Genomic DNA, 70,057 nt, shown 5'->3' on the forward strand with positions numbered 1-70,057 from the left:
AGCCAATCACCCAACCCCGGCCCCGCCCAGTACCTATAGTCTAAGGCAGTTCCTGAACACACTTGCTTCATACTGTAAGAGAGATGTGCTTGCTGCTTTGTCGCCTCTTCTCTCATCCCAGACCAAGGCAGTTACCTTGTCTTATCCACTGGTGGGCACCCAGAAAGTGCTCAATCCAATGGCCAGCAGGAAAGGCTTCCAGGATGCTGAAGAGAGGGGTACATATGCCAGACAACTGGGACTCCAGCATGTCACCGTCTTGAAGAAGGTCCACAGGCCAAGGGGTGGCCCCAGGCTGTCCTGCTGATGTGCTGTATGACAGCCCACAAGTCACCCCCACCCCAAGTTCAACCTCCAACTCTAAGACAATAGGCCTGACCCCTCAAAGGTCATCCTGAGGACTCAGTGAGAGGATAAGTTCAGTACTGACACCTCCTCTAGGATCAAGGGCTCACCCCCTTCACTGGTCCTGAGACCTCAATTTCAGTTTCTTCATATGCAAAAGGCAGCCAGCCCATCCCCCTTCTTGGGTGGTAGGGGGCTGCAGGTCACAGCAAAGGGAAAAGAAGCAGAGTCCAGCAGGGTTTCCCAGTGTGGGTGGCATTTGACACCTCCAGGGGCAGCACCTCTGCAGAGTAAGCCAGATTATTCCCCCAACCCCATCACTCCTTGACACAGGACCCTGAAGAACCAGCTCCCGTGCTGTCAACACTGAAGGACACCCATGGGCAGATCATGGCACTCCTTGTGGCTCAGTCTCCCCATCACAATGAGGGTTGAGCCCATTCTCATGAGCTCACCTTTACTACACAATTTCTCCTTCTCTCCCCAATCTTCCCAGGCCCCAGAGGGTTGGTTATGGACAGAGATAGATAGCTGGGCTGCCCTGGATGTTTGACAACAGCCAAGCAGAAATCTCCTCTTTATGTTTAAAATAAAACCTACACCAAACCTGTCACCAGACTCCCATTAGCACTTCCTGTTTCTGAGTGCTGCAGCCAAGGCAGCCTGCAAAGAGGAAATGCCTCCCAGCCCTCTCACTGCTACACTTGGGGAGCAGCTTGGCCACCCCAGGGTATCACCTTTTTTGTTCATCCTAGCTCTAGCTGCTCCACCAGTATAACTAACCTGGGATGAAACTAGAAGACCAGCCCTGTCCTGCCCCTTCCCAGGCCCTGAAATATAGCACGGAGGGCCTAGAGTGTCCCAACCCAAGGAGGATTGCCACCAACTCTCTAGAGGCCCAGGAGGAAGCCTGAATTCTCCAGGGTCTCCCAGAGTTAGAGACAAGGCCACCCATGCTATGCCATCCTCCCCAAGTCCGTCTTTATTCACAGCTCCCACTTGCTATCCCACTGTGGCCTAGGTGATCTCAAGTTCAGGGTTTGTCCTCTCTAAGCTTCCTGCCCACTTAGGAACTAGGCAGGGGTGAGGAAAGGTCGAACCTTCAAGGCTGGGGGCTGGTGGATCCATGCATCACTGACAGCCTTGCCACTGTATCCCCCCTTCCTGGTGCAGAGGAAGACCTCAGTCCTGGTCCCAGCTCTGTCCCTACTCCGTGTGGCTAGACTCAGTTTCCTCGTCTATGAAAGAGCCAGCCTCTCAGAAGAGTTAGGACCCCTGTCATGGGCAGATCTCAGGGCAGCAGCAGACCTCCTGCCCCACTAGATCTTGGGGTAAGCTATTATTCCATTCCAAAAGCCCCACCCTAATACTTTTCCCACCCTCCCTATTCCTTGTGAACATAGAAGAATCTGAAGGCCCAACTCTTGAGAAAGAAGCATTTGCATTTATTAACCCAGGGAGGAAGGGAAGAGGAGTGCATACTGCTAACCAGTCCCTCCCGTCCTCTACCCACCTAAGCCAGCTGCCAAAGATCAGGAGGAACTGTAGACAGGCCCCCCTCCCCTTGCCCCACCCCAGGGTGAGTTCCCAGGAAGCTGGGGCCAACCAAGTAAGCAAGAGGAGGTTGCCAAAAGACTGAGGCCAGGGAAGGAAGGAGGAAATGGAGCCACTGGGTAGACAGGCTTGGCAGGTCTCCAGGCCCCTCACTCTCGGTGGTGAGGGCTACACATCTCAAATCCAGCCTCACCAGAAGAGCCAAGCAGGGGTACACTCATGTCAGAAACCTTATATGTGGGGCAGAGGGGTCCAAGGTCAGGAGCAACCCTCCCCAGGCCTTGGTCCAGGTCTCAGCCTTTGCCTCTATACCAACTTCACACAGGGACCGTCTCTGGTCTATTCAGGCATGGAATGCTACAGGAGCAGTCAGGAGCCAGCTGCCTCTCCAAGATCTGTCCTGTGGTGAATTCCACATTGAACAGAGGCCTAGCCCTCAGCTGCAGGGGTCTCCCGTGCCTGCCGCAAGCCATACAGCCACTTGATCACACGGGCATTACGCTCCACCACGGACACACCATAGGGGACCCGCTCCTGAGCACGCTCCTCCACTGTAGCAGAGCTCCTGGCAGAGTAGCCCCCCTCAGAACTGCCAGGCTCAGCACTGGGCCCCGCCAGGGACACGATGTCCGAGCTGGCCCGAGCCAGGTGGGCCACCCCCAACCCCCGTGCCTCCTCTGGGTCCAGGCCACAGAAGTTAAAAAAGCGCTCAAGGTCAGCTGCTACGCGGGAGAAGCGCTCGCTCAGGTCAGACTTAGAGCGCTTCAGACTCTGTGGCCAGACTGGGCTGGAGGCAACGGTTGTGCCTGGTGATGGGCAGGGCCCAGCCGGTGACACATGTGGAGGGCGGACGTCCACTCGGCGGACAGCAGTTGTACTGGACAGTGGGCGTGGAGGAGTGGCTGGGGGGTGCTGGGGGGTTCCCTCTGCTCGTCCAGGGGTACAGCTGGCCTCACCAGTGGACACCGGGCTATCACACAAGTTGATGAGGCTGCTAAGGATGTCCAGGTCTAACTGGGGCCGGCAGCCAGGACCAGGCAGGGCTCGGCGGCTGGGTGTGAGCACCGTTCTGCGAGTCCCTGGGCTGAAGAGTGGCTGTTTAGACAGCAGAGGCTGTACAGGTTCCTGGCGGGTGTTGGCCACGTGCAGACTCTTGACATACTTGGCCTTGTCTGCCTCCAGGCGCTCCACAGCACTGAGTTTCCGGGCTCCACCATCCACTGGCCTCCGTAGTAGGTAGCTGGGAAACTTGGTCCGCAGGCGGAAAGGAAGAACAGGAGTGGCTGGGGCTCCCGGGGTCAGCGTGTCCACCGGCATGGCTGCCACGTACCTCAAGGGCCTGGGTCTTGAAGAGACCATAGAAATAAGGAGATAGACATCCAGGCAGAGATGGCAGCTGGACCCGGCAACGGCTGCAACAAGGAAAAGAAAAGGAGCTGAAAACAGTCAGACAAAGGCTCAGCAGAGGCTGCAGGAGGCAGACTCCTGCCCAATTATAAGCTAAAGGCCACACCCCTGCCTCACAGGGAGCCAATCAGCAGGCAGGAAATCACTGCTGAGAGGCCATTCGCCCCACCCACACCACCTTTGGCCCTGCCCAGCTGAGCACACAGAAAGAAAAAGGGTGCTAGAGAAGAAAGACAAGGCCCAAGTTAAGGCAGCAAAGCAGGCTCCAGGCTCCATGCTGAGCACCAGGCAGCTGGGCCTTTGAGTCCTCTCAACAGCCCCACTGCGTGGATGAGGAAACTGACATTCAGGGAGGCAATCACCTTGCTTAAGCTAACCAAGCAGTTGACTCTACCCTTTGCCTCCCAGCAGAGGCATTGGGGTTGAATGACCAAAGGAAAGGGTTCCAGCCTCCCCACCCTGGACAGCCCCGGCGCCTGGTACCATCTCTGCCTCTCACCCATCAAGGCAGGAAGCTGCTCTCTATGCCATCCACCTGCCTGGACCTGCCAGGCCCCAGGCACAGGAGCAGAGTATGCAGGGGAAGAGCAGAAAATCCCCACTGCACCCCAGTGGAGTCCAGACACCCATCAGCTTCCAGTATGAGACTCAATTTCAGGCCCATGGTGGCCCACTGATGCCAGAGCTACACTGCTGCAAGGGAAGTAGAAATGCCCAATATCACACAGATCCCACAAAGAGGTCCAGACCTTGTTCTGCCAGCAGCTGTGGGACGGGCACTCACACACAGGAGGGCATGCCTGGGTACACACGTGTCCATATGGTCACCCAAGCACCAGGGCCTGAGGCCCCAGGCATTAAGTCAATTCTGTCACTGTGTAAGGCTTGCTGGAGGCACAAAGCACCACCATTCTTCCCTGTCCCCTAGGACCTTGGAGGTGATACAGAAGAAAATCCACACATCAAATCCAGAATTTTTTCATCAATAAAATGGAGGGGACAGAGTACTTAGCCAAGGTGACCCAGAAAGACTTGCAGTTCAGGCCATCCAGTGCTGTCCAATTCAAAAATAACTAGCATTCTATGGCTATTTAACCTTATTTTACATTTAAATTAACTAAAAACTTCAGATTTGTTTCCCAAAGCACACTAGCCATATTTCAAGTTGTCAACAGCCATGAGTAGTCAGTGGTCATTGCAGTAGACAGCTCAGAATAAAGCATTCCTATCCATGGCACAGCGCTATACTGAACAGCCTCATAGGGACCTGAAAATCCAGGAAGGAGGGGGTCTGAATGGTAGGGGCTTTCTACTGTGTGCCAGATGCTTGACAGCACGCTCTCCTGAAACCTCCAACAAGCCTGTTGGCCACTGTCACCCTCTTCTGCAGATGGAAAAACTGAGACTCAGAAAAGTGACAATGCTAGGTCCCAGGGTAAATGAGTCAAATTCACATGAAACTGACCCTCAGAACACTAATGCCAATTGTTTCTCCCTGCAGCACTCCAGCACCTCCAACACATACACAATTTCTTTTTCCCTTATCGCCTTCACAAGCACCATATAATTCACTGTATCATGACTATGGTTGTTTTATGCTTTGTTGTCCTTCATGCCCTAAAATATCACTCCATGAAGGTGGAGGTTTTGTCCCTTTTGTTCACTGGATCTGCTTCATGAATCTGCTATCGACACAGAGTAGGTATGCAGCAAATAGTTATTGACATGAAATGTCTGTGGGACCCCAAAACGCACTGCCAGACTGTGATAAACAAGAAAGGGGCACCCAGCCCACAACAGGCAAGCGGCAAGTGGCCCAAGGGATAGGCGTTGTGTTCCAGGATGCTGGGATCCAGAAGTGCATGCAAACTCCAGGTTCTTAACTGTGAGCATATTTAGTAATCACATTTTTAAAAAATATTGCACACATTGACAAATAAAACAAGTCTGCTAACTTATCTGCCTCCTCCACCTGCTCTGCCAGCCCCCAGCTTTAGACCTGGCAGCAGTGTTGAACTGGGAAGAAAACTTTGGGGGCTGTTTGCCCAAAGTCAGTATGGGGCGGGGCATGGATTGGTAGGAAAGGGAGGCCCCCCTCAGGACAGACCCCAGGAACCTCAGTGGGAAGAGTCTGACCAGAAGAACTACTGTGCCCCATCCAGATAGCCCGAATCTTCCCCACCCCCACTCCACCCCCACACTGGCGGCTGCAGCCACCCAAACCAGTTCAACCCGTCAGGGAGGGCGTTTCCTTCCCAGGCTCCAAGAGGGAAAGAGTGGAAGGAAGGAGGTCAGAGGAGAAGCAATAGGGCATAAGTTTCTCGATGTGCTTCAATGCCCACCAATTTTAACGAGCCTGCTGGCCCAGGATCCCCTCTGGCAGGTAGAACAAATGGGAGTCACCAAGCCTGGCTCTGGGGCCACTGGCCCAGGGTCTCCAGCTCGCCCACCTGCCCCTACTACACCTTGCACAAGCCTCAAGCCACTGCCCCTTTCCTTATCTGCACAAGGCAGTTAAAAATAGAGCTCCCAACATCTTTGGGTCACAGTGTCAGTGAAAGATCAAACAGGGTTGAGAACCTGCCTTAGCCCTTGGTGAAAGGGTGGCTCCAGGCTCAGCTCTTTCTTTACAATAACTTTGACAACCCAGATCACAGCCTACCACCCTGCAAGGTCTCTAAGCAGCACCAGAAGGGTCTATCTGAGCCTGAGTCCTGACAGAGGCTGGAGTCCCAATATACAGGCTTTAGTCCAAAGGCCTGCAAGCCCCATGCCATGGGTGGACAAAGGCAGGGTGGCTCCCTGGAGGTGAGGCCATGTCCCAGGCACCAGGTGGGACTCCATATCCTCAGAGGCCTCCTCTCACTGTCCAACAGCCCAGCCACTGATTTTCAAACTCTGCCCACAAATGCCCCAAATGCACAAGCCCCATCCCTCCTCTGCATTCCTGGGGCACACGGTCCTGCCTCACCCACTCTGCATAGGCTCCACTGGCCTCAGCTTCAGGAGGGAGTGGGGAAAATTCAGATCCCCAGTTTAGCTTCTGTCCTCCCTCCCTTTGGGGGCAATCTTGGGGTCTCCTGGCAGCTAAGAAGGCCACAAGCAACACCTACAGGCCCTCAGCATGCTGTGCGACACCCACTGCCAGCTACCCCTCTCTAGGCAGGGCTAGCCTGACTGAAATGAGAGAGCTGAAGGCACGATCCCCAAGGTCCCATTAAAGTCCAAAGGCAAGCACCTGCCTAGTCCCCGGCATCCTGGGGGGCCAGGGCCCGGCTACCCATCTCCTCAGTCCAGGCCTCCATCTCTGCCCCCTCCCGAACGTACCTGGCTGCAACGCCCGCGCAGCTGCCCTATGCTCCCCAGGCCGGCCCACCTGGGGCTCGGGTAATCCGCCTTTGCGCAACTTCCGGTAGCAGCAGAGGGCAGGTGAATCGCCGCCCAGGTAATGTATTACCCGAAAAGGGGGAAGGAAAGCCAGAGAGGGGCCAGAGCCAATCCAGATCCCGGATGCCTTCTTCGCTGACAGCTGACAGTGCCAGAACCAGGTCCCATCCACTCCAGCTCACCCAGCGACTCTCATTCAGAAGACAGTCCGATCCCACAGCCCACAGCTCACTGGGGCAGGAAGTCCCCAGGGCAGGGGCAGGGACACGCATCCATCTTAGAGAAGAGAAAACTGAGCACATACACAATCTCAGGACCAGCACAGTAAAGTGCCCTTCCTGGTATTACTTCACCCATTTTAATCTTCCCCCAAGCCCCTGTGCGGTAAGCTATACTGTCATCCTGGCTTGACTAATGCAAACTAGGCAGGGACAGGCTGTCACTTGCCCAGAGTCACACGGGGGTCTAATCTGGCCACTTTCCCTCCAGACCAAGTCTTAATGCCACCCTTTTTGATCTACGAGTCCCCAAATAGGTTGCTGGCCCGCCGGTCTATGATGAGGGGTGCCTCCATCTTCTGGGACAGGCCAGTGTGTGACCTTGGGGGACTGAGGGTGCCCATACTTTGTGCAAACTGTAAATGCCAGCAGGGGTGGGTGCGACGGTCAGAACTAGAATTCTGAGTGCTGGGCACTGGGCTCATTTAAACCTCTGACCCCCTGGGAGGGAGGCCACTGTAACCCCATTTCCAGAGGAGAGTGCAGCCCTGCAGGAAGAAAGCTTGTCAGGGCAGTGACTGTCCCCTCTGCCACCCCAAGGCCTCTGCCACTCAGGTGGGCCATTTTCTCCTGGGAGCCTGAGGTCCAGGGAAGGAGATGTCCACCAGCCTCAGACCTGGGCAGCCAAAGAGGGTCTTGTTCCATTTCTGTGTCTGGTGGAGGGTGGGCCAGGCCTGGGGTGGAGGCAAGAGGGGCAGGAAGTGACTTGGAAATCTTTCCTTCTCCTTCTCCAAGCACTGAGGCCCCCTCTAGTCCTCAGTTTTAGGGAGGGGCAGACAAGACCATTATCCACCACCATGAGCTCCAGGCTCCCCACCTGACCCTCCACTGAGGCCATAATAGGGGGTGAGGCGGGGAGCCTCCTTCAGGCACTAATAGTAGTAACTGCAAAGCACTAGCCACCATTCCATAATAAAATAGGAAAGAACTAATCTCACTTGAATACTTTGTACCAGGCACTGTTCTAAGCTCTTGCTAACTCATTTCATTCTCACAGCTACTCTATGAGGTATGTACTACTGTTATGCCCATTTTGCAGATGAAAAAATTGAGACACAGAGAGGTAAGACCACCTGCCTGAGATCACACAGCTGGTAAATGGCAGACCCAGAATTTGAACCTAGGCTTGGGTCTGAGGAGGAAAGGTAAAAGAGAGTCTCCAGTGTTGTTAGGCTTTAGTCACTCACCAGTTATGTCCCCAGTGGAACTTCTAAAGAATTTGAAGCCTCCTTTTTTGGGGCCCCAAAAGAGGAACAACCTTCAGAGGCACTCACTGGCTACAGTTTGGGGTCTCAGTTTTGTTAGCTGTAAAATGGGGATAATAATGGTAATATTTTCCCAACTAGATCCCATTGCAATTATGTTTAGCCTTAGGCTCCCTTAGAATAAGATCCAGCCTCCTCATGTGGCCCTCAGGTCCTCCAAGACCAAGTCCTTGCCCACCTCTCCCACCTCTTTACTGCTCCAGCCATGAAGCTCTCTTGCTGGTCCGGAATAGGCCAAGAGCGGTCCTGCCCAGGGTTTTTGCACAAGCTGTTCTCTCCCTGACCTCTTCCCTCCAGGCCTTCAGATTTTCCTTCAAATGCCATCTCCTCCAAGAGGCCTCCCTGACTACTCACCCTCTCACACCGTTTGATCCCTCTGGAGTATTAGCTGCATAGGGCCATTTAAGAGATTTAATGATCTATCACTTGTTTCCTGTCCTCCCACTGGCCTCCACCACACCCCTCCATACACTCTCCCTCAGGTAACAAACTCGAGAAGAAATGTCACTGACAAAGTGGCTGGCACTAAGTCACCCATCAGGATGTATACATTGAATACATATAGCTTGTCTGTATGTCAATCATACTTCAATTTTAAAACAGAAAGGGGAAAAGACATTAAACATAGGTGTTGTGAACAACACACAAGTGCTGTTGTGGCCTTAGCGAAGCCAACCAGAAATGGCAGACAACAGTCTGGCCTGATCTTAGCAATCAGCTGATTCACTAGTGAAGGGAGCACCTGCCACATTCCCCTCTGCACAATTAGTTATCACCTTCCCTTTGTAAGTAATAATCATCTTTGAGGAAGTGGGAATAAGACCAGGGTCCCTGGGCACCAACCCCCACCTTGCTGCTGGTCTTCCCAGACCTGTCTCAATCCTGTTCCAGCCTGGAACATGTGGAACTCTGCTTCCATGCCCTTCCTACTGCACCCCCAGCCTCCTTTGCTGGGTGCAGCATGGGCTCCAGAACCAGCCTGCTGGGGCTCAAATCTCAGCTCCACCAGGGATTAGCTATAAGACGTTTGGCAGGAAATACAACTTCTCCATGCCTCAGTTTCCCCTGCTATAAAACAGGACCAATAACAATGCCTCCCTCCCAATTCACAGCAGCATTAGTCAAAACGGCCGAAAGGCAAAAGCAATCCAAGTCTCCATCAGTGAATGCAAGGCAAACAAAAGGTGGTCTGGATACATGTAAAATAGACTAGCATTCAGTCTTAAAAAGGGAGGAAATTCTGACACATGCTATGACATGGTTAAGCCTAAATACATTATACTGAGTGAAATAAGTGAGACACAAGGCAAATACTGTATGCTTCTGTTTATGTAAGTATCTAGGTACCATTCTAGAATGCCCTAGAGTGCCTTAGAATGGTCACAATCACAGACACAGAAAGTAGAATGGTGGTTGCCAGGGTCCTGGGGGGGTGGAAATGGGAAATTACTCTTTTGGGAATGGAGCTGCAGTTTGGAAAGATGAAAAAGTTCCTGAGACGGAGGTGGTGATGAGGGCAAAGCAATGTTAACATAGTTACACCACTTAAGTTCCATTTACAAGTGGTAAAGATGGCCAATTTAATTTATTTTATATGCATTCTCTCTCTCTCTCTCACACACACACACACACACACACCAGTGCAAAAGATGGAGCCAGATTCCCTGGATTCAAATTTTACCTCTGGGCAAGCTTTTAAACCTCTCTTGCAGTCCGTTTCCCCTCTGTCAGATGGAAATAACAGCCAGGAACAGGGGTGTCTGTAATCTCAGCTACTTGGGAAACTGAGGCAGAAGGAATACAAGTTCAAGGCCAGCCTGTGCAACTTAGCAAGATCCTATCTCAAAACTAAAACAAAAAAAAAAGGACTAGGGATGTAGCTCGGTGCTCCTTGGATTCAACCCCCAGTATCGCAAAATACTAAAAAAATTTTTAAAAAATTTAAAAAGATGGAAATAACATTCACAACTACCTTATATCAGAGAGTGCAGGGAATTAAAGGAGTGTATACTTGTAAAGCATTTAGCACACAGTAGGTCCTCAAGACATGTTGGTGACTTTTATCCTTTGTTTAGGGGGTAAGAGGTGTGGTTTTTGGTGTTAAATCATTTTTACAACACTGCACTAACCCCCTCCTCTTCTTTCCACTTGCTTCTCTCTTTCTTTTCAGCAGAAGCCGGAAGCCATCCCAGACTTGGTAGAGACAGGGAGGCCCTTGCTTGCCCCACAAGAGGATCATGAAGGCTCCAGGCAGTAGGGAGAGGGTCAGCCAGCAGGACAGCCCAGCTCAATTTCAGCCCAGCTGTCCTGGTCAGAGGCACCCTGCTGGGCAGCCCCCAGGGCCACGCCAGGTCCCAAGCTATTTCTGGAGTCTTCCCAAGGCTCATGCCCTGGCCTGCCCAGTAGTCAGCCTTGCCAGGGGCAGCCTTGCACAAACCTCAGGAAGGAAAGGATGAGCAGGCTTCAGGAGCAGTGTGGGTGTGGATGCCTGGGGCGTCGCACTCCTACCAGTCCCAGCCATATGCCCACCTCCACCAGCTCAACCTTCTGGCCCTTAGTTTGTACCTGGGGTGGCAAAATGGGGACAAAAGAGCTTTCAGTGGGGGCCAAATGACAGAGATGACACATTCAAGGCCTTTGGGACAGGCATAGCACTTGAGATAGACCCACAGCCAAGCCCACTTCCTGTCCTAGATTGCCCTCTGCCTGGGCCTGAGCTCACCATCATAGAGCTTCTATCTCAGCCCAGACATGCGAAGAAACTTGTCCAGAATCACACAGTGAGTTGGTGACAGATCACAAACAGGGCAGTGATCTCATGATTTCACATATATTTAATCATTAACTGTATAGGTTTTTCAATGAGATGATACATGCACATGACTCAAATACAAAACCCTTAAAGAGAATAAAGTAAAAAAACAAACAGAACAAAACTTCCCCATCAGCTGTCCTCCTTGCAGGCACCACTATGATCAGACAGCTGGGCCTCCTTCCAGAGAAAAGCAAACATGGACACAAGCTCTTCCTCTCCCTTTTATACATATAGCATTGCACCATGTGCACTGTTGTCACCTTGCATTTTTGCTGAATAATACATACTGCTCTTGGTGCTAATCATTCCCCTTCAGTTCCTACTGATGGCCACTTAGCATCGCTTCAGTTTCTGTCTGTTATGAATCCCACTGATTACCAATCCACCTACATAATTTCACCTAGAAGTGGAACAGCTTGCCTCCTGGAGCACTTGTAACTGTGACAGAGACAGACAGCCTGTGCTCGCTCCATGGAAACTGTCTGGGTTGACCTCCCATAAGTGGAGCACACAGCAAATTGTCAGCAGATGTTAGCTTTGGTTATCTTGATTACTGAGGTTTGACACCCTGGATTTCATGCTGGTGAGGAGCACCCAGCCCCAGCCTTGCGTCACATTCCAGTGGGGGAAGATAATACACTGCCTCACAAGTAAAATACATACAGCATTAGAAAACAAAACAGACATGGGGGAGGCCAGGGCATATGAAGTCAATAAATATGTTGAAAAAATGAATGAAAGACATTTTCTTTGAGTTCCCTGAGCTCCTCTTCCCAAAGCCAAGAGGTTGATCCAGAAGAGGATAAGTAATTCTCTTCTCAAGAGCTTCAAGACCCTCAAGTCCTATGATTCTGTGTCTAAGACATTAGGAGTGAAGCCAGAGAGACTGGGAGCCAACTGGCATTGCCAACTCTGCGGCTTTAGGCAACAGGCCCAAACTTCTTAGAACCTGAGTTTCTCCACCTACAAAAGGAGACCAACAATAACATTCTGGGCAGAGGGGCATCCCTGGGAGGCAGAATAACTGTGTAGTTTCATACTTGACCCTCCATTTGGGAGGGTCCTGGCCCCACTCCCAACTCCAAAGTCCCTTTGGCTTAGAGACTGCCCCTCCCCCAACCCGAAGTAGACACCTAAGAATACAGCAGCGACTCTGAAGGCCATAAAATCTGCTGCCACCTCCAATCTAGCCCAGAACTGTCAATCCCGTCTGATTTTCGAAGAGAGGTCCTCTGAGAGGGGCAGCCCTGGAATTCAGAACCCTGTAGGCAGAAGGGTTCCAGAGGAGCCCTGAAGATAACCCCTGCCTGTCTGGAGAATGGGAGACAGGTCCAGAATGAGTACCTTGAGAATGGTGCGGGCGTGGGGATAGGTGATCCAGCCAGGGATCCACCAGTCGGGTCCCGGAGATAGGGGACTGAGAAAGTGACCACCGGTTGCCTGTAGGGACTCCTCAAGGCAAATCTGTATGACCCCTCAACTAGAGGCCACAAGACAGAGCGGAAATACTAGAACTAGATTTTGTACCAGACCTCGCTGGGCGAGGACACTTGCCTCTGGGAGCCTGTGTCCCCACCGCCCGGCGGACACGCACAGCCGGCGCTAGGGGAACTGGATCCCCTCACACCCGAGCGGGCACCCGGTAACCCTGCGTGCTCACCTGGAGCCCGCCCTTGGCGTGTTCCGCTCCTCCCACGCGGGGACAGGAGAGGCTTGACAGTTCGGACCCAGACCTGGAGTGGCCTCTGCCGACGCGGCCCAGGAGGCCCCACCCGCGTGGGGACCCGCAGGGGTGTCTTTCGGGGCTCTCCTCTGCACGGTAGCTGAACCGGTGCCCCGGGCTGTCCCGCCGCCCCCACCGGAGCGAAAGTCTCCCGGGCTCAGAGGAAGGGGAAGTGAGCGCCCCTACCCCCATCACCGGAATGGTTCGCCCCGGACTTCCTGATTGGTTCCTCGCTTCCGTTCGAACACCGCGCCTCCAGGGTTGCCAGGCGACCGCTTAGTTTTGGCTGAGGAGGCCAAGGCTTTGGCCCAGCAGGCCCGCCCCCACTCGGCCCAGAGGTCTGCGCGTTCTTCTGCGCTCTGCTCTATCCTGGCGCCCACTTCTTTTCCTACTTCTCCTTTACCCTCTTCCAGCTGGGACTTTCTCTGGGTCCTCAGCTAGAAGAGTGCTAGTCAGGAGTCCCTGGCTAGTTCCTAATTCCAATTTTGAAGCTAGCTTGCTTTGTGACTTCCAGCAAGTCTCTTCCCTTCCCCCTTCCCCGTAACTCCCCCAAAATAAGCGAATTAGTGTTAAAATGTGCAGTCTCAGCAGTCACAAAGTTTACAAAGGGTATTGGCAAAAATTAACATTGCCCGGCGTTATTCATTGCAGCAAAATTACCAGAACAACTTCAATGCCCGTTGAAAATGGATTGATTTTATATGTCATCCTATGAAAGTGCTAAATTAACTGAGTTTTTTACATGACTTACTGCTTGTCAATGCTCATGACATAATCCTCTAAAATTTTTAATTATTGCCACTTTCTGATGAGGAATATTTCTAATGCAGCCATTAAAAATGATATATGTAAAGTATATTTAAAGATATAGAGAAGTGCTAAGGAGGCATTGCACTTTTAGGTGCATGTTTCAAAGCACTATGTACAGCATAAATATATATTAGATATATAACCATAATATCCTATGTCTATATGGATAATATATGTATTATGATATATATATTAATAATAGTCAATTTCTTCTTTGTACTTTTGTAGATTTTCCAAATTTTCAACACCTGAACATGTCAAGGAAAAAAATTTAAGAGGATAGAATAAATATACTATCAAGGCCCTTCCAGATGAGCACATTGTATAGTTGTCAATCACTGCTTAGGTCTGCATTGTTCAATCTGAAACCAGTTGTGTCTGTCTTTGGGTGCCAATGATTAAGTACTTACTGTGTCCATTACATGCAGAGGTGGCAGGCAGAGGTGGGGAGTAATTATCAATTGCTAACCATGTTGTGCAGCCCAGCATGGGTACCAACCAATTTAGAACAGATAGCTGGCGGAGGATTTAGCTCAGTGGTTCCGTCGCCTGCCTCACAAATGCAAGCTCCAGAGTTTGATCCCCGGTACCAAAAAACAAAAAACAGAACAGATAGCTGTCATAAACAGGGAATCTGGCTGTGTCTGTAAGGACTAGCTATGTATCAAACCTGGCACCAATGAAGTCCTCTGCTAGATGGTGCTCCAGGCTTATTTGCCCATTGTCTCACCCGACTTCATTGCTATCTGACGAGGGATATCATATTATTACTCCTATTTGATTTATGTGGGTACTAAAGTCCCCTGAACCACTCAGCTGCATTCCCTGTACACATGTGAGGACTGTTTGACAGTTGTAGTGAGGAAAGGCAAGGGAATGCTGTGGGCCTATAAGACACAAGAGAAAGCTAAGCAGGGAAGGTCCAATCTTTGTACTTCTTGATACTTGTACAACATAATGGGACTTCTTTAAGGAAAGAAATACAAAATCACAAGTAGAATTTAAGTAATACAGTGAAGATCTGGTTAGAAAAAGACAGGACAGCAAAAGGTACATGATCCCAATGATGAATATAACTGTATTGTATACCTAAAATGTACCAATAAACTTAATGGGGAAAAAAAGTACAGCAAACGAAATCACAAAGATTTCAAAAACCAGGAAATAACATGGTGTTTATTGATTACCTATTTATTAATTTCCTTTCCACAAAGCTAGTTTCCAGAACTAGCTTCTGGCCCCATGCATACAATTCAAACCTCCTCTCCACTACCGTGTATTTGGGGTCTGGGCACTATAAAACCATGTGTACATATTGAGGTGTGACCTCTGACCCTACTCCTCATGTTACCTGCCAAGTTGAATCAGCTCACTGTGTTCAGTAGGGTTTCCCTGAAGCTATTCCTATAGTAGGTGAATTAGTAATGGGATTACCCACAAAAGTGACTGAAAACAATATAAATATATTCCACTATGATGCCAAGGTCCTCTTAGCCAGATCCCAAAAATGCATCCAACTATCCCAACATCATCTGGCATTAAACGAAGTCAGAGTGGAAGAAGATGTTGGTTGTAATAGAGCGAGATTAAAATACCTTACTTTGGCAAATTTTATAGAATTTGCCTTGTGACTGCATCACAAGGGTGCCTCTCAGACCTCAGCCTGCCTGCATTAAACAGGAGTGACAACAGTGGTGTTGATCGGGTTCTTTCCTGAGAGGTATAATTTTAATCAGGGCCTGGGAGATATTTGAGATGTCTGGATAAAGGCCTTGCTGAACCATGCATCTTCAAAGTTGCCTCTGCCCTGCACATACTAGATCCTGAAGTAAACAAGACAAAAGGAAAACCCTGAGGCTCATTCCCAAATTGAGAATGTAGGGCAGACAGGGGGCAGAAGGAACAGTGCCAGGATGCCAGATTAGGCCACAGGAAAACAGATTGTTTGGGCACACTCAGATCTTAGAAACGCTGGGCATCTTCACGTGCCAACAGCGTATTAGGGATGTCCTTCCCCTGAGAATTTGTTACTAACACCTGCTGTTAATTCGGCAACTCAAGGGATCCCAGGCCTTCCCCTCATCCACCCTGGAGGGTGAGGAGGCAGAATCCGTAGAACAGGAAGGTGAACAAACTGTCATTAACTAGGCCTGGATCAGAGGGTGCTGGGTCCTTGTGACTTTATCCTGATCCAGCACATGAGTAACAACATCTCGCCTTGTTGATAGGCTTGTCGGTTTTGTCTCTTCCAGAACATGACCCTGGAAGTGTTTTCTCCACTCAGCTCGAAACCAAGATGAAATCAGTGTCAGATGTCAGCTGTCTGTCTCTCTGCACCGGGTCATTCTACTTAATTTGAAGCTTGTTTTCTCTGTATGTGTGAACTCACACCTGCTCGTCTCTGGGGAGACCCACCAGAAGCCCATCCCAACTGAGGCAGGGAGGAAAACTTCTTAGAAAATATGCTGTATATCATTTGAATTTAATGCCTCGAAAATGTATCATCTATTTTAAAAAACATAAGTAATGCTCTTCAGAATTTTCCATGAGAATAAGGCAGTGAAGTAAAAGAAAACTCAACCCAGATATATCCCTCTTCAGGCTGTACTGAGATGCTTAATTGAGATGTGCTTTCTGGAAGACAATATAGTTATATTTATTTTTTTACACAGAAACCAAACTGAAATGCTGTATCAATGGGCCTGTAATGTGAACAGCAACTGTTTTAAAAATTAACCTTGAGTAAATAATGAATATTCAAAAAGGTTTAACAAGAATAATATTTACTACAGCCCTGCTATTAATAGCAAAGAAGAGCTGGAAGTCATGGCTCAGACCTGTAATTCCAGCACTCGGGCAGCTGAGGCAAGGGAATCTGAGTTTGAGGCCAGTCTATGCTACCTACCAAGTTGAAGGCCAGCCTGCGGTATATGGTGAGACACTGTCTCAAAACGCAAAAATGAAGAAGTTGTTGTTGGAGTAGGGGTGCAACCCCAAGTTAACTCCCGGACCACAGAGCAATGGGAATGGTGAGGGACAGTGGAACTCTCTCTGTATCAATCATGAGGTTACACGTGAGGCTGGACAAGAGAGATTCACCAACATGGTGGTGAGGCGTTGGCACATCTTGGGCGCATGTGCATATAATGGTGGAGGGGAGGGTCTTGCTCATCTTATAAATCCCACTGGCAAGTCCCCAACCTCATCCCATCAACTCTAAAGGTGCCGCCTCCAAACAATGGCACCTTGGACATTAGGGCTTTGCCGTATGAATTTAGTGGGGACAGAAATGTTCAGATAGTAGCCCAGGATCATACAAAGCAGCTGTGGAGGATGCTGACTAGAGAACACACGTGCTCACATGCTACACCAGATGCCAGCACAGAGTAACAGGGGTTCCAACAAACAGCAGGCTGGGGCAAGGGACAGGCTGGCAGCTGAAGGATCAGGAGGGCGGCACAGGCCTGAGCACCACAGAGGAAGTGGCCCCAGGTGGTGCAGTCCTTTCTCCACTCCTAGGACCTACACAGCCCAGGAGCAGAGAGTGAGTTCTGACTCTAAAATTTCAGGATGTTCTAGTCCTGAATTCTTCAAATCCTTAAACTCCCCTCAGTCTAAAACCCTAGACTACCACCTTCAGCCCCTAGAATCATGGACAGTGAAAGCTGAACTGGTCCTAAAGGCCACCTGCCTTGCACAGGGAAATCAGAGGGGAGAAAGATGGAGGGTTTTGTGTTTATTTGGGAGTTTTGTTTTTGTTTTTTGAGACACTCTCACTACGTAGCCCAGCTGGCTTCAAACTCACCATCTGCCTGCCTCAGTCTCCTGAGTGCTGGGATTACAAGCGTGTGTCACCATGCCCAATAAAGAGTTGATTTATAAGTTATATGAAATCTTCATGAACTTAACTAGGCTAGTGACCGTCACTCTAGAGTCCACACTGTCTCCTCTTCAGTTTTCTTCCAGTATTTTTGGGTAACCTCAGAGGAGGGTTCAGTTTTTGTCCCTCTGAGTGATGCTCCTTATGCTTGCTAGCTGTGAGAAAGAGAAGAGGCTAAGCTGGAATTTTTGTTTGTTTTAATTTGTCTTTTTAAAGTGTCATATGCGAATAAAATTCACTAACTTTGAGAGTACACTTGAAAAGAAAAAAAAGACAAGAAAAAGAGTACACTTGGATAATTGTTGACAAATGCACACACTCTTTAACCACCCCAACAACCAAAAGCAATTCCCAGCACACAGAAAATCTCCCTTATGCCTGACATCAATCCACCCATGCCCACCTGTGTCCTTTCTCTAAAGTTTTGCCTTTTCTATATGGTCAGAGAAATGGAGAGTTCAGCAGGGACCCCTTTTCATCTGGTTTTTTTCACTTGAGGCTAAACTAGAATTTAATAATATTTGCTATTTTTATTTCCACTCCACTTCCCCTCAGTATTTTCGTAATTTTGGCAAATGATATTGATTTTTTTTTTACTTACAGACCTGGTACGAAATTTTTTATCAAGACCTTGTCTCAAAATTTTTTAAAAATGTAAAAAGGGCTGGGGATGTAGCTGAGTGCAAAAGCCCTGGGTTCAATCTCATATGCAAAAAATAAAGCCGGTCCACCATGGATACGGCATCAGTTACAGACGCGGGACACAAGTCACCCGGCTTTGGAAAAGCCACCTTCGATACACTGGGTGGGGTGAGAGGACAAAGGGGTGGGGTTGGCCCTGCCCACTTACATGATCACACAGAGCAGGGGCAGAAGGGAGGGAACAGATGGGGAGGCTGAGGGGAGGTGGGTCGGTCTTGCCTTCTCCATCCTGGGCCTTCAGGGCGGGAGAGGTCAAAGGTCGGAGGCTGGGCCTAACAGATGCGATTTTGCATGGGAAGGGGATTGGGGGTGACTTTGTCACTATAGCTTGCAGACCTCTCAGGAAAGGAAAAGACCTTGTCCCCAAGGCCCTTTCCAGTCCCAGATGGCAGGGTTGGGCAGGAAGGGCCCGCAGTGAGGGAGGCAGGGCCCCTCCTGAAGGGGGAGGTCATGGCCAGGGCACAGTCTTTGGAAACCTAACACCCGGAGACCCTTCTCCTAGAGGCATTATCCCAGTGGCTGTCCCAGGCCCTTGCAGCTTTCAACTTGACCCTTCTGCTTTGTGTCAAATCAGATGCAAATGAATCTTTCCAGCTTGGGGTGCCTGGCTCCCTCAGTCTTTCACTGGGGCCATGGGAGTTCAGAGGAAGGGGTTGGGACCCCCACTGACACCCCAACACCCAGATGGGGCCCAGGTGTGCTCGGACCTGGAGCCTGGCTGTGTGCCCTCTGCCTGCCCTGTCCTCCCGGGGTGACTCACACCTCCTCTTCTCACTCTGGACCTGCCCTTGGCCTAGGCGGCTCAGGGCTGCACTCTGACCCCATTTCAGACCTTGCCACCATGCCCTGCTGGGACCTCAGAGCCTCGAACTCTCAGTCCCCCACCACCACCCACAGGAGTCTTTCACCTCCCTCATTTTCCCCTGCCCACTTCTACTCACCCAATTCTCTGCTCCCAGCACACCTCCACACCCTATCTGTCCTGTGAGCACTGCATACACGTTGATTACACACTAAATAATTCATACTGATGTTATTTCACATGCTTGTTTCCTTGCTTCTTGTTTTGTTTTAGTTTTACAGTACTGGGGATTGAACTTGAGGAGCACTAAGCTACATCTTATGAGACAATCTTGCTAAGTTGTTAAATTGTCCAGGCTTCGCTTAAATTTGTAATGCTCCTGAGTCAGCCTCTTGAATAGGGGTTAAAGGCGTGGCTTGTTTTCTTGTTTTTGTTTGCCTCCCACACCCCAATTTAAGTTTCACAGGGCCAGGACCCTAATGCATTGCAGGAGGTCAGGGCAGACTTCCAAGGGGAGGTGACATTTCCTAGAGCCGAGGGAGCTAAGAGAGCACAGAAGGGGGACAGAAAGAGGACAGGGGGGATGGAGCAGAGGGAGGTCACAATCAGAAGGGGAGAAGGCAGGGCTGGGGTCCTATCCTGGAATAACTATTTTCCCCCTTTATAGAATCAAAAGGGAGCCTGACACAGCCTCCTGGCCCCTGGCTGGTGTCACCCCCAAACCACTGGACTCCAGGGTCCTTCCTGGGACCAGGGAGCCTCAGCACCTCCTCAGCCAGGGAGGTGCTCCTCCCCGCCCTGAAGACCAACTGACCTGAATAACACTCCCAAGTCCTAGGCACATCCCTTGACATCCGTGAGAAAGCATCCTCCGTGTCCTTCTGTCCTTCCCTCTGTTACACTGAGTACTTGCTAATCTCCTTGTCATAGCCAGAGCACAGGGCACTAAAAAATTGTGTCCATTTCCAGAGATCCTTTCCATTTATGACTGGAGATTCTTGCTTTTCTGTTGTAGATCCAGCTTCCTGCAACAATCAATCCATTGTCAACCATGGTCCACATTTTAGGGACAAATGAAGAATCAATTGCAGATTAAATATTAGATATTAGAGAACTATTAATACAGGGGACATGAAATAGTGAGCCTATGTTGTTCAAGGAAATGGTCTTACTTTTTTTAGAGATACAGACTTAAAAGTATTGGGAGATTAAGATCCATAACATTTGTGATTTACATTAAAATACTTCAGAAGACAAATTTGTCAAATGTGACAAAATGCTAGTGTTAACTCTGGCTAGTTGGGTATGTAGTTAGCAGTGTTGTTTTCTACTTTTCCATGCATTGGAAAGTTTTTAATTCAATCAAAGTGAGCTGATTTAAAGACAATATTAAGGAGACAATGGTTATGGTTGACTCCAGGTGGGTGGGCTCTGAGTAGAAAAGGAGCAAAGAGACTGGGTGAGGGAGGAAGATGTTCTGGGTGGAGAAAACCAGCCCTGTCCCCAGGGAGTGGGGTGGGGGTGGAGGCCCCGTGCACAGGGGCTCTGACACCTGGCTGCTGGCTGCAGTCTTCAGCCTTCTGCACATCTGCTGGGGGCCAGGCAGGGGCCGCAGCTCTGCTGTCCCCAATCCCTGGGAGGCAGAGCCACTCTACCAGGGAGGGGAGAAACTGTCCTTTCACTGTGCCCAGACAGGCAGGCAAACTGAGGTCCCAGCTCCACCCAAGTCCTCCTTCTTGGCCCTGCAGAGGAAGGAGGTAGAGGGAAGCCTGGGACACAGAAGCAGCAGGTCAGGGCATTTGCTGGGCACAGGGGACAGGACTCCACTGCCCAGGATTCTCGCAGCTGTGACCCTTGGCCCCAGCAGGCAAAAGTCCTCCCTCTATCAGACCACCCTAGGGTCCACAACTCAGCCAGAGACACCCTGATCCACTCATTGCTCAAGTCACTCATAAATTAACTCAACTCCTCCCTCTCTCCCTTATCCCAAGTCCAGTCAGTTGCCCTGCCTCAATATCATTCTTTTGGTCAACAGGTATTTTTAGGGCTCCTGCTGTATGCCAGGCAGGACCAGCTGTGAACTACAGTCCTGACTTTCCTTGAGCCAGCACCAGCAGGGACAGACCCCAAACAAGATGCCTAGGTGAACACACAATACACAGTCAAGGGCCTAGTGTGAGCAGGTAGGCATGAGGCCTGAGGCTTTCTGCATAAAAGAGCCACTTCTTGGGCTAGATTGAGAAGACAGCTGAAAAAAGTGAGGCAGGAGCTATGAGGGTACAGCACCCAGAGGCAGAGAGCCCAAGTGTGGAGGAACAGCAAGTGCGAAGGCCCTGAGGCAGGGACAAAATGCCCTGGGAGGAGAAACTAGGCGTGCTGGGAGGGAGTGGTCTGAGCAGAGGGAGAAAGGACCCGCTACAGCATCCTTTTGGGTGGAAGAAGAAAGGGCAAAAGCAGCGGGGAAGATGCAGGGGCTGTGGCAAAATCCAGAGGAGGCCAGAAAGAGCCTGGGAAGGGGGTGCCAAGGGGTCCAGAATGAGGCGATTCTGAATCCCACACGGAGGGATTAGACCGAAGTCTACTGGGAAGATCAACAGCTCTACTGGGAGGGCCTTGTTCCTCACTATAGTGTCAGTGCACAAGGATAGAGTTAAAACAGTTACTGAAAGGAAAGAAGGAAAAGGATGCCAGCCTCAGGACCCCTTTGCGCCCAAACGGATTTTCTTTTTCCAAATAGGTTAGATGGCGTCCTCTGGTGGCGAATTGTCGGGACTGCAAGTCCTCAGGTTTGGACCTTAAAGAACCCGAAACCAACTCGAGCATACCGGGGGTTAAAATCAGAAACCTCAGACTCACTCCACCACCCACTTTGCAGATGAGGACATTGAGACCCGCCCAGGGTTGAGGCCTGGGCTCATCTCAACACCACCCGCTCCTCCCTCCTAGCAGTTCCCAGGAGCTGGGGCTCCGGGCCTCCACCTGCAGCTTTCAGGCAACCCCAAGCCAGCCCTGCCCAGGGGATAGAGGGTTCTCCTTGGCTGGATTTGCACCATCCGGGATTCCACCCCTGGGAGGGGGCAGAGGTCTTGCTGGGATTCCTACCCCAATGGCCACACACCCGAAAATGTCCCCCCCAGGGAGGCTAAAGAGCACGTTCCCCACTGTGATCTGAATCCCCCCCTCTCCTGGAAGCCTCAGGCTGTCATTGTTCTTCAAAGACAAGGTCAAGAAGAACAGAGGACTTGGTTTGAGCAGAGCAGGGGGGCATCATCTCCCTTGACCTTCAAGACCTTTATTGATGTGGCACAAGATAGCATTTGCTATTTTTTTCTTCATTTTTCCTTTTTTAAAGCATTTTTAAATTTTAGGTTGTGCAACTAACAGGGTTATAGACTCCTAAAAATTAAAATTTCAGTGAAGTCTAAAATCACCTTTGATCACTCTCCATTCCTGCTTCCTGTCCCCGTCCCCTTCACACACACACGGACACACGGACACACACGGACACGCTGCGCATATTTATCATGCAATTTCTTTTCTCATTCTACTCTGGGCCCTGGGCTCAATTCTTGGGTCTGAGGTGTGAGGCCTGGGAATGGGGGAGAGTCATGCAGCTGGCCCCCGTGGGGAGTCGGGCCTCCTCTAACACGCCTTCCCCTAACCCTCTCCCACATCTGTTTCACCCACTCCCATCCTGTTAGGGTTTGCTTAGATGTCCCCCCAAAAGCCTCATGAAGATGGGGACTTTCTTTTTCAGAGGCAGTTGAATCTGGAATGCGTGATGCTGGGGTTCAGGGCGTATGGCTATCAAACCACTACACGTAATTGATTGGTTTGGCACCTCCCTAATCCCGGTAGTCTGAATAAGATAAAAAGGGCAGAAAGATGCTGTTAAACTCGCTTGTTACCTTTGCTGCCTTGTGCGTGCCATGCTGTTTCTCCTCTGCAATGCCTGTTTGCCATCCCGGCCTTGGAGCCAGCCGATTGTGGACTGAAACCTCTATGAACTAACTGTAAGCCAAACTCCTTCCCCTCTAACTTTGGGTGTCAGGTATTTTGTCACAGCAACGAGAGAAAAGTAACCAACACACATCCCTTTGGCCTCCTGCTTTCTCACCCGGGCATCCCGACCTCACACAAGCCACTGTGAAAAGCACCAAAGCCACCGCAGGCCTTTGGCGGGCTCTTCTCCGGAACGCGATCTTCTGCGCCACCTCGTGGCGGGTCTGAGGAGCTGCAGCGGCGCCTCCTGATCTTTCCTGGTCTCAGTTCCGCGGACGCGCAGCCCGCGGTAGGAACAGTAGTGGGCACAGAGGCGAGGTAGCTGCTCTCTGCCATGGAGGCTGCTGGAGCATTGCGAGCGCCATCGGGACCCGCCTGAAGGGTCTACTCGGGTGCATAGCATAGGTGGGGGGAGTGGGGGGGTGGCGGACACAAAATTGGGGAATGATAACCAGCTGACCTCTCCAGGTCACAGCTGAGAACCGATTGCGCAGGTGTCCTCAGCGCAGGCCACACGCAGATTGGCCGGTGTTCCTTGCGGTACTGTTCCTGCTGGTGAGTAATAAGTAGTGGGAAGGGCTGCATTCACCCCACAGGAAAAGCAGGAAAGCACCCCACAGGTCCAGCAGGCCGCCTTGTCGGTGCTGTCCCCCCGGGGCCACCGGCTACTGCCCCCCACGAGATGTTCCATTGCCAGGTCTCCCCAGCACAGCGATTGTACTGGCTCCCCTTCTCTGCGGCCTGTCCCTGCTTCAGTCGCCCCAATCGGGTTCCTCTGCTTGCTACGAGCAGATTCTGCCGAGCGGAGTATGACCAGTGTCCGAGTCCTCCAGCAGAGCGCCTGCTGTCCACGGCAAGGACTTGATCTGTGGTCAGTCCTATGTCCCTCGAACCTCCTGGAGTACCTGGTGTACAGCTGGCATTCAGACGGCATTTGCTGAATGAATGGACCATCCCAGTGTACAAGATATAGAGCGATCTCTGAGATATTAAATGGAGAAAACAAGGTTCTGAATGAGTGCTGTTCCAGATCCCGTGGAAAAAAAGGTGGGTGGGATGTTTTTCTGTGAACTTACAAGTGCTCAAAGAGGCTGGGGGTGCACCTCAGAGGTAGAGCGCTTGTCTAGCACATACAAGGGCCTTGGTTTATCCCCAGTACAAGAGACAGACAGAAACAGAGAGAGGGAGGAAGGAAGGGGCTAAAAACACAGAAGTCGATTAAATAAACAGTAAAAGTTGTAAAAAATTTCTGGAGATTTTCAGGAATGAGGAGGATATATTGGTTGGGGTTCATTCATTGCTATATACAACATTCAGTAAGCTCTGGATGTATACTGCTTATTATGGATTAGCACTTTTTTTTCCATTTAGTTTATTGGTACATTTTAGGTATACAATACAGTCACATTCATCATTGGGATCTTGTACTTTTAAATGATGTATATTGGTTCTTATTTTTTTCCCCATTCCCCTGCCCTCCCTTCACCCCCCTCCACCCTTCCCTATTTACAAAGACTTTGTTTCCATGTTTTTCCTTTTCTCATATTTTTTCTTTTCCCTTCTTTCCTTTCCCCTACCCCTCCTACTTTCCCTGCTCCTTTAGACATTTTCTTCCTATTTCACAATATCAATTCTACATTTTGATTCTTATTTACACTTTTAGTTTTTCACACCAGAGAAACTATTCGGTATTTAAACATGTGTGTCCTATGTATTTCACTTAAGAATATAGCCTCAATGTGCATCCACTTAGCTACAAATGTCTCCAGTTTCTCATTCTTTATGGCTGAGTAGTACTCCATTTTATTTAAAAAAACACATCTTCTTTATCCAGTCTCCAGTTGATAGGCAAAGTATTTTTTAATTTAAAATAACTTTATTATCAAACACACACACATACAAAAATTAAAACCATTCAAAGAAGAACAATCCAAGGGAAAAAACTACAATAATATTCAAATACAGTAGAACTCAACCAAAACAAAACTGAAAAGCACTTAAACATTTTTCCATATAACTTTAAAAAGCATCTCAAGCACCAACAAGACACCAGAGGATGTGATTGGTTTCAGAAAGATCCCCAAAGCCAACACTGAACAAATAGTGGTCTAGAAAAAAACTCCAGTTAGCTAGCAAACTCCACATAAGCCAAGCTTCTCCCTAATTTAAATTTCGATACAGTCATATGACACAATGGAAACACAATCCAAGAAATACGTTATGAGGCCATTCCATCCTTGTGTATCCTTAACTACACTTTCAGTTTCTCACACCAGAGAAACTATTCAGTATTTACACATAAGTGTCCTATTTATTTCACTTAAGAGGATGGCCTCAATATGCATCCATTTAGCTATAAATGTCTCTAGTTTCTCATTCTTTATGGCTGAGTAGTATGCTATTTTTATTAAAAAAACACATCTTATTTATCCAGTTTCCAGTTAATGGGCACTTGGGCTGTTTCCAAGCTTTCGCTATTACGAACTGTGCTGCTATAAACATGGGTGCACATATATCACTGTGGTATGATTCTTTTAATTCTTTTGGGAAGATACTCAGCAGGGGGATAGCTAGGTCAAATGGGACCTCTAAGCCTAATTCCTTGAGGTATCTCCATACTGATTTCCACAGTGGTCGCACCAATCTGCACTCCCATCAACAATGGAGAAGGGTTCCTATCTCCCCACACCCCCGCCAGCATTTATTATTGATTGATTTCTTTTTTTGTACTGGGGATTGAACTTGGGTCCTTGCACTTGCACAGCAGGTGGTGAAGCCACTGAGATAAATCCTCGGCCCTGGTTGATTTCTTGATAGCAGCCATTCTTTCTGGGATGAGGTGGAATCTCAGTGTTGTTTTCATCTGCATCTCTCAAATGACCAGTGATGTTGAACATTTTTTCATATATTTATTTGTTGCTTTTACTTCTTTGACTGAGAAATGTCTGTTCATTTCAGATGCCCATTTTTGAATTGGGTCTTTGAATTTGGGGGGGTCTGATTTTTTTCAGTTCTTTATATATTCTAGATAGTAGTCCTTTGTCTGAGGTACAGTTGCTGAAAATTTTTTCCCACATTGTAGGTTGTATCTTAGCTCTGTTGGTGGTTTCTCTTGCAGTGCAGAAGCTTTTTAATAAGATAAGATGCCAGTTGTTGATTCTTTGTGCAAGTTCTCGTGCTACTGAGGTTTTGTTCATAAAATCCACTTCTTTTTTTTGAGGCAGGGTCTCACTATGTAGTTCAGGCTGATCTTGAACTCATTATGTGCCTGTGGCTGGCATCAAACTTGCAGTGATCCTCCTGCCTCACCCTCTTGAATGCTGAGATTCCAGCTCTAGATCTTATTTTGAAAGTTAGATTGAATCATGCTTTGAAACAGGCATTGAATCAGGCCAGAGATGAGGCAGAAAGGCTATTCTAGTGGAAGGGTAGGTGTGGGATTTGGTGGTTCTGAAGTTCTGAGAATACTTAGAGAATGGTAAGCAGCTCTGGGTATGAGTAGCAAAGGTGATGAATAAGAGAGTGACAAAGTCATCAGCATTTATTGATCCTGGTTGAGAAAGGACTTAAATGTGAGACTTCAGCATTTTTCTTAATTTGGCAAGCAACAGAGTGTCTTTGAAGGTTGCCCACAAGGATGTGTTGTTTAATTAAAAAGCAAAGATAATATGAGAAGCATCTGGAGAAGATGACTGGAGGGGAGACCTTAGCAGCCAGGATATGAGCCTAAGGAAGAACTTCCTGTGGGGGTGGGGAGGGGAGTGTCACTGTGAAGGCCTCACTGTAGGAGTCTTGCTGGGGGACAAGTGCAGAGCGTTGTGACCCTAAGATCCAAGGTATTTGCTATGGTAGCAGAGAGAACAATGGCTTCCCTCCACCCTTCTAAGTCTTTCGGGTTTACTACAGGTTCAACTGACATGGGACAAATGAACAGGAGAAAGGCATTTAATTATGTGCATGCACACAGGAGTCTTGGAGAAGGGCCAGTGGCTGCAGCTTATATAGCACCCTGAGATCTAGAAAGGATTAGGGGCTTGGGGCTCAGACAGGCGAGGTGGCCACCTGAGTCGCAGGATGGTGAGAAGAGGATTTGTACCATGAGAAAGGTGGTCTCATTATGCAGATGAAGTATCTCCAGCAATAAAAGTTGTCTAGAGCAGCCTCTTCCTATACACTTTTATATACACTATATACTTTTACATACACTTTTACTAGTGTAGATGTCCTTGATATTCGGGTATTTCTTTGAGGACAGTGTCCCGGAGCTCTCCTATGGCTCTGACATAACCAACTCATGATATGCCAGAGAAGTCTTTGTGGGGTGACACATTCCCATCTTCTGTAGTCGTATTTTGGGGTAATATGTCTTGAGCCCCACAGCACCTTAACACTTCACGGTACCCTACCAGCCTAGCTAAAAGGTGGGATCCCTGCTCCACAGCTTCAGAGCTGTGCCCCCTCCTCTCTAGCATCTGCGGGACAGTGGTGGCTTATTACAATCAAGTGTCTCGGAGAATAACCCACGGAGCGGACCAGACACTCACCGAAGACAGCACGCCATGATTGTTACCAGGTGGCAGGACCTACTGAGATCCATTCACACTATGTAAGTCTGGGTTTCAGTCCCAGCCCAGCACCTTCAGGACATTCCTTAGCCTCTCTCAGCCTTGCTTTCCCCGTCTGAGAAGCAGGGACTAAAAGTAGCCCCTGCCTTTAGGGTTGCTGAACAGTAATCAGATATTTGCTGTTACTGGTCAGGGTAGCTCCGTGAATACGGGAGGGTAGCTCTGTCCTGGGCGAGCTGTGTGATGGCACACAAGACTCTTGGCTTCTCTGGGCCTCCGCTTCCTCCTCTGTACAATGGGAGAGGAACAGAATGTCCCCAGAAGACAAGAGTGAGGTGGAACCCATTGCTCCTCCAGCCTGCAGGCCTCGCCTTGGCCCTCCGGGATGCTATGACCTCCCGCCGACGGCGGGGGCGCCCTTGTCACCCACGTCCAGGGTCTCTCTCACGCGCCTGGGTTTGAACCGATTCTGCTCCCTTCCGCTGCGGTGGAACCGAGCCGCCAGCCAGGCAGGTCTCCGGCCGGCCCTCAGGGATCAACCGTTCTACAATCAAGACCCAGAGAGCGCCAGATCCCAGCGAGGACTGGAGTCGTCGGGCTCCTCCTAGCCGGCCGGGAAACTCTGGCGCACAGGGGACCGCGCCTCCCGCCCCCACTCCGGCGGGGGCGGGGACAGGTGCGCGCTCCCCGACCGCGCGCTCCCGCAGAGCCAGGACTTGGACCGGAGGTGAGTGGCGGGGCGGCGGACTGCGGAACTTGGGCGGGACCGTGGGGTCCAGGAGCGGGGGTCGAGCACGGGCACGGGAACGGGGAACTTTGAGTAGGGCGGGTGGAAACCCTAGTTTCATGCTGCCGGGTCCAGAGTGGCTGGAGGAATGGATGGGAGGACACTTCTTCCTCGATGGGCCGGCTGGGGTTGGGGCGGTGGATTCCAGACCCCAGTGGGCCCAGGCCCGGAGCGTGCGGAGTCGGCTCGGGCGTCTCTGTGTCGGGGCCCCGGACGCCACTGCTACCAGGCGAAAGCTGGAACCCCAGAAGCCTGGCCGCATGCGATGGAATGGGCAGGCTTCTGTGCCAAGGTAAGCCGTGGAGGCTGAGTTCCCCAGGAGGGAACTCAGATTCTGCCTGAGCTCCCGAATCTCCTCCCTCCTGGCAGCCCAACCCCTTTCACAGATGGGGACTCTGAGGCCCAGAGAGGGTGAGCAGCCAGCCTGAGGTCACACAGCCGGTGAGCCCAGGCCTGGGGGGTCACAGCCTGAGATCCTGTGGGCAGTTTGCCAGCAAGCTCCTCCTGCCTTCTGGCTGCCCCACATCTTTGCGAGGAGGGCATTGACTTTGAGGGGACTCCCTGGTGGGAGGCAAGTGGAAACGGGGAAGACCTCTTGCCCCCTGTGGATGTGAGCAGCATCTGGCCCAGGCTCCCACCAAGGCCAGCTGGCCTCCGCCTGCATCCTGCAGGGTGCATTCTCTGCTCAACTTCTCTTCTCTCTTCTCTTCTTTTCCTCTCTCCCTCTCTCTCTCTCTCTCTCTCTCTCTCTCTCTCCCTCCCCCCCCAACCCCCCTCTCTCCCCCTCCCTCTCTCTCTCTCTCTCTCTCTTTTTTCCCAGTATTGGAGGTTGAACCCAGGGCCTTCCCACTGAGCTACATTCCAGTGTCATCCCCCCCCACACACCATTTTTCTAAGTTTTTATTTTGAGACGGGTTATACTAGGTGCCCAAGCTGGGCTTGAACTTGCAATCCTCCTGCCTCAGGCTCCCAGAGGGCTGGGATTACAGGTGTGCACCACCAAGCCCAACTCTGTCTTTCCACGTGACCCTTTCTGCTTTGGTTCTTTCTGTGTCTCAGTCTCAGCCTTTTGCCTGTCTCCCTATCGTTCCCTCTAGGTTTTCTGGGTTTGTTTGTTTTTATTTTGTTGTTGTTGTTGTTGTTGTTTTGGTACTGGGGATTTAACTCAGGACTTTGTGCTTGTGAGGAAGGTGTAGTGCCACTGATCTAAATCCCCCTCCCTAAGTTTTCTGGTTTTGACTCTCCCTCACCTAACAAACCCAGTCCACCCAGGGTAATTAGGGAAGGGCCAGGCTCAGGCCCGGGCAGCAGCCTGCAGGACTCCCAAGTTCCCCCGGAGCCTGGAACCAGGACAGCACTGACTAGACAGATGCCTGCCCAGGAGGGGGACATGTCCAGCACCCAGGCCACCAGCCATGCTGCCTGGGGTCACCCTGGCCCACAAATCCTGCGTGACTCCCCAGCCTAGGCCCTGGGGTTGGTGACTGCTGGCTGCTTATCCATGCACAGTGGGGACCAGACATGGTGCCAGCCCTTAGCAAGCCAGGGACCACCTGGGCAATGGAGGAGAGGACAGGGCCCTGTTCCCATGGAGATGATGCTCCTGTGGGAGACAGCAGCACTTAGCAGACAGACAGACTCCTGCCCCCCAGCTGGCATGTGACAGCTGGGTGTTGGAGGGGGAGCTGCTTGGGCCCTGCAGGTCAAGGTCATACAGGTGGAGGAGGTGGCCCAGCCAACACAGCCAGGGTGCCAGGGCCTGGGCAGAACTCACCCCTCACTGCCAGTCTTTTGGGCCTGAGACACTCAGTTTTTGATGCAAGGATACAAAAGAGGGGTTGGGGTGCAGCTCAGTGGCAGAGGGCTGGTCTAGCACATGCAAGGCCCTGGGATGGATCCTCAGAATTGCAGGGTGGGGGAGAGGCAGGGTGTTGAAGCTGACCCTCTGGCTTCCCTGTCTATCTGCCCACCCATTCCAGGCCTTCCTGCTGCACTTGTTTCTGGGCTCCTACAATCGCAGAAGGGGCCCAGGTCCTAGGGGAGCAGCTGTCTTAGGGCTTTTCCCATGTTCTGTGCCGGTCCCCATGCTCTCCTTCCCAGCCCAAGTGCTAGGGACCCCCGGCCAGTGGAAATGGCTCTCCATTCCCCTGGGCCTCCTCCCAGCCCCTCACTAGGCTTCCTCTCAGGCTGGTTAAGAGGCTGGACCCAGAGCTCAGGGCCCCACTGGCCAGCTCTGTGACCTCGGGCAAATGACTTTCCCTTTGTGAGCTTCACTTTCCTCATCTGTAGAATGGAATAATCTTAGTGGCAACCTCAGGACTGTGGAGGGGACATGATGGATAGTGTGTGCACCAGGGAGCTGGGATCGATGAGCAGTTACTAAGAGCTGCTCTTGTTGTTTTGTTATTATCCTTTCTCCAGGATGATTTCAACAGCTTCCTCACAGCCTGACCGCCTTCACTCCTGCTTCATCTCTGGCTCCTAATTATTCTGCTCACCACAGCTAGCATGTTAAACATTAAATTGGAGCTGGCCTCTCCTCTGCCCAGAAACGAGCTTTGGGCTGTAGAGAAGACACTTATAGGCCCGAGGCCCACTGCTGTACCACACTGGCCTCCCTGCTGTTCTTAGGACACCAAGATCTATTTCTGGGACCTGGCAGGGGAGGCCCCACCCCAGGGCCTTTGCACTTGCTGTCTCCACCCTGGACCCTCTTTCACACCTGCACTTCCTTCCTCCCAGCTTTGCTTCCTCTATAGCCCTTGCCACCAGCTGAATGAGAGCAGGGATTATTGTCAAGCACATAGTACGAACCCAAAAATATCGATTAAATGAATAAACAAGAACTGGAAGGCCATTGTAGACAGAATAGAAAATGCAGATGTGCATCTTTTCCTTCTTTCTCCTGCAGTGCTGGGGGTTGAACCCAGGGCCTTGGTGTGCTGAGCAGGCGCTCCATACCCCAGCCCAGCATTCACCTTTTAAACATGGGGTCCCCAGCACCCTGCATCAGCTATTCAGGGCTTCTCGTGGGTTCTCAGAAACAGCCAGGCCTTTGCACGTCCCCTGTGGCCAGGGTGTCCCCTCACTGATGGCTGTTCTCACAGTAGCCACAGGGGCACATGGCACCTTTGAGGATAGAAGCCCCAGGCCACCACCAGATCAGGGACAGTGACTCTAAGAGCCAAATCACTGCCCTCCCTCTGCATGGCTATGGAGGTGCTGGAGTCGGACCCAGAGGACAGCTGTGCGAGGAGCGGAGTGTTCACCTGGCACTTGAGCTGTCCGGATGTCCAGGCCCTGGGCGTGTCAGTGTGTAACCCGTCACCTGCCGACCACAGGGCAGAACCGCTTTCCAGCTGCCAAAGGCCACCAGCTTCTGTGAAGCCACCTGCTGCCTTTAAGAACTGACTTGTTCCTGGATGAGAAGTGTCATTCACTGCCTCCTCAGTCTTGCTGCCTTTGCCCCTTCTGCTAGGCTGGCCCAGAGCAGCCGGTCCAGCTGCCACTCCACTGTGCCTCTGTCCCTTTCCAGGATGCCTGGGGCTCTCAGGGGATGCAGGCGCTGCTCAGAATACAGAGAAGCCACAGGCCTGACCCTGGGAGACTATATCTTCATAACAGCAACTCTGGACCACAGTTTATTTCTGTTCTGTTCTTTTCTTTTTGTTTTCTGAGACAGGGTCTTGCTATGTAGCCCAGGCTGGCCTCACACTCATGGTGATCCTTCTGCCTCAGTCTCCCAAGTGCTGGGATTACAAGCCTGCACCACCATGCCCAGCTCCTTCCTTCCTTCCTTCCTTCCTTCCTTCCTTCCTTCCCTTCCTTTCTTCTTTCTTCCTTTTTCCAGTACTGGAGGATCAAACCCAGGGTCTCATGCTGAGCTACACCCCAGCCCATTTTATTTTTCATATTGAGACAAGGTCTCACTAAGTTGTCCAGGCCAGGCTTTCTTTTTTTTTCTTTTCTTTTCTTCTTTTTTTTTTGGTTCGGTGCTGGGGATCGAACTCAGGACCTTGCACTTATGAGGCAGGTGCGGTGCCACTGAGCTAAATCCCCGGCTCCAGGCTTTCTTTTTAAAATTTCTCTGGAGGACCTTTGTCCCCAAGTCTATTCATAATCTTTTAGTGTCTTTTTTTCTTTTCTTTTCTTGCAGTACTAGGGATTGAACCCAGGACTTTTTATTGTACTTCATCCCTGGCCCTTTATTTTTTTACTTTTTTATTTTTTATTTTGACACAGGGCCTCACCAAGTCACTAAATTTCCCAGGCTGGGCTTGAACTTGTGACCTTCCTGCCTCAGACCCACAAAGTCCTGGGATTACAGGTATGTGCCACCATATGTGGCTGAAGATTTTAAATGCCTTTGTTTTGCAATTCTAGAACTAGGCAAAGCTTCATTCCATGTAAATATTTCTTAGTGGCTTTTTAAGGCAAGTCTAAACAGCTATTGTTAGATTTTTATTTTTGATAGAATTCTGGTTGAGAGAAGACCTGAGTTCCTGAGTTAGGGGATCAGGGGGACAAAGGAGGTAAATATATTCATTAGTTTTTGGTTACTAAAATCAGTAAATATATACCCCTGGATATATGTCTCTGTTCACTTCACCAGTGTTTTGCTAAATGTAAAGTAAGAATGATAAACAAGACAGAAGTTTAACATCTTAAACAACATTAAACAAGCAAACAACATGGTTCAGCAAAGGCAGAATAAGGCTGTTGTGGCTGTTACAAAATCCCAAGGGATTGTAGTCCTTCATAGTACAAAATGGCTTCTAGAGTTCTGGCCATCACATCTGAGTTCCTGGCAGAAAAACAGACAAAAAGCAGAAGGCTTGAAGAGGGGTTGCTGTACCCATGGAGGCCAGAGGGGGCAGCCTAAGTTAAGGAGGGCAAGAGGTATTGTTGCCATGCAGGCATGTGGATCTATGTTGCCAGGTCTTCTGAAATGCTCCTCAGAAACGAACAACCCTGAATTTTGAACGATATCCCCTGACTTGCAGATGACAGTAAGGAATTGTTTAACACACTGAGAAAACCAAAATGACAAGGCTGCAGCCAGGCCTGGCCTGTAAGTTTCCACCTTGACCGTTGGGAGTTAAATCTCATCAGAAAGGTTCTGTTCTCAATGCACTGGGTGGCAAAGCAAATCTCAGCCATAGAGGACACCGGGAAGGTGGGCAGTCAGGAGCTTTCCCAACCTGAGCAGATGTGGCAGGGTGGGGTGTGGGTTCCAGGCCAGCTCAGAAGCCTTGAGGCCTCTCAGGAGCCTGCTCTGTCCTGGGTCCCCCCTCCTGGCCTGGCCGCTGTCAGAGCTTAGAGATTGTGCCAGGGAAGTGGGCAGCAGGGAGCCCAGCTGCTGCCTGTAGTACTTCTAAGCTCTGTGTGTGGAAGCAGGAGGGCGCACCGGCCGGGGTGTTGGAGATTCCTGGCAAGGTGGGGACCTCCCTGCTGGTCCAGAGTGGGGTGGCCCCAGATGTGGAGGAGGTTGTCCCAGGCCTAATGGTTGGCCCCAGGGTGACTTCAGCTCCAAACTGCTGGGGAATATTTTGCTGTTTTAATTTTAATAGTCATGTTCAAATTTTCATGGGAAGTAAAAAAAATAACTATGTCACCAAGCCTGGCATCACTCCATAATGACAAAAGTGCGTTTAAAGTGTGTCCGGAACTGTTTTACTTCTCATCACAAGCCGTGAGGTCCCTCGGTCAAAGTCCTTGATTGGCAGGGAGGGAAATGAGACACAGAGGCAGGGTCACCCAGCATGTGGCAGAGCTGAGGTCGAGCCAGGTAGCTCACACCCCTGGCCACTCTAATGGTTTGGCTTGACTGAGGACAGACTGGAGAGAGCCAGTGACAGCACAGGTGGGTGACAGGGGATCAGATGGATGGCTGGTGGAGTGACAGCAGACTAGTGCTGGAGGGCTGGAGTAAGTGGTCTGCCAAGGTCTGCGGCCTAGAGAGTTCTGTGCTTTCAGGAGAAAAAGAATCATTTCAGGTGACCATATTTTTATATTAGGTAATAGTGCATATGGTTCACAGTTAAAACTATATAAAAAGATAAATTTTGAGGTGGCAGCAACAGCCCCAGCATTTCCTGGGTGCCCAGGTTGTTTTTGCAAATCAAGCAAAAAGAACACCCACCCTAACTGGGACTGGGTCACTTACCAATGTTGCTGCAGACCTTCCCGTCAGCAGTGAGCTCATCCCCTTTCCTTGGTCCTGGGCCTTGTACAGGTGTGTGGGTTTCAACAGGTAGCAAGCTCTGCAACCTGTCCCATCAGTAATAGCTGCTTGGATGGATTCCCATGTTTTGCTATTACAAGGCCACAATGAATAGATAATCCTGAACATGAGTCTTTCAGTTCAGAGCAGGTGACCTTTGGCTTTGCGACAATCTCACAGTGAAAATGCCAACTTAAGATTCATTTTGTCCCCCTATCATGAAAGGAGACGATAGTTTTCCACAAGTTGAAACCTTATTTGTACTCTTTTCATCATTTGTGTGCTTGGCCCTCTTTCTTGAGGCTTTTGTTCTTGATTTGTAAAATTCTTCTTTTTGTGGTACTGGGGATTTTTCTTAGCCACTGTCTCATCACTGGGACAAAGTACCTGATACCCACAATTTAAAGGAGGAAAAGTTTCTTTTTGCTCACAGTTTCATCCTACGGTCAGCTGGCTCCAATGCAGAAACCACAGGGCAAAAGGCCTGGCAGAGGAAAGCTGTTCAACTCGTGGCAGCTAGGAAGCAGAGAGAAGGGAGGAGCAGGGCCAAGAGCATATCCTTCCAGGTCACACGCCCAGGGACCTGCCTCCAACCAGGCCCCACCTCCTAACAGCACATTCAGGATTAATCCATGGAGGAGTGGATTAATGGTCCCTACTGCGCAGTCACCTTCCAAACACAGGAGGCTTTGGGGGGGATATTTAGATAAACCACGACAGGATTGGACCCAGAGCCTTCACACTGAGCTATATCCCCAGGCTTTTTTTTTTTCTTTTGGAGACAGGGTCTCACTAAACCACTAAGTTGCCCAGACTGGCCTTGAATTTTCAGTCTTCCTGTCTGTTCCCCAGAGTCCCAAGATTACAAACCTGTAAAAATTCTTTGTATATTAGAAAGATGAACTTTTGTCTGTGTTTTGTGTTGAGAATATTTTGCGAGGTTGTCATTTGCCTTTTGACCTTGCTGTTTGTTTGCTTGCTTGCTTGTTTTTGAGACAAGATCTCCCTATGTTGTCCAGGCTGACCTCAAACTCACAGTCCTCCTGCCTAAGCTTCCCATGTAGCTGGGATTACAAGTGATGCCGCTGTGCCCAAACGCTGTTAGTATTTTTGGCAGGGAGTGTTTTGAATCTTTGATTATTTGCTTTTGCGGATTTTTACATTTATGGTGTTAAATATATCAAAATTCTCTTTCTGGCCCCTGCATTTACAAGCTTAGGAAAACCTTCCCACTTAAAGGTTAGTTATAAGGGAATTTGTCTGTTTTCTGCTAATAAGTCAGCTTATTCACATAATAAGAGAGAGGAGAAAAAAAGAAAAGAAAACCCTGGGCCCACAGCGCAGCCCCTTTGTTGATGAGGTGTCGTTGGTCTTTCTAGAGGGAGACCTGGAGACCCTGGAGAGCACCGACCTTTAAAGAAAGAAAAGGAGACAGCTGGGGGACGAAACAGCACTTTATTCCTCAGGTCACTGTTCTCTGTTTCGACCCAGATTGGGTCTAGCGGTCAGGTTTTATACATTTTCAACAGGCAATTCTGACCTCATTATTCTTTGTTTTCTCAGAAGAACATCTGTGACATTCCTGCACATCTCTGGCCTTTGTTTATCATTACAGCATCGTCACATTTATCTTAGTCTTAAAGGTTAACAAGTAACTCATAAAGCCACAGGCAAGTTTACACGTCTCATGTCTCTGTTCACCAGAGCCGTACATCTAAGAGTACATTGTACATCGCAGCCCTCCTCTATCAGATATTCCAAGAAAGCAGACCCCGGACAATGGTTACTAAGAGAGCTTAGGAAAACATGTTTCCTTCCTATGAACTTTTACAACATCTTTTAAGGCTTTCTGCAATCCTTTCAGCAAACAGGCCCGAGGAAGTTCTCTGAGACATTTACTTAGTTCTTTCAATTAACAAGTTTCTTACAATTAGTAACTAAATCCTAGAGTTGAGGACATTCACAGAGAATTGCTTAATTTTCTCATTTCATAAGCTTCTTACAATTAGTAACTAAATCCTACATGTTCCCACAGTGAGGCCCTTGCACCATCTCACCTGGTGTCCTTTTCCAGGCTTACGTGAGGAGACAGCAGCCCCACCATGGCCTTGCTGGTCCACCTGCTGGTCTGCGTCTTCGGGATGGGCTCCTGGGTGGCCATCAATGGGCTGTGGGTGGAGCTGCCCCTGCTGGTGACAGAGCTGCCTGAGGGCTGGAACCTGCCCTCCTACCTCACGCTGATCATCCAGCTGGCCAACATTGGGCCCCTGCTGGTCACCCTGCTGCATCGCTTCCGGCCTGGCTATCTCTCTGAAGTCGCCATCATCTTCACCATCCTGACCGTAGGCACTGTCACCTGTATCCTTTTTGCCTTCCTCTGGAACATGACCTCCAGAGTGCTGGGTGGCCGCCACAGCATTGCCTTCATCATCCTCACTTTCTTCCTGGCACTGGTGGACTGCACCTCCTCCGTCACCTTCCTGCCCTTCATGAGCCAGCTGCCCTCCTACTACCTCACTACCTTCTTTGTGGGTGAAGGATTCAGTGGCCTCCTGCCTGCACTGTTGGCTCTGGCCCAGGGCTCGGGTATCACCTCCTGTGTCAATGTCACGGACTCACTGGATGCCAACTCAAGCACTGTGACCACCAACGAGACCCACAGCACACAGGTACCCAGTGTTACATGGAACAGTGCCACTCTGTGCTGGGTCAAAGGGTGGGGGAGAAAAATCTGGCTCCTTCCACCCCAGTGGGTCCTCCCCAGTGCTGCAGGTTAAAGTGACCCAAGGCAGGGGGACAGTACAGAGGCCATTTCAAGGGCGTGTGTGTGCAGAAGACTCAGAGAGGGGCCAGACGGCAGGAGCTTCCATGGCATCCTGAGCCACAGGAAGGAACAGGGACCTGGGGCTTCTGAGGGGGCACAAGTGAGAGGAGGTGAGGGGGTGACACTGACACAGGTGGTTAGTGAGCTGTCCTGCTGTGCAGAGATGATGAAGGTTGTGATCCCTCTCTTCCAGGTACAGACAGCTTTCTAAGAGAAGTTCCTCTAGAGAGCTCAGTTCCCTCTAATATGGGCATCTTTTCTGAGCTACTCCTCTGACTCTAACCAGCTCAAAACAGTCAGTGCCAAATTGGTCCATTTGGGGGTGGCAAATCCTCATCTCCTACAAATTTTGGGGTGGTGCATCTGGAGCCCCAACCCAGGTGAGGGCAGGCAGACCAATGAAATGAGAATCCTTGAGGATGAGCTCATCTGAAACCCTCAGTGGAGATTTTGCTTTGGAATCTGTTATGATTTACTAATGACAATCCTTGGGTAAATTATCTGTCATTGCTGTTCACATTGTCGTGCCTGCCCTCTGACGACCCCAGGGAACCAGCAGCCCCACGGTGTGGACCCCCACGGTGTGGACCCCCACCAGCCACCTGGAGGGCCGCTACCTCCCCGCGCGCTTCTCACCACTGGTCTTCTTCCTGCTGCTGGCCGCCATGATGGCCTGCTGCCTCCTCGCCTTCTTCCTGCTCCAGCATCGGTCCCAGGCCCAGCAAGGTTCCATCGAGGACCTGCTTCAGTCCCAGGTCACCCTCCACTCCATCAGGCCGCAAGAGGAGAAAGACGCAGGCCCCCTAGACCCTGCAGAGAACAGCAAGGGGAAGGCACAACTGGAGGAGAAAGTGGCCACCCTGCACCCTGTGCAGCTGGCCTTCATCTACACGCTGGTGGCCTTTGTAAACGCACTCACCAACGGCGTGCTACCCTCTGTGCAGACCTACTCCTGCCTGTCCTACGGGTCTTTCACCTACCACCTGTCTGCCACCCTCAGCTCCGTGGCCAGCCCACTTGCCTGCTTCCTCTCCATATTCCTGCCTAACAGGTAACCCTACCTGGCCCTGGGGAGCCCTGGCAGAGGGGAGTGCTTCATGCCAGAATCCTACTTTCCAAGTCCCCCCACCAGGCTATATTACAGGGCTTTTCAAGCCTAGTGTGGTGGTGCACGCCTATAATCCCAGTACTCAGGGAGGCTGCTATGGTTTGGGTCTAGATGTCCCCCCAAAGCCTTATACAGTAGTTGGTGGGGCTTTTTTGGAGTGTGTGATCCTGGGACTAAGGGTGTGATTACTAAATCACTGACTGGCTCGGCACTGTCCTGATCTCGGTAGCCTGGACACAATATAAGGGACAGAAAGAGGCTTGTCTTCTCCTGTGCTTGCTTGCTTGCTTTTCTGTCTTTTGCTCACCATGAACTGGTTCTCCTCTGCAATGCCCCTCTGCCAAGCCACCCTGTCTTGGAGTTAAACAATTATGGACTGAAACCTCTACAAACTGTGAGCTAAATAAACTTTTCCTCCCTTAACTTGGGGGTCTTGGGTATTTGGTCTCAGCAATGAAAAAAGTAACTAAGACAGAGGGTGTGGCAGGAGGATTGCAAGTTCAAGCCCAGCAAGACAATTTAGCAACTTAGACCCTGACTCAAAATAAGAAAAAATGGACTGGGGATGTAGTTCAGTGTGAAGGCCTTGGATTCAATCCCTAGTACTGCCCCCTGTAAAGCAATATAGTTTCCAAGCTCTGGTATTTACTAGCTGTGTAGTATTGGACAAATCACTTCTGGAGAAACTTCTCTGGGCCTCTGGGATTTTTAACCTCGAAACTAGGGGTGGTACTAGTTCTACCTCTTAAGATTGCTGAAAGCCTGAGATGGGTTGATTTTGGAAGGTGTTGAACAGTACCAGCATACTGTGAGCCCAATTCAAGTGACAGCCACCACCTCCAGCAGCTAGTGAGGAGGGGCAGGCAGCTCCTGAGGCTGATAATCAGAGGCCTCAGGGATAAGAGAAAGGGCCCTTCCCTCTTTGCCCCTTGGAGCTGAGGTTCTAGACCGCCTGAGCGCTGAAAGACACCATGCAGCTTGAGCCAGCCTGGACCACAGCAGGGTTTCCATCTCTAATAAGCAACCCAAGTGGTTCTGACTCAAGGGCTTCTGACCCCTCAGGGGAAATATTACCTAGTGAACTTGACATTTTGGATTCACCATCCTCCAGGCCACTGTCTGGCCTGCCTTCGCTCAAGAGCTCCTTAGTCCTGCCCAGCCCAGGAGGAGAATGAGGGCAGGAGAGTTAGACAGAAAATGTCCATTGGCCCAGAAGCTGGCTTTTCTCCCTTGGGGCCTCAAAGCCACAGAGAGAGGGTAGCAGTTTTAAGGGAAAGCAGGACCAGAGGCCACAGATCTGCAGAATCTGAATAGCCCCTGCAGACTTCTGAGAGCAGGAGAATCCAAGAATCTTGGAGCGGGAGTTCCTAGTGTGAGGGCCAGACCATGGGTTCTCACAGTCTTGGTGTCCTGGAGGCTGCAGATGGTGAACCCGAGGGACAAGGACCACAAAGGAAGGGCAGTGTCCTCAGGTGTCAGACTGGGGTCTAATGGAGGTTGCCTTAAGATGTGCAGCAAGACCTCCTAGAGACTGTGCAAACCTCAGCTGAGACCAGGAAGGGAGGGGTCATCAAGGTCACAGCTTGGGCACTGTTTCCCTGCTGAGATCAAAACCACCTTTTCATCCACCCCTGACTTCCTGGCTGTGGCTGGGGTTGCCCTGGGAGGAAATGGCCCCAGATCAAACACCAGGCGAGGCCAGTGGCTGGAGCCAGCCCTGCACTGCTCTCCTGCAGGTCCCCAAAGGCCTGCCACACCCTCACTCTGCAGAGGGAACACTGAGGCCCCACGACCAGCCTCAAAGTTAAGTGTTAGAACCAGGATTTACACCAGATCCCTGTGCCACAGTCTGGTTTTTCCTCTGCTATGACTCTGGGGCCTGCCATTAACACCAAGGAGCAGATGTCCTGGCCTTGGGAGCCTCCCAGGTTCACTTGAGCCCGGGAGGACCATGAGTCTAACCTCTAACCTTAGGGTTGCTGCCCATTCCACAAGGTTCCCTGGGCGGAGGGGGCTGAGAGGTCAGGCTGCTCACCTCCTCCACTCTACCGTAGGTCTCTGCCTTTCCTGGGGGTCATCACTGTGCTGGGGACTGGCTTTGGGGCCTACAACATGGCCATGGCTGCGATGAGCCCCTGCCCCCTCCTCCAGGGCCACTGGGGGGGAGAAGTCCTCATTGTGAGTATCCCACCTGTGGTGCTGCCCCCCTCAAGAAGACCAGGTGGGAGGGATGCTTCTTACTGAAGAGGGGGGCTGTTCCCCCGGCCTGTGCACCCAGCGGTGGCCTTCTCTCACATGCCCTGGCTTGATCACAAGGGGAAACTTTGGGTTCACCGTTGCCCTTGATGGGTCACCTTGTGGGACTCCCTGGGGTCTCCTTGTACTTAGAGGTTATTCCATGGGTTCCCTCAGCCCTGTGAGGCCACCCTGACAGCGAGGCTCACCTCACAGGCCCTCTTCCCTCCGCATCTGTCCCTGCTCTTCCCCGCAGGTGATTTCTTGGGTGCTGTTCACTGCCTGTCTCAGCTACATCAAGGTCATGCTGGGAGTGATCCTGAGAGACCAGAGCCACAGCGCCCTCGTGTGGTGCGGGGCGGCGGTGCAGCTGGGCTCTCTGGTCGGGGCGCTGCTCATGTTCCCGCTGGTCAATGTGCTGAGGCTCTTCGTGTCTGCCGACTTTTGCAACCTGGATTGCTCTACCTAGGCCGGCCCCATCGCTGACGCCTGGAAGCTAGGACCCGAACAGGCGAGGGGGTGGCCAAGGTCACAGAGCCCGCAGTGGGGTGCGGGGACAGAGGCTGAGGCTCAGGACCACGAACCCCCACCTCTGACAGTGAACCCCACCAGGCTGCCAGAGGCTTGGAAGCAGTTCTCAGCCCCAGGCGGAAGATGCGATTGTTATTTTGTTTTACTTTAAAAAAAAAAAAAAAAAGACATTGCTTGATTTTACACTCATATCAGCCTTCGGATTTCAGTGTGAACGGAAAAAATGTATCAGTATAATTAGTGTCCAGTGGAGACAGGGCTGGGAAATGGGAGAGCTGGCCCGGGACTTCCCTGCCTAGTTTGTTCTGGCTGCTCGCCTCAGCCACCGCACCGTCCTTTTTCATCTGTGGTGGCTGATTAATGGTGTAACATCTGTCAAAACTCAGAAAGTATAAATTGGTGTCTTCCCTGGGGCTCTCAACACACAAACACATGCACTCGTGTGTGTACCAGCACTTTCATTAGTCCTTTTTCACACTTCCACAAATTATGCAAATATAAAGGAAATGCAAATATAGCCTTCTTGTGTCTCATTTCAAAGAAATAGTAGTAAACTATTGTGCCCTTTGCACTTTTCATTCATAGAAAATGGAGAGAACATTCTTGTTCTTTGGCCTGACTGTGTAGTACACCATTGAAAGTGCCAAGCTCATTCATCCATCTGAAGGCACTGGGAGGAAAATTAAGAATTAGACCTCCTGCGAATCCCAAAGAACTGAACAAAAGTAGGAGAGAAAGGAAACAGTTTTTCTATGAATAAACACTAAACTCGACTGCAGTGCACATCACTGATTGTCAGCTGAAGACACTGCAAAAGCAAAAATCCCCCCGCCTTTTATACTGCCAGGCAACCTGCCACATACACGTTCCCCAATAACTAGTCCTCATGTAAAGTGACAAGACAGCACCAGTGTTCATCCTGAACTCTCTTGGTAATTCGAGTCTGTGTCAGCTAATCGTCTTTACCCACAGGAAATATCAGCCGGTATCTTTATATGGGCTGGGCATTTTGAAACCTGATGAGGCTCCTGCCCTCCTTTGACTGGGGCAAGTGCTATCTCCTTGGTGTCTGCATTGCAATGATGGCTCCCAGGGCCTTGAGCAAAGCATCTGCATTGTCAAATGGACAAGAGGCTTATTCAGCTTTCTAGCAGGACACACATCTTAGGGGACAGAGAAGGCATTTACACATTCTCCACCACAGATGCACTTAAGAAAATGAAGAGAAAGGTTTCCCTTTTTTGCACCATGGAGAATTAATTTTTTATTTGCATTTGGTCTTAGCCAGGCATGGTGGGGCACACCTGTAATTCCAGCACTCTGACAGGCTAAGGTGAGAGAATCAAAGTCTGAGTCCAGCCTCATCAACTTGGTAACTCCTTGTCTCAAAATAGAAAAATAAAAAAGGGCCGGGGGTGTAGCTCAGTGCAAAGGCTCTGGGCATTTGGGTTTCTGGTCCCTCCCAGAAGGGTATTGAGTGGGCAGTGATGGAGAAGACGATGTCTCTGTTTTGCTGTTGGGAAGATGCTCTGAGATCGCACACACACGCAAACACACACACACACACTCTCACACACACTGTCCTCGGGAGTGTGGGCTTGTAAGTTGTATGCTCTAGTCAGGCTCCCCATGTGTGGGGTGATGAAATTGCCTCCCTCCCCAGACCCTTAGCAGAGTAGCTGAGCTGCTGTGTACAAAGTGCTCAGCACCACACCTGCAAGTCCAAAGTGCTCCACAAATGTCATTGCAAAGCTGCCGCCTTTCGACAGTGTCCTCCACAGACCTTTGATGCCCCAAGGTACGCTGCCCACCCTCCGCCCCCAGCTTAAGTCCTTTCCAAGCTGACTGGAGACACAGGATGTCCCACAGGCCATGGAGTGATGAACCAACCCAGTATAGGCCATGGAGAATGGGAGCACCCAGGTGGGATGTGCTGATAGTCCCAGGTACCAAACTAAGAGGCTGAGGCAGGAGGATGGCTTGAGTCCAGGAGATTGAGACAGCCTGGACCACATAGCAAGACCCGGTCTCAAAAAACAAAAAGTGAGATCAGGACTCTGGACTGGCCTGGGGTTGGCAGGGAGGGGGCTTCCTGAGGATGTGCCCCAAAGCTGCCGGCCTTTCTGGTGGGGAGGAGGAAAGGAGAGGGTAGGCAGAGGGTGGTGCCTTGGCCTGGGGTGGCTCACACCCTGAAGCAGGGGCAGGGAAGCTGGGGGCAGTGCCAGAGGCATGGGCACTGGGGGCCTAGAGTAGGAGGAGGGCTCAGTGGCCTGGGTTATTTTAGGGGTGACACTTAAAGGAACCGCTGAAAGCTAGGCATGGTGGCACACACCTGTAATCCTAGGACTCTGGGAGGCTGAGGCAGGAGGACAAGTTCCCCCCTGGACTACTTAGCAACTCAGCAAGACCCTGTCTCAAAAATTTAAAAAAGTGCAGGGGATGTAGTTCAGTGGGAAGGCAGCCCTGGGTTCAAGCCCTAGTACTGGAAAGAGACCGGAAGGGAGAGAGATGAAACCAGGCTTGGAAACCACTGGGACACCGAGGGGAGAAATCTATGCCACCCTGGGCAGAGAAGGCCTGGCACTGGGGGAGGCAGGAGGCGTGCAGCAAGACTGGAATATGTACTTTGTCCTCCTTTTAGGACTTCTGGGGTGTCTCTCAGGAGGCTCTTGACCCTTGGAGCAAAGAGACTCTACAGAAGGACAGCTCTCCCTCACCTCCAGGCTAGCATGTGGGACTTGAAGGAGCTGAGAGGGGGGAGTCGGATAGGGTCCCCTTCCTGCATCCCCAGGAGCACCAGCGAGGGTGGCTGCTCAGTTATAGCCTGGCCGAATGATGCCCCTTAGTGTGATCCCGGGAGGCAATCCCTGCTGTCATTTTGCCAAAGTGGTAGACTAGAGAGGGTGGTGGCTTTCAGAACTGACTGCAAACCAGGCATTTCCCCCTGGCCCACAGTCCCTGGGAAACTTGACTCTGTCAGTCTGGTCCCAGGGTGTCCTAGGTTGGGCAAACCCAGCCCTGGCTTAGGAATATGGAGCTACACCCAGTTAGCCCTGCCCTGTCCTTCCTTACCTGGAGCTGACCCTGTGTCTCACAGGGCAAACTTCACTGGAGGCCTGGGGATGCCCTGCCTTAGACCTCCTGATGCTTTGGCCAAATGGCCTGGGGCCACCTGTGCATTCCCTTGGGGCCCTGTGCCAGCGATGGCCCCGTCCTCGAGCGTCCAGGACCCACAACTGAGGCCCAAGGCTGAAATGTGCACCTCTCACCCCACCTCACCCCAGCACAGTGCCTCACCCCAGCAGGGTCAATGAGGATGTATACGCCCTAATTCCTGGAACTCTGTGTACAGTACCTGTCGCAGCAGGAAGGGCTCTGCAGGGAATGAGGGAGGGGTTTTTTTTTTCTCCCTGTACTGGAATTGAACAACAGGCCTTCCCACTGAGCTGCATCCTGGCCCTTTTTTATTTTTTATTTTGAGACAGAGTCTCACTAAGTCATTAAGTTGGCTCTGAGGACCCTGCCAGCAGTTTAGTGTGGCCAGAAGAAACCAGGATCCTATTCTGCAACTGAGTGAGCCAACCCTCCACATGCTTAGATTGAGCCCTGAAACCTGGGTCTGGTTTCTACCCAGAACTTGAAACAGTAAATTTGCTTTATTTTTGTTTGTTTTCTTTGCTTCACTTTGCTTTGTTTGTTTGAGATGGAGTCATGCTGTGTTGCCCAGGATGGTCTCTAACTCCTGGGCTGGGCTCAAGCAATCCTCCTGCCTCAGCCTCCTGTATAGCAGGAACTACTGGAGCAAAGGTCCAGGTGGGGAGAGATCCAGCCAGAGATCCCCCAGAAAAGCTGGGACACACAGCCCACTCTAGTTGGCTCTGATCCTGGGGCTGTCCCCAAGAAGCTGCTCTCCTAGGTACCCAGGCACCAAAGTTCACGCAGGTCCTGGGCCATGGCAGGGCCGGGAAGTGGGAAACCTGTCCTCAGGCTAGGCCCCCTGAGGACAGATCTGAGAGAACTGTGGCTGGCCCATCTCCTTGGGGTGGTAGGGACTGGATGGCCAGGCACCCCATGCCTGCCCATCCCCACTGAGTGCACCTCAGCACCTGTCACTCCATGGCTATAAACCAGGTGCAGTGTCACTCGCCTGCAGTCCCGGCTATTTGAGAGGCTGAGGCAGGAGGATCACTTGAACCCAGGAGTTCAAGGCCAGCCTGGGCAACATAGTTAGGCATTGTCTGAAAAAACAACTACTACAGCAACAAAGAAAACTCAACAACTCTATGCCTTTAAGGGCCTTCCAAAAATTTTTTAAATAAAATAATAAAATTTTAAAAATATAAAGAGCCTTCCCACTGCACCCTTCCTGGTGGCCCTATGCCAGGGCACAAGGCCATTCCACAGCCATCAGCTTTTGCACGCTTTGACCTCCACCCCAGGTTTCCCTATTTAATTTTCACAGAAGCCCCAGGAAATTCTTCCTGTTATTACCACCCCAAAGCAGCAAATAAAGAAACTGGGACACAGAGGGGTTAAGTATCTTGCTTGTGGTCACACAGCCAGCAAGTGGCGAACCAAACCTTGGACCCAAGCCACCTAGGCTCTGCCTCACATGGTCTTCCTGCGCCAGAGATGTGATCTCAAGTCGTGTGAACTGGTCAAGAAAACCTTGACCCAAGGCCACCCCCAGCTTGGAAACAGAGTCACTACAAGATGAACGCTCCTCCCCTGGCTTATCATCTTCTGACTTGACATTGAAAAGGTGAAAGCCACCCCCTCTGCCTCTCCTCCCTCGCAAACAGCCACTAGCACAAGGTGAAGCTAAGTGCAGAGAGCGCCCTGCTTCAGGTGTGATTTCCAGACTGGAGCTAGGGCTTTAGGAAGAGGCACTGGTGCCGCTCAAGGGTTTCCTGTCTCTCCTGGTTACGTCACAGGGAGGAGATCTGGGAAAGCAGCCAGGCCCCCTCTGTCCTGGGGCTGCAGGGACTTCGCCCTCCACCTGGAAATACCGGCTGACGGCCGGACCTGGGCTGCATGGGGAAGAAGAGGCTGCCCCACCTGACCACATGTCCTCCAGGGCCAGAACTTAAGAAGGCTGTCCCTCCAGCTGGGGAAAGGCTGTCCCTCCAGCTGGGAAAAGGCGGTATCGCTGGGAGAATGGCACAGAGCCACTCAGCACTGCTGGCTGCCCTGGCCAGTCTCCTGTTTCTCAGTCCTAGAGCCCCTCCCTGACTGTCCCCTGGGCGCAGGGCAGCCCTGAGTAAAGACCACATTTCCTGGCTTCCTGTGGCTAGAAACAGCCACGTGACCAGGTATGACACCTGGCATCTTTAGGTGGGGTCAATTAGAGAAGTCCAAGAAACATGGTCTCTGTCACAGCAAAAATCCAAGCTGACAGCCTACGGTTTCACACTGGTGTCTGTGCCAGCTATTGCCCCCGTCAAGTTTTCCTTCAGGTAGGTAACTTCCCCAAAATGAATTGCTCTTGAAAATTCCTCTATTAGCCCGCAAGACCAAACTCCTAGCAACAAGCCCAATATCCAGTCAATCAAGTGCCACTCCTCAAGGGGGTGGAGACAGGATCCCTACCACATAAACAGGCCCTCAGCCCCAGATTTGGTGGTGTCTCAGCTTTGAGCATGCCCACTCCCTCCCCAGACCTACAATACCTGCAATATAGGCAACTTCCCTTTGCACTGGCCTTCTTTGACTCCTCTTCCTACATTGGAGAGAGAAACAGGCCCAGCGAGAGTGAGTCTGGTTACCCTAGACCTCAGACCTACCATTTGTCAATTAGACAAATGTGATAAGATCAAAGTAACATGTGCAATTTCTATATACTTAAGAGGAAGGGGAGGCCCTTCAGTTCTCATCTCCCCCTTCCTACTGGCAGGAATACAGATATGATGGCTGGATCAAGAGCAGCTATTTTAGAACATGAAGAGGAAGTCATAGGATGAGAAAAATCTACATACTATATAAATACACTCACACACACTCAGTCACCCAGAACATGAACTGGAAAGATGTATACAAAAATGTTAGTCTGGTTTGTTCTAGGGGATGTGAGGGGAAAATTATCAGGTTTCTTTGTTTGTTTTGCAGCACTGGGGACTGAACTACACTAATCTACATCCCTAGCCTTTTTTATGTTTTATTTTGAGACAGTGTCTCAGTCGCTAAATTGTTCAGGCTGGACTCAAACTTGCAGTCCTCCAGCCTCACCCTCCCAGAGTGCTAAGGATTATAGGTGTGGGTCATCATGCCCAGCTTTTTTTTTTTTTTTTAATTTTGACACTTTGCTGTACTTTGAATTTTTCTCTGTGTATGTGTTATTTCAAAATTCAGCAAAAATAAGGTCTAAGAACGAAAGGGTCCTATACATAGATCCTATTGTTTGATTCACTCACACTTGCCGAGTGAGCCTCCAGAGGTCACATGCCTACTCCTGACTCAGATTTTTTGAAATCTTTGGCTGTATTTCCTGTGAGTTATGGGACTTCTTCTTCAGATGTTCTTCTATTGAACAGAAAGCCTTGGAGATGCACCCAGCCTTGTGCATGAGGTGACCTCATTTCTTGTGACCAGCTCACAACCCTCCCTGGCCAGGTGAGCTGGAGCTCACTGAGGGGCCCGGCTGATGGACATCTCCACTGTCAGGTTTAAGCTCCTGCTGACAGGACAGTGACAGACACTGCACACGTCCACCCCTGCACACTCGTGTGAGGCTCCAGGTCTCACAAGCATGAGTTCTAATTTGGCTCCCTGCTCCTTGCCACAGAGCCCTTGGCAACTCACTGGGCATCTCTGAGTCCTGAGTGAATCTGTGAAGTGGGGGGGATGATAATGCTCGGCCATGGAGGACTCTGAGGGTCATAACAACTGACACCCATGTGCTTCCTGCCAGCCAGGTTCTGCTGTCAGGACTCTCCAGGAATTAGCAACTTTCATCCACGCATCAGCGGACTGGAGATAATGCTCATACAGCTGCCCTGAAAGTTTTCCAGAAGCCTCTGATCTTTAGGCAACCAGTGAGATGCTCTGGCTAACTTCTTCGACAGAAGCTTTCCCCCAGCTTCTCAGAGAGGGCGGCCTCAGGACCTTGTCAAGTGCAAGCATCATTCGAAGTCATGAACCGACACACATCTCCCCACTCACAATGATGCCTCCTGCCTGGACTGTGGCTCCTTCTATCTAGGAGGAGTCAGCTTTTCCACCGACTTGAGCTGGGTGGAACAGAAGTGACAAGAGCCCAAGTCCTGGACATTACCCCTGGGCCCACGGGAAGAAGCACATCTGGCCTCAGGAGGACACATGCCCTCGTGGAGCAGAGCAAGGTATCAGCAGCATCTGTCAGATGTGTGGGTGACAACAGATAGGACCTCCCCACTGAGCTGAGGCAGAGGCAATAGTTTAAATGGTCAGCAGCCCCGGTGAGTGAAGCTGCCAATCCAGGGCTATTTTATCTGGAAATTTCTGATTATGAATTCAATCACTCTGGCTACAGCTTTATTCAGAGTTTCTATTGCATCATAAGTCAGTGTCCATGGATTGTGTGTTTCTAGAAATTCACCCACATCCTCTAGGTTATCTATCAAAGGAGCCCCTAGTTTTCCAGTATTCAATATGTTCCTTGTATTCTCTTAAATCCATCTCATTACTGTGAGATCGGTAGTGATGTCCTGGCTTTGGCTTCGTATGTTAGGAATTTGAATCTCCTCTTTTTTCCTTAGTCTAGAAAAAGGCTTGTCAATTCTGTTGTTCTTTCAGCCAATCAAGCTTTTGATTCATTGGGTTTTTTCTACTGCTTGTCCACTCTATTTTCCTTGTCTCTAATCTTTATTATTTCCTTCCCTCCCATCACTTTGGGTTTTGTTTGACTTTGTTGTTGTTACTCCTAAATGAGTGAGGTTATTGACTTGAGAACTTTCTCCATTTTCAATCAGTTATTTACAGCTATATATTTGCCACTGAGTACAGCTTTGTTTGCCTTTAATTTGGGGGATTCTATTTTATTGTCTTCATTCTCTCAAAATGTTTTCTACTCTCCCTTGTGATTTCGTCTTTGACCTATGGGTTGTTTACAAATATTTAATCAGTAAGTTGTTTTAAGATAGGGTCTTACCATGCAGGACAGGCTAGCCTCTAGTCCACAATAAAAATATATTTAAAGAAAATAAAATGCCTGTATGGTGCCCTAGGGCAGGAGAGAACTGATTTCTTTCCATTTCCTCTCCCAGGCCCCTCCCTGAGCTGAGGATGTGAGCAGGAGAAGGTGACACATTCTGAAGACATGGAAAGGGTTTCTGAGAACAGTGGAAACCCACACCCTGGTCTGAGGTAGTCCTCTCCCAGCTGCATTCTCCCCCTGGTCTTAGAATTCATTTCTAAAAATTCACATTGTCCAAGAGGAAAGATTGCATTTCCCAGGTTCCTTTGCAGCTATATGTGGTCATGTGTCCACCAGCTGTTCAATGACATGTGAGTAGGTGTGTCCTTGGCCACACCCACAAAATGCCACTTGTTCTGTCCTCTCAGAGGGATTGGAAGCTTCCTAGTTGGAGTGATGCCAGGTTTAAGTGCCTGAGAGATCTTATAAGAAGACATAACTGCAGCCACATCAACCCAGGAGTGCCAACTGCAGCGATTCTATGAGAGCAGGAGGAAAGCATGATTATCTTGTTTAGATTCTCCATAATTACTGATACTTCCCAGTTCTCCACCAGCAAGTGGGCATAGTGATGTTAGTGGAAACCTGGGAGCCCTCACTTGTGCCTTTCACTGTATCAGCTCCCTGGAGCCAAGGTGCAACCGTACCACCACAGGGTCAGGGGGCACTCAAATAACTGCCACCCATCAGAATTGGACTTCAAACTATGTCCAGTCACAGAAAACCAAAGTGGTGTTTCCTGCAGGCTGACTTTATGGACAGCAACATCCTACCCTGGTCAGGGTGCCATTCTGTGGCTGAGGACGCCAGGATTCAAGGAGGCAAAATGATGTGCCTGCTGTCATACAGGATCAGTGAGGGCAGTGACAGTGTCTGCCCCACACTGCCCTCCTACGGCATTTGCCTGGAACTTCTTTCAGGCAGAGCCTGGGCCACAGTGTAAGCCAAAAACAGGGCTTTGACATCAAGCAACTTACAACCGGTGGGGGCACTGAGGGCCATGGAAGTGATAACACAGGCAGATGGGACAAGGCCTCCAGGACCAGAACTAAGCGATACTCTTGCCCTTGCAGGAAGAGCTGAGAAACCACTCAGAAGTACTCAGGCAGTTTTACTGGGGACCTTGAAGCTAGAAGGTCCAGGTTCTTCAGCAGATGATGTCCCCAGACTGCAAAGGAGCCCCAGAGCTCCTGCACAGGTTGTAGAATGATGACTCATGACTCGCATGCTGGAGAAACCACCCAGTGCTAGGAGAGTGTCTGTGTGGATGTGTGCAGGATAAATCTTAAGTAACAACTTTCAACCCTGATGTTGGTGGCCTTGTCCAGTCTCTCTTTGCCCCCCAGCTCCTGCTTCCTTCCAAGGCAGGTGGCTAGGGTGCCCTCTACTGCCTGTAGGCTGCCACTTCAGACTTTGAATTCTCAAGGTCTGTGTCTGGCCTCTCATCACATCTCTAACTCCTTAGAAAAGAGCAGTGATACCCCAAGGTCACAGGAGTAAGGACTCGAAAGCTCACTTTATGAATAATAAGTGTGGCACCTAGAGTTTGTACAGCACTGCTCTAGAAAGATCCAAACTTGTTCTTAAGGTTGACTGTTCATCAGAATCTAAGAGACGCTTATAAACTATGTGCTTTGGACCCAGGAAGGTGCATTTTCAGACGTCTAAGATAAATATAACAGGTGTGTGGGAAGTGCTTTCCCTGCTCCAGCTTCCTTTCCCTGAGAACTGGTACAAGCAACCATGCTTGCACTGTGTGACCCTGCTCCTGCCCAGTGACTCACCTGGGCGGGCCAATTAGCCCATCTCTCTTGAGACATGGGTGGCAGACAATGGTCTGGGCTGGCCTCCTGATCTAAGGCCATGTGCAAGAGGGGAGGGTGGCCTGTTCACTGCACATGTCTTCCCCAAGTAAGAGTCAAAAGTCACAAACAGGGATGAGCATCCACTGCCCCTTGTTTTGCTGGCAGAGTTGCATCCACCACACTGCTCGGCTCAGGGGTTCACATGGAGCCATCTTCACTGTAACACACCTAAACCAGACTCAGGCAATCAGAGCATCAGACACCTTGGGCCTTGATCACTGTGTGTTCAAAAGAGACATGTGTCTTAGCAACAGCTGGTCTTGGGATTTTTGCTTGTTGATAGGCATAGGTGCATATGCGGGCCGTGAGTGTGTGTGTATGTGTATGTGCATGTATGTGTGGGTGTGTGTGTGTGATGTGTGCAACTTCTTTTCCACTCTTCAGATCTAGGAGGATGTAGACCAGAGATGGTGGTAACCATGTTAGGGAAAAATGGAAGCTGCACAGCAGCAGCAGAGCCAAGAGATGCAGGTTCCAGAAGGAGCCATGTATGCACCTGGATCATCCTGGGCACTCATCATTCTATTCTTTTCTCAGGCCTTTCTGAGTTAGGTTTTCTGCCACTTGCAATCAAATGACTTCTGACTGATTCAGAAGCAGAGGAAGAAGGAGAAAGAGAGGGAGAGGGAGAGGGAGAGAGAGAGAGGGAGAGAGAGAGAGAAAGAGAAATTCTCAAGTCAGATGCAGGGAGAGAAGCAGCAACTAGAAATCTCACGGACTCCAAAGTTGATGATCCTTTCCAGGCCTTCCTAAGGCTTGAGTTGCCCCATAGCTCCAAAAAGCCACTCTGCCACTTGAGTTGATTTGCTCCTGTAAACTTTCAAAGTGAGTGTTGCTTAGGAAACATACTGGTGAAGTAGCTCTGTTTCTGCAGGGTAGAGGGATCTGCAGCAGCAATTACACACCCCAACTCCATTGTGCCCCAAAGGAACCCTGGGGTTCCAAGGAGCACACTTTAAAAACCCCTAAGTTTTTTATATTTCTGATGCATCCTGGCTTTCAATGCTACCTCTCCCACCTCCTCTGCATGTTTCTAAATAAAAGCATTTGAGTTCTAGTTGCAACCTCCTGAATTTCCTTGGGATATCAGATTGGGTGGCAACTCATGTAATCCTTAGCAAAACTCTGCTATAATCAAGACCATCCTTTCCCAGATGAAAGGCCAGTTGACCCCTTGTGTATGGCTCTGCATGGCCAAGCAACTGAAGAGGCCTGAATGACATCTGAGAAACTCTCCTTTCCCGTAGCATGCAGGGGCAGGGGTAGCTGAAAATTGGATGTCCATTTCATGGGGAATTAAAGGCACACCAGGCCTCACAGATGACAAAGTAATGCAGGCTGTGACAACTCTGTATATGTGCATCAACCCAGGCTTGGAGTACCCATCAATGCAGTCTTTCATCTGTCCATTTATCAATTACTGAGTCCCTACTATGTGTCAGATCCAGTGCTAGCTCATTGTATACACGATTAGGGGGCTGCACTGTGTGTGCATGGGCAAGGTACTTTACAACTCTGAGCCTCAGTTTTTCTAGCTATCAAACGAGGGTAATAATGCTTGCATTGCAAGGTTGTCATGATTAAGAGACATCATGCAGGGAACAGTGCAGAGCCCAGCACACAGCAGCCATCTAAAAAATTGCAGGTAGTGTCATTATGTTGAAGAGGATGAGATTTCTGCCCATAAGGATCTAAGAAATCTGAGGACATGGGTTATAGTCCAGGTGCCCAGGTGGAAATCCTGGCTCCACTGCTCACCGAGTAAATTGGACCAATCCCTTCACCTCTGAGAGCCTCAGTTTCCCCATCTGAACAACTGGCAGCGACTCCCACCCCCACTGGCCTTGTTAAGAGAGGGAGCAGACAAACCAGCAAGTTCCAGGCACACAGTACATGCTCCTCGTACACCTAAGCTCCCTTCCTGTCCCCTCACTGTCCCCTCACTGTCCTGACACCCACAGGGACTGTGGAGAGCTGGGACAGGGATGTGGCTGCTCCCCTGCTGCAGAGTGAGTGGCCCTGGCAGAGACACTAGCAGGCAGTTTGGTCTTGGTTGAAGGGCAGGTTTATTCTTTCTGTTGGGGACGAGGAATGACTTGTGCTCTTTAGGGAAATGTCCAGCCTCAGGGTCACTCACATCCTGAGGATGGTCCCATACACCTTGTACTAATAGGAGTCAATGACACAAGGTTTGCAAGTGACCACTTGCAACACTTCCATTTGGGGAATTGGGAGTAGATTTAAAGGTCACCTCTGCGCCATCGCACTTCCAGCCCACCTTTACTCTACAGCACTTTCCTTGGGGTCTACAGGCTCAGGGTGCCATCTGGGCCCCTGGGAATCACATGTTCTCCCAGACAAGTCCCTCTCCTTGGCAGCCCAGTGAGCCTGTCACTGAAACGTCCTCAGTACCCAGGCCAAGATCTCCAGCCCCATACCTGTATTTCAAAGACTAATTTGGACATATTGCCAGCATTGTAAAACCATGAGATTTCATATGAAAAAGCTGGAATTTGGACTTCTCTGGAAAAATCCAGAATGTCTGCCAGTGCTGGGCCTGCCTCCTCACAGGGCAGTAAGTAGCTGCAGTTATATAATTGGAGCGTGTGCTCTCCAGTTTGCTGCAGACCCTCCCACTCCTTAGTACTGCCCCTGAATCTGAGGGAAAAAGTCAGCTGGTGGGTTACCATGCTTGAGTTCCAGTCCTCACCCACTTCATTCATATTAGGAGACAATGTAATGAAGGGGTTTTTTTTCATTTTTGTTTAAAAAGGAGTCTCACTATGTTGCCCATGCTGGCCTCAAACTCATGTGCTCAAGTGATCCTCTTGCCTCAGTCTCCCAAGCAGCTGGGACTACAGGTGTGTGCTGCTGTGCCAGGAGAGCAGCAGTACTCAACCTTGAGCGTGCACCAGAGTCACCTGGAGGGCTTGTGTAGCAGACTGCTATGCCTGGCCCCAGAGTTGCTGACTCAGTGGATCTGGATGGGCCTGGGAATCTGCATTGCTAATGGGTCCCCAGGAGCTGCTCCTGCTACTGCTCCTGGGCCCACACTTTGAGAACCAGTGGTGGGGAGCACAGTGAAAAGCCAGACTGCTTGGGTTCACATCCAAGCTCTGCCCCTTACTCTTGCCTATGTGACCATGAACCAGTGCTCTGACCTCTCTCTGCCTTCATTTCTCTATCTGTAAAGCAAGAATCCTACTGGCCAGCCTCACAGGCAGGTTGTGAGGAGCTGGGCACAGCTGAGTTAAGGGGTCTCAGTGACATCACTGTCACTCCCACCACCTGCCTGGCCTCCACTGATGTCTGTGGGTCCGGGATTCCTTTGACAGTCAGGGCAGAGCTATTCATTTTGATGCCCACAGTTTTAGGGATCAGGATTCTTCATAATTGGGCTGTGCCCAGGGAAGTATGCTCACATGAGAACATTGCTGGTCATGGTGACCTGAGGATTTCACACAGCTTGCCTGGGACTTCCTGGGGTGAGAAGGATGGGGAGGACAAAAAGAGACCACTGTCCCCTTCCCCATGGCAGTGAGCCTGAGTTGTGCCAGGGCCTGCTCTGTCCCCAGAAAGGAGACAGAACCTCACCAGAGGGTTCCACACAGAGCCCTGGGCATAACATCCTGCCATCCCCTCCTGGCAGAGGGGACAAATGTCATGATGACCAAGGGAAATAAACAACATTTGGACACCTGTCTGCTTGCCCAAACTGCTACATGTGTGAGGCAGTGGCCACCATTGAGGGCTGACACAGAGTAGCCCTGCACATTCCTACCCGGGGACAGATTGCACCATCTCCAGCACAGGGTGGTCCTGGGGGTGGCTACTGGCTTGTTGGCTCCTGAGGCTGCAGAGCCAGAGGTGTTCAGCACACTGGCCTCTCCTCAGCACCGGGGTGGAGACCTAAGAGACGACATGTCCAGCAAGGAATGATCTCAAGGCCACACCTTAACCTTCTAAAACATGTGCCTAAGGATGGAATCAAAGTCCCTGAGTCCTCACCTTCCTCAAACCATGCTCTAAAAACAGTTACCTCCTGAAGCTAAAACCAAGGGGATGCCTCTCCTGCACTTACGGGGAGGGGGCTCAGCTCCCTTTGTTCCCCTCCATCCCCTTCCCTCTGCCTCCCTGCCCCAGACCAGCTGCAGTGATGTAGGGTAGGAAGGGGAGAGGTCCTGGGCCGGCGATGAGAAAAGAACCTTCACAAGCAATGTTCAGGTTCCCTCTGAGAAGTCTCAGGGTCTGATTTATTTTTATATCTTTAAGCAATAGCTAAGAGGCATTGGGTGGAACATGTTTACATTTTTGGTTACCTTAGCAATATCTAGTGAGGTAAAGGTTATTTTTGTTAAACAGTATATTTTTTCTAAGCTGATTCATTTCATTGAACATCATGAATACATTTCTTAAAAATTACAATTGTCCCCTTATTTTCCCATACCTAAGCAGAATAGAATGTAACTTAATCAAAATCTCCAGAGGTAACTTAATCAAAATCCCTATATCTGCGGGGGTACAAGCAAGATTTAATTAATTAAATGTCAAACTTGTGGTCACCAGCTAGCCCTTGAGAAACTGCACAATGGTTAATACAGTTTGCTATTAGCTCTCTATTTTTCTATACCTCTATTCATCTTACCTAAGTGTCATTTGGGTTCATAGTCCATGAGCAGGAGATATTTACAGCACTTTGAGAAATATTGAGTAACTTGCCCCCTTAATGTGTTTTCCTGTCTTGACTTTTTTTCTATTTCCCATTTCCCACTATTTCTTACATCTAAAGTCTGTCCTTCCAATCTCTTCATAGGACCCCTTTAGTAAAAAGAATGTCAGCAATAAGAGAGGGAGTTATAGTAGTGGGAAAACAGAGGGGGTTTTAGGAGAGGTTTCTTTAGAAGTAGATGAGGTAATAGAACTAAGAGAAACTGGAATTTGGGACTTTTGAGCCAGATCAGATTTCAATACATCATTGCCAATTTGCCTCATGGAGAGTGTGTTGTTAGTCAAAAACACAGTGACTCCTGTGACCAGAGTAACAATTATAAACATTATGGCATGAAAAAAATAAAATATGAGGGCACGATGTGTTCCACCCTTTCTTTCCCCCAGCTGGAACTTTGTCAAGCAGCACTGGAGGTCGGTTGGGCTTCGTCACCTCCCTATGTGAGCCCTGGTCTGAAGCTCAGTTATGGAAGGTTGACCAGCAGGGGCGGGGACAGGACAGGCAATTCTCCAGCTCTCTCACCAGGGCGGTCCAGAGTCCGGACAGGACCTGGAGGACAGGGCAAGGGACACATCATCCTCTAAATGACAAAACTTGTTCTCTGCCTCATGTCTGCTGGGGATAAGAAGGAAATCAGTGAGCCTCTCTGAAGGGGTGGGGCAGTCCTGGGGCAGCCTGCACTGCCACCTGTTGGCCAATCGCCTGTCCCAACCCAGTGAGTACTGAAGGGGGCTAAGGGACACTGAAGGGAATTAAGCTGCAGATTTTCACCTCAAAGGGTCAAGAGTCTGAGGGCACCCCAAGCCTGGAGGGCACAGATGAGGCACAGGAGCATGTGGACCCCAGCCCCTTTTCTTCTGTCCCAGTGATGGGCCTGAGTTTGCCAATGAGGGGAGTTTTGGGAGGTCATAGCAGCACCAGGGAAGTGAGTGACAGCTGCCTTTGTCCCCATCCCTTTGCCCCACACTAGGGATGCTACCTGGGTAAGTGTCACGCAGGGGCCGGCCTGTCAAAGGCTTGGTCCCCACTGGGAGGTGGAACCCTGAGGAGGTGGGGCCTAGAGGAGGTGCCTGGGTCACTGGGCTGCACCCTGAAGGACACTGAGAGCCTGATCCTCTTCTCCTCCTTTTGCTTCCGGACCATGAGGTGAGGAGTTTTGCTCGGCCAAGGGCTCCCTGCCATTGCTATCCAGCACCCCACCTCAGGGACACAGAGCACCGGGGCCATGCAATTAGGACTGTAACCTATAGAAGTGTGAGCCAAGCACGACTTTTCTCTTATAAGTTTATTATCTCAGGTAATTTTGAGAAAACTGAGGCTCAGAGAAGTGGCGGTGTTGGCCCAAGCCTGCACAGTAAGGAGCCACATGGGATACAAACCAGTGTCTCAGCTCCTACTGCTGGGCCGAGCCTGCCTGGTGCTCTGTGGCCTCTCCCTGCTGACTCCTGTCTGGTGACCATCAAAAGCTCACAGCTGCCATTTAGAGCCATACCTGGCTCAGGGCCCAAGGACCCCTAGGGATGGACCCCAAATGGTCTGCAAGGGCAGATGGGACAGGAGGTCACAGCAGCCATGTGAAGCAGGAGGGCGAGAGGAGGCAACTGGGGCTGCACCTGGGGCAGCAGTCCCCAGACCTTCCACACGCTCTGCTCTGGACACAAATGTCCTCAGTGTGTGTTTTGCTATGGGGTTGTGGGTGCAGGAGAATGAGATGATCCACAGCTGCAGTGACTCAGCCAGGCAGCCTCTGCTGAGGGGAGCAGGGAACCTGAGCCCTGGCTGGGGATGCCCAAGACCCTTGGGAGGACTTTGCTCAAGCCAGGGTCACGTGTCTTGGCAGGGAGCCCCCAGGTGCCAGCTGTTCTAAAACTCACTGCCCTGGAGCCTCCACCTCCAACAGAGTCTGGGGCCACAAGACAGGCTCTGATGCACAGTGTTGGTCAGCAAAGTGTGCTGACAGTAGGAAGGAGGCGGACAGATGTGTCACCTATGTTTGCAACTTCAAGTATTGTCTCTAGGAAGGCCCGGGAAAGACTCCCTCACAGGTAGGGGAGCCCTTGCCAACCAGGGCTCTTATAAGGAATTTGTGTGTGTGGACTGGGGATTGAACGGAGGACCTTTGCACTGAAATGCATCCCCAGCATTTTAAAACAATTTTTTTTACCTTGAGACTGGATCTCACTAACTTGCTAAGTTGCCCAGACTGGGCTGGCAGTTTCAATCCTCCTGCCTCAGCCTCCCAGAGTGGTAGGATTATAGGTGTGTGCACCACTACATCCAGATTTTGTAAGGACTTTCAATAGGATCGATCCTAGACCATAAGTAAGAATGATCCTCTCCCCGCAAGGAAATCCAGTGGGCTTGAGTTCATCAACAGTGAGTTCATCATGTGTGATGATTACTACTCTCCAAAAGACACATAAAACTTATGGATGGCATCAGCCTGAAGAAAGATATTTTCAATGCCACAACCACTGGATTGGCAAGGAAAACCTGTAAGTTGACAACATTCAGGTAATCCAACAAAAAGTGAGCAAAATAAAAATAAAGGTAAATTTTTAAAAATTTAAAAATAATTTCAATTAAAAACTAAAAATCTTTAAAATTAACCATAGGGCCAGGGATTTAGCTCAGTGGTGCTGTGCCTGCCTCACAAGCTCCAGGTCCTAAGTTTGATCCCCGGTACCAGAAAAAAATTTTTTTTTTAAATTAACCAGTTATTCTAAAATTAAAAAGCATTTAAAAACAAACCAAGCAAATAAAAATGTAAAAATAAAAACATAGATATAAAATAAAAGTGCATTTCTAAAGTACATTTAAATAAGTTATATTTAGATTAAAAATTAAAATATTAAAAATATTTAAATCTTTAAATGAAATAAAAATTTAAAATAAGTGAAACAGATATGTAAGAGTAAAATAAGAGAAATCAGCAATTTGTAACAATTTAAAAAATAAATATAGAAAGTCAAATCAAATCAACACATGACAAGAGAGTGTCGGTCCAGACTGGTGCTGACAGTGTGCTATGGATAAAGGGTCCTGATTCACTCCAAAGCCTGTGCAAGGTGGGGCAGAGGAGGACTGCAAAGCAGGTCCTGAACATGTCCCAAATGTGTGCATCCACCTGGGTGTTTCCAGCCTGCTGTGTACACAGGGCATAACTCAGGCCACACCCGGTTTTACCCCAAAACAGCTGTCACATCATTTATACATTTGTAGTACACACACACACGCATGCGCACACACACACACATCACATCATCCATCCTCACTGGCATCCTTTGAGGTCCACTTTCCTAGAGGAGTGAAGTCACTGTGCCACAGTCACACACTACTTAAGACCACTCTATATTTGGAAACTGGGCTCCGAATGACCTTGTTCGACAAGTCAGGTCAGTTAGGCGAGACCATTCACAGAGTCAGGGTCACATGTGACATTAGACTGAAATGTTTTATCTCTAGAAAAGTCCATGTCCCGTGATGCAGGAGCACGAGCACCATTAATTGAGCACCCAGTGTCTTCTGGGGGGTCACATGCATAGTCCTCTTCACCTTCAGGAATCTGCCTGGTGCAGATGCTATTACTGGCCTTATTGTCTGGGTAGACACCTAGACTGGCCTCTGCACAGTGCTCACTAGCTGTTCAAGGGCCGCATCATCATGCGAGAGGTGCGGAGTGAGGAGGTAGAGCCTGGGGAGGAGCTGTCCCAGCGGATGCCATTGATCTTGAGCTTGTGCTGGCCGGCTGGGTGGTAGACGCCATTGAGGTTGGAGATGCCGCAGGCATCAAACCACCATCCTGTGGAAGAGGGAGACATGGGCCAATTGGCTATCGCCTCCTGGGCACCAGCTGGCTGGGGGGTTGGGGGAGGGGGTGGGCAACAGATCTTCTGCTCAGGCAGAGCCTCTAGAGGGCAGTGTGGGCTCTGGCCACCCCTCCAGGCCACTGCACATTCTTACATTTCTCCAGAATCCTCTGCATTCTGTGTCCCTCCCTCACTGACCTTTCAACCTTCTGGCTCCCTCACAGTTCCATGTTACCTCCCTGGGTATCTGGTGGTCTCCGTCTCTCTCTGTGAGTCTCTCCCTCGTGGAGGTCTCCATGTGTGTGTCGCACTGTGCCTCTCTCTGGCTGAGTCATTCTTCCCTGCTGGATGCCTTGGTCTCTGTCTGCCCAGGTCTCTGTCCCCACGCACTCAGTCCTTTTCTGGCCATGCTCAGGGCTGCACTTCTCTCCAGCTCTCCCTGTGCCTGCCTTCCCTGTCCCAGGGCAGCTCTGTCTCCACTGCTCTCATTTCTATCAGCCTCTGTCTCTCTCTGTCCCCATCTGTCCCTGTCTCTGTGGCTAAGGTCTCTCCTGTCTCTGTCCTTCCTGCTCTGTCTCTGACTCATCCCATCTCCCCCTCTCTGACCTCTGTCCCAGCCCAGAGCACTGCCTGAGCCAGAGTTGGTGGGGAGCCGTCCCCTGCCACACCCTGACCTCTGGGTTAGGAGGAGGGTACCCTCAAGAGGACCTTAAGACCCTGTTAGGGAAGGTGCATCTGACCCTTACTTACCTCCAGACATCATCGCTGCACAATTGCAGACACAGTTGTCATGGTCTGCATCTCGGGTGCTGAAGGTGTTGTTCCCTATGATCAGGTGACCCCGGGGAGATGCCATGCCACTGTGCTTGTCCAGAAAAATCCTGGAGGTCCCCCAGAGAGGGAGATAGAAGCGAGCAGAGTCAGGTTGTGACCATGTTGAGGAAAGGCCTCCCTCGGGGGCTTTGCCCAGGCTGGGTCCCTCCTGTGGTGTTTAGAGGGGAGCCCCAGCCTGGGTGTGGTCCCAGGGCCACTTTACTCAGGATCATCCTCTCCTGCTGCCTCTCAGGAACAAAGAACCTACTGTGTGCTGGGCCCTCCTCACCTCATCGACTAGGTCTTGCAGAGGAGTCACAATGACCATAAGAAGGACAAAAGCTGACAGTTTTTGAGCCTTTACCAGGGAAGAGGCATTGTCCAAAGCCATTTGCAGTGGCTGACTCATTCTCATCTAAGTCTCATGACACCCTTTCCACACAAGGAGATGGGATCCCAAGAGCACAAGAACCTGCCCAAGGTCTCAGAACCAAGCAGGGTCAGAGTCAGATTCTGACCCAGTGTGGCCTGATTGGGGACCCACATGCATTTCCTCACCCACTCATCACCCCGTACCCTGGTCCCTTCACAACTCCTTGTGTTCACTTGCCTCTCCCAGGAAGCCCTCTGTGAGCACAGCAGCCTGCACAGGGCTACTTCCAGGGCACCCCCAGCCCTGTGGCCTATGCATCAGCAGGCAGCTGGGGGAGGGGGAGTTATATTCCTTGGCCAGACTCTGCAGTCCTGGCAGGCACAGCCAAGGCTGCCTGGTGCTGATGGCCATTAACCTGGATTCAAACCCCAGCTCTGCCATTCGGTGGCTGCATGGCCTTGGGAAGATTGCTTTACTTCCCCGAGCCTCAGTCTCTTCACCTGTGAATGTGGCAACCACAGAAATATTGACAGTAATGTTATTGTGTGATTTGGTGACATCAGTGTGTAGAGTATGCAGGTTAGTGAGTTCTGGGCACACGTAGTGTTTGCTGTGACTTGACCCCTGGCATATAATCGAGCCTGGCTGGAAGACTGCAGGGAGGGGCTGCGCCTATAGCAGGGGCACAAGCCAGTTGGGAGCTGTTAATTTCCCATAGGATGAAGGTGAATGGACTGCAGGTGTAGCCAGGGCAGCTCAAGGAAGTGCTGGTTCCCACGGCAGGGTCTGGGAGATGCCCCTGGTGCAACCCAAGGGAATGTGGGGCTGGGTAAGTGGTGGGTGCCGTCCCCTCAGCTTTCACCAATGGGCTCTGTCTGTCTTGGGTGAAAAAGGGTGTGGCCCTTGGGCTCCCAATGGCTGTGACAGCCTTGACATCCTTCTGTGTGCTTAAACATGCCACCCTGAGCTCTCGGGCTGGTGTGGCACAGCCCCCTGCAAAGAGGCTGCCTGGCTAGGGGTGCCCTGGAAAGGACTCACTGCCCAACCACTATTATGATTCTGACTTCTCCCTGTGACCATTACGAGTCCCCTGGGGTGCTCAGTGCTGTCTGCCCCTCCACCCTGGGAACAAGAATAGGGTTGGTGACCTCTAAGGAACCCACATCATGGACCAGGGAACCCCCACTAACCCACTGTTCAGGTGCACGTTAAGCACATTTATGGCTCAGGCCTGAGGAAGCCCAAAGTGAGACACATCAGGTATGTTATCCATGTGTCCTCACAGAGCCTGCAAGTCTGTTTTTTGACACCTGGATACAGTTTCCTGTGCCCACATGTAGATGTGTGTGTGGGTGTTGAGTTTGCCCTGGAAGAGCCACTGTGGCCAAAGTGTGCCCTCCAGGTTCAGCCCTTGGATCTGGGCATTTTGTTTCCCCGGGAGGGGTTTTGGGAGCCACACTTACACATGTGTCTGTGCTCAGAGTATGCTCATTTGTATAACTATGCACATGTGAACAGTATGTGTGTGTGCAACCTGTGCACACCCAGGGGTGTGGGGAGACCTTCCACAGTACAAGTTGGTTATGCGGCAACCTGAGCATCTCTGTGAGCTGTCTGCACTTGCATTCAGGTCTGGGTGTGTGTGCACCTCTGGGAAGCAGATGTGCAGGCACCTCATCTGTGGCTCCTGGGGGCTACTTCCTCTGTAGGCTCTGTAAGCAGCCCTGCTGAAGTTCCATTACTATGTCTGACAAACAAGGGTGCCCCTCACACCTGGATGTCCACTCCCCACCTGCTCACTGTGCACCTTTACCCTGGGCTTCCCTGTGGGACCTGCATGCCCAAGGAGATACTTGACCCTGGAGGATGGGTCCCCAGGAACAGTGTCTCTTGTCCTTCTCTCCATGGCCCATACTCTAGAGTTTCCAGGATCCCAGTCTCCCACTCTTTTCCTGGATGACCACATAACTATGATCCCAACAGACCTCGCAAGGGTCTCCCTCAGGCTTGGGATAGGGGTGGCCCAGCTGGAGGTCACCTCTGAATTTTTCAGAATATGCCCACTCCCTGGGGCACCCTTCCTATCTGCTCTCTATATGAGCAGAGTCCACTCATGACAGCCATCACCTCCTTCCAGAATTATTCTCTGATTGTACAGCATTTCCAGGTTCCCCATGCCTTCCCCTTGGCAGCCATTCCCTACACTGGTAAAGGGCACCTGTGGATATCATAAGCCACTCCCACAACAGAATGGGAGCAACTTTGAAAGAGTGGATTCCAGACTGCCACCCCCAGTGCCAAAGAGCAGAGCTGCCTCCAGTGCTAAGGAGGTGAGATGTGTGGGTACCAGCAGCACACATCTCCCTCCCTGCCATTGAAAAGAGAAGACACTTAAACAAGTCTCAAAACCAGACTCCCAACTACTCAGCCAAAAAGAATGAGAAACTAGAGCCATTTATAGCTGAATGGATACATATTGAGGCCATACTCTTAAGTGAAATAAATAAGTCACACATGTGTAAAATACCAATAGATTCTCTAGTGTGAGAAACAGAGTGAAAATAAGGATTAACAGGATTAATAACTAATAATTGATACTTTGAAATAGGAAAAGGTCCAAAGGGGTAGGGGTGGTGGGAGGAAATGGGGAAAGGAAAGAATGGAAAGGAAAACTTATGAGAAAAGAAAAAATAATGGAAACGAAGTATGTAAATAGGGAAGAGTGGAGGGGTGAAGGGCGCACAGGTAATGGGGAAAAAATAAGAACCAAGATACATCATGTACAGGTACAAGAACCCAATGATAAATGTAAAAATATTATATACCTAAAATGTAACAATAAAAGAATTTAAGAAAAAAAAAAAAAAAAGACTCCCAGATCACCTAAAGCAACCCCAAAGGGAAACAAGATGGAACAATCTAATACTCAACAACCTGGATTCCCTGAACTGGCAAGAAATGGGGATCTGGAAAAAATAAAATCAGAAATAATTTCTCAGATAACAGCAGAGATTGTGTCCATACTGCAAGACATGATCAATAAGTCTAGAGAGGACACACATAAAAAAAATAGAGGAGCTGAGGAACATGATGGAATCTCAACATAAGAAACAAATGGAATCCATAAAACACATACAAACAGATTTACAGGAGATTAAAAACTCCATTGAAAGTTTATATAGCAGAATGAGCTAATGTGAGGACAGAATTTTAGATATAGAAGATAAGATTGCAATTAGTGATCAGGAAAAGAAAAATTTCTTTAAAATTGTAAGGGACCACAAGAAATCAATCCAGCAACTGCTAGATAATGCAAAGAAAAAACTGTTCATAGAAGTGATGGCAGAAAACTTCCCAAGGAGGGGAAAAGACCTTGACATACAGATAAGTATGTCAGATAGGACTTCAACTAGCCTTGATTAAAAAAAAATCTACACATAGGCATATAACAGTTAAGATTCCAGAAACTGAACAGAAGAAGAAAGATCTACAAACAATTAGAGAAAAGAAACAAATTACATACAAAGGAAAACCCATCAGAATCACAGCAGACTTCTCAACGCAAACCCTCAAGGCAAGAAGAGCTTGGAGTGACATATTCCAAGCCCTAAAGGAAAACAGCCTCCAACCCAGCCTGATGTACCCTGCAAAACTGTCTTTCAAAATTGATGGGCAAATAAGATACTTTCATGACAAAGAGCACCTTAGGAACTTCATGAATACCAAACCAGCATTCCAAAAAATTTTAGACAATAGCCTAGGAAAAGACAATGAGGATCACAACTCCAGGAAGCCCAGAAGAGTGAATCCATCAGGCACAACAAGAAGTTAAAGGCAAAGGGGGAGAATCCAACAAAAAGAAAAACCCATGACAATGATAAGTCAATACATATCAGTTATAACCATCAATGTTAATGGTCTCAATTCACCAGTCAAAAGAAATAGACTGGCAGAATGGATCAAGAACAAAATCCAAGGCGATACTCTTAAGTGAAATAAATAGGACACACATGTATAAATACCGAAAAGTTTCTCTGGCGTGAGAAACTGAAAGTGTAAATAAGGACTAAAATGTATAATAGGTAATGTGAAATAGGAAGAAAAGGGGCAAAGGGGAAGGAAGTGGGAGGGCTAGGGGAAAGGATAGAAGGGAATGGGATTAATATGAGAAAATGGAAAAATAGGAACAAAATCTTTGTAAATAGGAATGGAGGGGTTGAAGGGAGGGCTGGGCAAGGGTGAAAAATAAGAACCAAGAGAGATTATGTAAAGATGCAAATTTCCAATGATGAATGTCATTATATTGTATACCTAAAAATGTACCAATGATTAGAATGAATAATCGATAATGTAAAATAGGAAGAAAAGGTCCAAAGGGGTAGGGGTAGTGGGAGGGGCAGAGGAAAGGAAAGAAGGGAAAGGAAAAGTGATGAGAAATGGAAAAAATGGAAATAAAGTCTTTCTAAATAGGGAAGGGTGGAGGGGATGAAGGGAGAGCTAGGAATGGGGAAAAAATAAGAACCAAGATACATTATGTAAAGGTACAAGTTCCCAATGAGAAATGTAATTGTGTTGTGTACCTACAATGTACCAATAAAAGAATTCAATAAAGTGCAAAAAAAACACAAGAAAATAGTAAAAACTGAAAAAAAAGCAAAATCCAACAATATACTGTATATAAGAAACACACTTAATTCAAAAAGAAACTCAGAATGAAAGTTAAAGGGTGGAAAACAATACTGCATGCAACAGGAACACAAAAACAGGAGTAGCTATCCTCTTTACAGATCAAGTGGATTTCAAACCAGCAATGATTAAGAGAGACAAAGAAGAACACTACATTCTTGTAAAGGGAACAATCCAACAGGAAGAAATGACAATCACAAACATATATGCACCAAACACTAGTGTGCCCAACTATATAAAACAAATATTAATGGACATGAAAAATCAAATAAACATGAATAGAATAGTAGTGGGGGAACTCAGTGCCCCACTGTCACAAATAGATAGAGCAAATACACAAAAAATAAGCAACAAAATACTAGAATTCAATCAAACTCTAGAACAAATGAACTTAACAGATGTTTACAGAGTGTTCCACCCCACAAAATCAGAATACATATTCTTTTCAACTCCACACAGGTCATTCTCCAAAATAGACCACATACTTGCTCATAGAACATGTTTAAGTAAATGCAAAGGAATTGAAGTTATCCCCTGTATAATATCACAACATAGTGCAATGAAATTGGAGATAAATAGCAAAAGAAACTGCAAGAATTTCATAAACAAATGGAAATTGAACAACACACTTCTAAATAATCAATGGGTCACAGAGAAAATTAAACAAGAAATCAAACAGTTCCTTCAATTAAATGACAATGACAATACAACATATCGGAATCTATGGGGCACAATGAAAGCAGTCTTATGAGGGAAATTCATAGCAGTGAATACTCATATTAGGAAAACAGAGCAAGCCCAATTAAACAACCTGATGCAGAACCTCAAGCTTCTACAAAAAGAAGAGCAGGACAAACCCAAAGCTCATACAAGGGAGGAAATTACAAAGATCAGGTTATAAAATCAATTCAATGGAGACTGAGAGAATGATACAAAAAATCAATGAAGCCAAGGGTTTGTTCTTTGAAAGAATAAACAAAATGGACAAACCCTTAGCCAACCTTATCAGAAAAAGGAAAGAAAAGGCCCAAATTCATGCAATTAGAAATGAAAAGGATGAAATTACAATGGACCCAGCAGAAATCCAGAGGATCATCAATACCTACTTCCAGAAACTATATGTCAATAAGATGGAAAACACAGAAGAAATGGACAGATTCCTAGATATGTATGAATTACCAAAGTCGAATGAAGAAGACCTAAAAGTTCTAAACGACCCAATATCAATCAATGAAATTGAAAACATAATTTAAAACTTAGAAACAAGAAATGCCCGGGCCCTGATGGCTTCACTGCTGAATTCTACAAGACATTTAGAGAGGAACTGCTGCCACTACTGTTGAAACTCTTCAGTGCAATTGAAACGGAAGCAATATTCCTGAATTCATTCCTGGAAGCAAGCATCACCTTCATCCCCAAAGCAGAGAAAGATCCAACAGAAAAAGAGAACTATAGGCCAATCTCACTAGTGAACATAGATGCAAAAATCCTTAATAAGATACTGGCAAACAGAATGCAGAAGATCATCAAGAAGATCATACACCCTGACCAAGTGGGATTCATCCCAGGAATGCAGGGATGGTTCAACATATGCAAATCAATCAATGTAATACACTGTATCAATAGAGCCAAGAAAAAAACATACGATCGAGCCCCACCGCCGCCGCCGGCCTAGTTACCATCACACCCCGGGAGGAGCCGCAGTTGCCGCAGCCGGCCCCAGTCACCATCACTGCAACCATGAGCAGCGAGGCCGATTCCCAGCAGCCGCCCGCCGCCCCCGCCCCTCAGCGCTGCGGACACCAAGCCCGACATCACCCGCAGGGGTGCAGGGAGCGGCCGGGTAGGCCTCACATTGGTGGCTCCTGCTGTCCAGGACAAAAAGGTCATCGCAAAGAAGGTTTGGGGAACAGTAAAATGGTTCAATGTAAGCAACGGATATGATTTCATCAACACGAATGACACCAAGGAAGATGTATTTGTACACCAGACTGCCATAAAGACGAATAACCCCAGGAAGTACCTTCGCAGGGTAGGAGATGGAGAGACTGTGGAGTTTGATGTGGTTGAGGGAGAAAAGGGTGCGGAGGCAGCAAATGGTACAGGCCCTGGTGGAGTTCCAGTTCAAGGCAGTAAACATGCAGCAGACCGGAACCATTATAGACGCGGATTTATCCACCTCGTAGGGGTCCTCCACGCAATTACCAGCAGAATTACCAGAATAGTGAGAGTGGGGAAAAGAATGAGGGATCGGAGAGCGCTCCTGAAGGCCAGGCCCAACAATGCTGGCCCTACCGCAAGTGAAGGTTCCCACCTTACTGCATGCGGAGACCCTACGGGCGTCGACCACAGTATTCCAACCCTCCTGTGCAGGGAGAAGTGATGGAGGGTGCTGACAACCAGGGTGCAGGAGAACAAGGTAGACAAGTGAGACAGAATATGTATTGAGGTTATAGACCACGATTTCGCAGGGGCCCTCCTCGCCAAAGACAGCCTAGAGAGGACGGCAATGAAGAGGATAAGGAAAATCAAGGAGATGAGACCCAAGGGCAGCAGCCACCTCAACATTGGTATCACCGAAACTTCAATTACCGACACAGATGCCCAGAGAACCCTAAACCACAAGACGGCAAAGAGACAAAAAAGCAGCCGATCCACCAGCTGAGAATTCGTCCCCTCCTGACGCTGAGAAGGGCGGGGCTGAGTAAATGCCAGTTTAACATCTCTACCATCATCCGGTTTAGTCACCCAGCAAGAAGAAACGAATATGAAATTCCAGCAATAAGAAATGAACAAAAGATTGGGAACTGAAGACCTTAAGTGCTTGCTTTTTGCCCATTGACCAGATAACTAGAACTATCTGCATTATCTATGCAGCATGGGGTTTTTATTATTTTTACCTAAAGATGTCTCTTTTTGGTAATGACAAACGTGTTTTTTTTAAAAAAGCCTGGTTTTTCCCAATACACCTTTAAAGGTTTTAAAATTGTTTCATATCTGGTCAAGTTGAGATTAAGAACTTCATTTTTAATTTGTAATAAAAGTTTACAACTTGATTTTTTCAAAAAAGTCAACAAACTGCAAGCACCTGTTAATAAAGGTCTTCAATAATTGTCAAAAAAACAAAAAAACAAAAAAACATATGATAATCTCAATAGATGCAGAAAAAGCATTTGACAAAATCCAACATGCATTTGTGATAAAAACCCAACAAAAAACTGGAATAGGTGGTCTCCACCTCAATCTGATAAAAGCCATCTATGAAAAACCAACAGCCAATATCATACTAAATGATCAAAAACTGAAATCCTTCACACTAAAATCAGGAACAAGACAAGGATGTCCACTATCACCACTCCTGTTCAATATAGTCTTGGAAACATTAGCCATGAGAATTAGACAAGAGAAAGAAATAAAAGGAACAAAGATATGCAATGAAGAAGTCAAATTGTCATTATTTGCAGATGACATGATACTCTATATAGAAGACCCCAAGAACTCCACCAAAAGTCTTCTAGACTTAATAACGAAATTCAGTAGAGTAGCTGGATGCAAGGTCAACACACAAAAATCAATAGCTTTCCTCTACACGAACAACAGACTCACTGAGAGAGAAAGAGGGCAAATAATTCCTTTCATAATAGCATCCAAGAAACTGAAATACCTAGGAATCAGCCTAACAAAAGAAAACAAAGACCTCTTCTCTGAAAATTATACCACTCTGAAAAGAGATTGAAGATATCAGAAAATGGAAAGACGTCCCCTGTTCCTGGGTAGGAAGGATCAACATAGTGAAAATGGCCATACGTCCAAAACTGCTATATAGATTCAATGCAATCCCAATTGAAATTCCAGCAGTATACTTCACAGAACTTGAGAAAACAATCCAAAAATTCATTTGGTACAAGAAGAGATCCAGAATAACAAAAACAATTCTAGGCAACAGAGACATAGCAGGGGGTATCACAATCCCCAATCTGCAACTATACTACAAAGCTACTGTGATAAAAACAGCATGGTGCTGGCAAAGAAACAGACCTGAGGACCAGTGGAACAGATTAGAAGATGCAGAAACAACTTCAGACACACTCAGCCATCTCATCTTTGACAAAGGAGCCAAACACCCTCACTGGAGGAAAGATAGCCTCTTTAATAAATGGTGCTGGAAACATTGGGTTTCAACTTGCCAAAGATTAAAACTAGACATATATCTCTCACCATGCACTAAACTAAAATCAAAATGGATTAAAGATCTAAATTTTAAAACAGAAACACTGAACCAGCTGGAACAGAGATTAGGTAGAACTCTTGAGGACATTGGGGTAGGAAAAGATTTTATGCACAAAACCTCAGTTGCCCATGAACTAGC

At 49.4% G+C, this 70,057-nt stretch overlaps 3 protein-coding genes and 1 pseudogene across 18 annotated transcripts; 2 read left to right on the top strand and 2 right to left on the bottom strand.

The window, feature by feature from the left end:
• Positions 1-1,767: 1,767 nt before the first annotated feature.
• Positions 1,768-12,922, bottom strand: Fam110a (family with sequence similarity 110 member A). Of its 3 annotated transcripts, none has more exons than XM_004840638.4 (2): positions 12,712-12,922; positions 1,768-3,311 (listed from the first exon to the last, which is right to left on the bottom strand). In XM_004840638.4, exon 2 carries the CDS (start codon positions 3,256-3,258, stop codon positions 2,329-2,331), a length of 930 nt encoding a protein of 309 aa, XP_004840695.2. In that variant the 5' UTR covers positions 3,259-3,311; positions 12,712-12,922; the 3' UTR covers positions 1,768-2,328. The 3 variants fall into 3 exon arrangements, with proteins under 3 accessions (XP_004840695.2, XP_087044903.1, XP_004840696.2); XM_087188777.1 differs by having other exon boundaries at positions 12,396-12,736; XM_004840639.4 differs by lacking the exon at positions 12,712-12,922 and adding an exon at positions 6,634-6,777.
• A 15,069-nt stretch (positions 12,923-27,991) lies between these two features.
• Slc52a3 (solute carrier family 52 member 3) lies at positions 27,992-41,760 on the top strand. 14 transcript variants are annotated; one of them, XM_087188772.1, is made up of 7 exons: positions 27,992-28,262; positions 30,744-32,649; positions 35,925-36,011; positions 36,620-37,214; positions 37,918-38,420; positions 40,532-40,655; positions 40,969-41,760. In XM_087188772.1, the coding sequence occupies exons 4-7, from the start codon at positions 36,648-36,650 to the stop codon at positions 41,179-41,181; spliced, it is 1,407 nt and encodes a 468-aa protein (XP_087044898.1). In that variant the 5' UTR covers positions 27,992-28,262; positions 30,744-32,649; positions 35,925-36,011; positions 36,620-36,647; the 3' UTR covers positions 41,182-41,760. The 14 variants fall into 14 exon arrangements, with proteins under 14 accessions (XP_087044898.1, XP_087044899.1, XP_087044902.1 ...); XM_087188773.1 differs by having other exon boundaries at positions 32,565-32,649; XM_021254938.2 differs by adding an exon at positions 33,326-33,393 and having other exon boundaries at positions 27,993-28,262; positions 35,925-37,214.
• A 17,618-nt stretch (positions 41,761-59,378) lies between these two features.
• LOC147824693 (angiopoietin-4-like) lies at positions 59,379-60,923 on the bottom strand. The gene is made up of 3 exons (XM_087188583.1): positions 60,919-60,923; positions 60,567-60,697; positions 59,379-59,809 (listed from the first exon to the last, which is right to left on the bottom strand). The coding sequence occupies exons 1-3, from the start codon at positions 60,921-60,923 to the stop codon at positions 59,646-59,648; spliced, it is 300 nt and encodes a 99-aa protein (XP_087044709.1). The 3' UTR covers positions 59,379-59,645.
• A 6,421-nt stretch (positions 60,924-67,344) lies between these two features.
• LOC101699059 (Y-box-binding protein 1 pseudogene) lies at positions 67,345-68,700 on the top strand (annotated as a pseudogene).
• The last annotated feature ends 1,357 nt before the right edge of the window (positions 68,701-70,057 follow it).

Source organism: Heterocephalus glaber, unplaced genomic scaffold (genome assembly GCF_053883595.1).
Source record: "Heterocephalus glaber isolate CG9 unplaced genomic scaffold, H.glaber_assembly_v1.0 deba00001532, whole genome shotgun sequence".
NCBI lineage: Eukaryota > Metazoa > Chordata > Mammalia > Rodentia > Bathyergidae > Heterocephalus > Heterocephalus glaber.

Bases quoted from the DNA above. Each gene is read 5' to 3' on its own strand.
- Fam110a (XM_004840638.4), bottom strand. From the start codon at position 3,258: ATGGTCTCTTCAAGACCCAGGCCCTTGAGGTACGTGGCAGCCATGCCG.
- Slc52a3 (XM_087188772.1), top strand. From the start codon at position 36,648: ATGGCCTTGCTGGTCCACCTGCTGGTCTGCGTCTTCGGGATGGGCTCC. The intron at 37,215-37,917 runs GTACCCAGTGTT...TGACGACCCCAG, and splicing joins ACGAGACCCACAGCACACAG to GGAACCAGCAGCCCCACGGT. The intron at 40,656-40,968 runs GTGAGTATCCCA...TCTTCCCCGCAG, and splicing joins GGGGGGGAGAAGTCCTCATT to GTGATTTCTTGGGTGCTGTT.
- LOC147824693 (XM_087188583.1), bottom strand. The intron at 59,810-60,566 runs GTAAGTAAGGGT...CCTCTTCCACAG, and splicing joins TGCAGCGATGATGTCTGGAG to GATGGTGGTTTGATGCCTGC.